This window comes from Ranitomeya imitator, chromosome 9 (genome assembly GCF_032444005.1).
Source record: "Ranitomeya imitator isolate aRanImi1 chromosome 9, aRanImi1.pri, whole genome shotgun sequence".
NCBI lineage: Eukaryota > Metazoa > Chordata > Amphibia > Anura > Dendrobatidae > Ranitomeya > Ranitomeya imitator.
The window spans coordinates 45,169,316-45,241,404 of NC_091290.1; the positions used below are offsets into that span (position 1 = coordinate 45,169,316).

Here is a 72,089-nt window from a genome sequence, read left to right on the forward strand (position 1 = left end):
CAAGTCTATGGGGAAAAAACGCATCCTGCAAGCACTTTTGCAGGATGCGTTTTTTCTGCAAAACGACGCATTGTGACGGATTGCAGAAAACGCTAGTGTGAAAGTAGACTAATAATTGTGATTTTGACCTCTTTTTTCTTCCTTTCTTCTTTTTGGGTTCCCTGCTCTTCGTCCAGGTCCATACACAGCACTTTAGCCCGCATTGCCCTTGCTTCTTGTCCTGTGGTCCTGGTCTTCATGGATGGTGCAGGCTGCTCTTCATATTCAGGCCTTGGTGTGTATTTCTTCTGGGCTTCTGGGCTGGTCGGCATGAGGCGCTAAGACGACAGCAGATGAAGTTACTCATGTAATAAGACATTCCTATACACCCTTGTAAAATTAAAGGCAGCAGTATAGTCTTCTCACTGACCTCCATCTTGTAGAGGGGTGACGGCAGAAACTTCATACAGAAGGCCAGTCTTCTGAATGCCTCCTCCGGTGTGATATAAGGATCCCCCATAACCATACAGAGCGGATGTGACAGGCGGCACTACTGACCGCCATACTGCTAACCATCCCGCTAAGTGCTGGAGCCGTCTGACCACAGCACAGAGAATGGTCGTCTAACAGTGTGAGGAATCTCACCGGATCCAACACTGGATGAAGGTCCGGTCCACATGGTCTCGCTCTGGGCTTCACTCGTGTCGAAATCTATCAAAATCCTGTAAAATAGCAGAACAGTCAGAATAGGTTTTGGGCTCATTGACCCGGGTGTACTGTTACTGGAAACTTTGGGAAACCCCGTCTGTGTGTTTAGGAGGCATTGCCGGGGCAACATTGGGCAATGTGCAGGATATGGCGGTTCTATATCCAATATCTGCCCTCCTCCATTATTCTGTGCTGTATATGGAGGAATATTCGGAATAATCGCCTTCGCTCCGTTCTCCGCTCTGCAGGCGCCGTTCTCTATGGAGGACGGAGCTGATGATAAATATTGGACCCATCCAATAAGATGTGACAAGTGGTGACCGCGGAGTATCGGCCGCCGGCTCCTCCTCATGTACATGCCTCTATGTGACGTATTGGGGTAAATCAGAACAATTAGTAACAGAACATCTCGGGTTATTCTGTGTGAATATGTGATGAGATAATGAGCCGTCACTGATATAATATTACAGGTTTATACCTGATATGTCGCGGTGGCCGCAGGTGTCCGTCTTCACTCTCTGCTGAGATAGAACAGACTGAGCAGAACTAACCTTTGTGTTTGTTTCAAATTCAAATCTAACAATCCTATTGGTTGTTTATTACCATGGTGACAGAAGTCACTGATAATTTAAAGGGACATGACGGTATTATTGCACTATAGTGAATTTTACTATATGCTACTCTCCTTTGACACCAATTAAGCCCATGGAGATGTGTTGTAATTCCCTGCACAGATGATGGGCGCAATACTATGCAGGTAAATGATATGAAGGACCAGTGTCCCATTTGTTCTAAGGATTGGTGCGGGTCCCAGGAATTAGGTTCTAACAATATGTCTTCGTTTACCAAAAACCTTGTAATTGCTTCTACTTCACTGTATTTTCTGAGGTCATGATATCTTATTATCTAGATGGAGGGAGTTTTTATTGTGTAATTTACATTAAGAATAGAATTGTTGTCACCTTGGAGAGGCATGTTCAATAAATATTAGGTTTAGGCAGGGCCGCCATCGGGACTTTACTGCATTGACTGGCGTATGGGGCCCGATGAGCAGAGGGGGCCCACAATGGACCCGTCTCTTCTGCTCATCAGGCCCCGACTCTTCTGCTCATCGGGCCCCATGAATCTTTATTTTTTTTTATTAAAAAAAAACTTAGTAATGAGAAAAACGAAAAATATCAAACTACACATATGTGGTAAAAAAAACAAACCAAAACAAGCAAATCAAACATTTTGTGAAAAAAAAAATTAAAGATAATAAACACTTTAATTTGAACATCTTTACATGGTAATATAAATGTATGTATTTTTGCATGAAGAACATTAAACATGGGCTTTGCATAAGAATTCTTTGCATCCAGAACATGTAATAGTTGTTTTATTATCACAAGAATAAGGGCAATAGCTGCCCCTTTTTCTTTTTATTCTGGAAGCACCGCTGGTAGAGGCCATGGGGGTAGAAGTGCTTGCGGAGTCCATGGTTTCCCTTTCCTGAGCATGTTGCTGGATGCGCTGTACAAGGCCTGCTGCTCTTTCCGTCCTGAAAACAAGGAGATAAACCAGGAACACAGACTTACTTAGCCAAAAAAAAAAAACATTTGCAGGCCTTTAGAGCTCAGCTTTACAAAATAAGGCCCTCTTACACAGCGCGCTCTGCGCAGAATATACACGTGTAGCGCACACCTAGTGATCTCTCTGGATGCGCTCTACATTTTAGTATAGACTGTGCACCAAAAATAATATAAAGCCATTTTTATGGTGCGCAGATCTCAATGCATACACCCGGCAGAGCGCGTGTACGAACCCATTGAAATAATTTAGGAAATAACTAAATTGATATACAATAGTAGATGCAATAAATAGACCCAACTGAGGTTTTAACTCTATTTCACTGAAAATATGGCCTCACAGCTGTAAAAAATGATGCCAGGTCACTATGACCCGAACATGACAAGTGTACAAATCAGCATGTAGCAAAAAGTAAACAAAAAAAACAAAACATACTCATAGATAGGTCCCCCCGAATGAGGGAAAAGTCAAGTAACCTCAAGTTTTAGAAACTTATAGAAAAATATCTATAGGGCCTCACAAATTCTCTTTGGGTCACTATGACCCGAGCACAACAGCAGGGCTAGAGATGTCACTGATGAGTCAGTGTGTTACCTGTACACTCACATCATATACTGTATACTTTATACAGAGGTCCTGTGTACAATGTCACCAGTGATCACTGGATTACCGTTACACTGACACTTTATACAGAGGTCCTGTGTACAATGTCACCAGTGATCACTGCATTACCTTTACACTGACACTATATACAGAGCTCCTCTGTATAATGTCACTGGTGATCACTGTATTACCTGTACACTGATACTATATACAGAGCTCCTGTGTATAATGGCACTGATCACTGTATTACCTGTACACAGACACTGCATACTAAGCACAGATCTCCTGTGTATAATGGTGATATTAGTATAGTGATTTTTTGTTAATGATCAGTATTGTAGTATTCGCTCACTATGTGGTGGTAATATGTGGTCTGGCCATGGTGTTGCTGTATTTATTCCTTGTATGTGGTATTATAGGTCACTATATAGTGGTAATATGTTGTCTGGTCATGATGTGGCGGTATTCGTTTATGTGCCAGAGTCCTTGTTCAACTACACTTGTGCTGTGTTCTCAGAGGCGTAATGTATAGCTCTGGACACTGTAATGATTCTTTTTATTGTTTTTCCTGTTTAAAATGTAATTTAAATTTCAATAAATATATTTACTGAAAAAAAAATGATGTGGCGGTATTTATTCCTTGTATGAAGTATTATTGGGTCACTGTGGTGGTAATATGGTGTCTGGTCATGGTGTGGTGGTATTTGTCTCTTGTATGTAGTGTTAATCGGTCACTATGTAGTGGTAATATGTGATCTGGTCATGGTGTGGCGGTATTTGTTCCTTGTATGTGGTATTATAGGTCACTATGTGGTGGTAATATGGTGTCTGGTCATGGTGCGATGGTATTTGTCCCTTGTATGCGGTATTATTGGTCATTTTAAACATTGAAAAATAAATAAAAATATACCTAAAGTGTATTGGATATTTTAACAAATGATTAACAGGACAGAGTAGAGTAGAGCTCAGCCAAAATAATCTACCTTGTCGTGGTGGCTGATTAAAAAATCTTTTGGCCAAATCAAAAGCTGCTGGCTATGTATGTGATCTGGTGATGGGAATTGTTAATGCGTGATTGGTGAGGACGTGGTGTAGAAATGTAGTTTTTCCAAGAGAAGGTGGTGGGGCTGTAGACAGTTGGAGGGGTGGAGGTGGGGCTGGGTTGGAGCCTGGGCAGAGTCTCAAGGGGCACCAAAAAATTTGACAATATGGGGCCCCAAAATTCCTAGTAGCAGCCCTGTGAATGAGTGTCTACAAAAATCATCAGAATGCATTTGGACGACTTAGGGCTACGAACCAGATGTCCAGGTGATCCATTAACATGATACCAGTTTTTTTTTAAGGCTATCATGGTGCAGAGCCAGATGGCAATGGATCCTGTAAGGGAGGTCTATCCTCTTCAGTGATGAGTCCTGCTTTCGTCTTGGAAGCAATGATAGCCAAAATGGTACCAATAAATACTACAGCTCACCAAACAAACAGATATTAAACACCAATGTACAAGTAAAAGAGAATCACGTGTCGGGGTGTGCGCCGCACCCGAGCTTTCTTCCCTGTTAGGTAACATACTTCTTTTACTTGTACATTGGTTGGACATATAGTAGCCATTGTTTCTATAGGATCTACATTCATTTACTTCCCTGGTGTTCTTTTCTTTTTACACTTTATTCATTGTTCCTTCATTCTTACTGTATATGACACTTGTCAGTTGGAGCTATTAGATTTTATTCATGAATTAATTAAATTATCCTATATAGTGATTGCACTGATTGATATTTATATTTGCACTTTTTTCTCTTCTGGAATATATACATCCCCCTCAGTATACTTTCAGTTTTCTTTATCTCTATTATGTCACACTAGATGGCAGCCCGATTCTAAAGAATCGGGAGTCTAGAATCCATATATACTTTATTTATTCAAATGTAAGAATAATACAATTAATAAATAATAGTAAGAAAGAACAAAAATAATAGGCAGTATATGGAGAAAACACCAAACAAAAGTTCAAAATTGGTGTGAAAATGTCACTGAACCACTTCACAACTAAATATATATAGTTTTGGTAAATGGTATTATCATTTTTTTGACGAAATTCGGCAGGAGCTTGAAGAGCAACGTCACTGGGCCCGCCTCCACGCAGTAGAAACTTGCTGTGAGGTAAAAATTCAAAAATCACACCAAAATGGCGGGCGGAGTGTGTCACAGTACGGCACGTTTCTGATTGGTCGCTCGCAGCAGGCGGCAACCAATCAGACACTGGACACTGTTGACGTCATTTATCTCCGCACATTAGCTCCGGACATTAGCTCCGGACATTAGCTCCGCACATTAGCTCCGGACATTAGCTCCGGACAAAGCCACGGAAGTTGGCACAAATTGCAGGAAGTAGTATTCTAGGCAATTATATATTAGATATTGTTTGGACACCTAGAAGCACAGTAATATATATCCTTTACATAAGATAGTGAATATGTATATATATATATCTAATATATAATTGCCTAGAATACTACTTCCTGCAATTTGTGCCAACTTCCGTGGCTTTGTCCGGAGCTAATGTCCGGAGCTAATGTCCGGAGCTAATGTCCGGAGCTAATGTCCGGAGATTAATTGCCTAGAATACTACTTCCTGCAATTTGTGCCAACTTCCGTGGCTTTGTCCGGAGCTAATGTCCGGAGCTAATGTCCGGAGCTAATGTCCGGAGCTAATGTCCGGAGATAAGTGACGTCAACAGTGTCCAGTGTCTGATTGGTTGCTGCCTGCTGCGAGCGACCAATCAGAAACGTGCCGTACTGTGACACACTCCGCCCGCCATTTTGGTGTGATTTTTGAATTTTTACCTCACAGCAAGTTTCTACTGCGTGGAGGCGGGCCCAGTGACGTTGCTCTTCAAGCTCCTGCCGAATTTCGTCAAAAAAATGATAATACCATTTACCAAAACTATATATATTTAGTTGTGAAGTGGTTCAGTGACATTTTCACACCAATTTTGAACTTTTGTTTGGTGTTTTCTCCATATACTGCATATTATTTTTGTTCTTTCTTACTATTATTTATTAATTGTATTATTCTTACATTTGAATAAATAAAGTATATATGGATTCTAGACTCCCGATTCTTTAGAATCGGGCTGCCATCTAGTATATATATATATATATATATATATATATATACAGTACAGAGCAAAAGTTTGGACACACCTCATTTAAAGATTTTTCTGTATTTTCATGACAATGAAAATTGTACATTCACACTGAAGGCATCAACACTATGAATTAACACATGTGGAATTATATACTTAACAAAAAAGTGTGAAACAACAGAAATTATGTCTTATATTCTAGGTTCTTCAAAGTAGCCACCTTTTGCTTTGATGATTGCTTTGCACACTCTTGGCATTCTCTTGATGAGCAAACTTATTCTTGTTTTTTGTCATTCATTAGTAAATCTGTATTATATGATATGTATATACATGCATATATGTGTATTTTGTATTAAGGTGTAATTGTTTACAATTTTTTTATACATTTCAATAAGAGTAGATTGCATTGTTACAAAGGAAGTTGCCTCTTTTTATTGTTTTTTTTTTTACTATAGAATATTTTATTTTTTGTCTATTTTTATGGTGTGGGCACCTTTTGTGTGTGGTATTTTAACCCTTTACTTTCTTGTCCCGTATTATCTTTGATCACATGTTCGGCTTCTTTCCTTTTGGTTTCTACATACAGTGGGGCAAAAAAGTATTTAGTCAGTCAGCAATAGTGCAAGTTCCACCACTTAAAAAGATGAGAGGCGTCTGTAATTTACATCATAGGTAGACCTCAACTATGGGAGACAAACTGAGAAAAAAAAATCCAGAAAATCACATTGTCTGTTTTTTAACATTTTATTTGCATATTATGGTGGAAAATAAGTATTTGGTCAGAAACAAAATTTCACCTCAATACTTGTAATATATCCTTTGTTGGCAATGACAGAGGTCAAACGTTTTCTGTAAGTCTTCACAAGGTTGCCACACACTGTTGTTGGTATGTTGGCCCATTCCTCCATGCAGATCTCCTCTAGAGCAGTGATGTTTTTGGCTTTTCGCTTGGCAACACGGACTTTCAACTCCCTCCAAAGGTTTTCTATAGGGTTGAGATCTGGAGACTGGCTAGGCCACTCCAGGACCTTGAAATGCTTCTTACGAAGCCACTCCTTCGTTGCCCTGGCGGTGTACTTTGGATCATTGTCATGTTGAAAGACCCAGCCACGTTTCATCTTCAATGCCCTTGCTGATGGAAGGAGGTTTGCACTCAAAATCTCACGATATATGGCCCCATTCATTCTTTCATGTACCCGGATCAGTCGTCCTGGCCCCTTTGCAGAGAAACAGCCCCAAAGCATGATGTTTCCACCACCATGCTTTACAGTAGGTATGGTGTTTGATGGATGCAACTCAGTATTCTTTTTCCTCCAAACACGACAAGTTGTGTTTCTACCAAACAGTTCCAGTTTGCTTTCATCAGACCATAGGACATTCTCCCAAAACTCCTCTGGATCATCCAAATGCTCTCTAGCAAACTTCAGACGGGCCCGGACATGTACTGGCTTAAGCAGTGGGACACATCTGGCACTGCAGGATCTGAGTCCATGGTGGCGTTGTGTGTTACTTATGGTAGGCCTTGTTACATTGGTCCCAGCTCTCTGCAGTTCATTCACTAGGTCCCCCCGCGTGGTTCTGGGATTTTTGCTCACCGTTCTTGTGATCATTCTGACCCCACGGGGTGGGATTTTGCGTGGAGCCCCAGATCAAGGGAGATTATCAGTGGTCTTGTATGTCTTCCATTTTCTAATTATTGCTCCCACTGTTGATTTCTTCACTCCAAGCTGGTTGGTTATTGCAGATTCAGTCTTCCCAGCCTGGTGCAGGGCTACAATTTTGTTTCTGGTGTCCTTTGACAGCTCTTTGGTCTTCACCATAGTGGAGTTTGGAGTCAGACTGTTTGAGGGTGTGCACAGGTGTCTTTTTATACTGATAACAAGTTTAAACAGGTGCCATTACTACAGGTAATGAGTGGAGGAAAGAGGAGACTCTTAAAGAAGAAGTTACAGGTCTGTGAGAGCCAGAAATCTTGATTGTTTGTTTCTGACCAAATACTTATTTTCCACCATAATATGCAAATAAAATGATAAAAAAACAGACAATGTGATTTTCTGGATTTTTTTTCTCAGTTTGTCTCCCATAGTTGAGGTCTACCTATGATGTAAATTACAGACGCCTCTCATCTTTTTAAGAGGTGGAACTTGCACTATTGCTGACAGACTAAATACTTTTTTGCCCCACTGTATGTAGATGGCTATATCACGTGAGGTTTGATCACACAAAATGAAATAAAGTGACCTAGACCATGGTACTTATAAAAACTAACAGTTTTATTAGAAAATAATTCTTTAACCCCTTCATGACCGGGGGATTTTTCGTTTTTCCGTGTTCGTTTTTCGCTCCCCTCCTTCCCAGAGCCATAACTTTTTTATTTTTCTGTCAATTTGGCCATGTGAGGGCTTATTTTTTGCGGGACGAGTTGTACTTTTGAACGACATCATTGGTTTTAGCATGTCGTGTACTAGAAAACGGGAAAAAAATTCCAAGTGCGGTGAAATTGCAAAAAAAGTGCAATCCCACATTGGTTTTTTGTTTGGATTTTTTGCTAGGTTCACTAAATGCTAAAAATGACCTGCCATTATGATTCTCCAGGTCATTACGAGTTCATAGACACCAAACATGACTAGGTTATTTTTTATCTAAGTGGTGAAAAAAAATTGCAAACTTTGCTAAAAAAAATTAAAAAAAAATTGCGCCATTTTCCGATACTCGTAGCGTCTCCATTTTTCATCATCTGGGGTCGGTTGAGGGCTTATTTTTTGTGTGCCGAGATGACGTTTTTAATGATAGCATTTCGGTGCAGATACGTTCTTTTGATCGCCCGTTATTGCATTTTAATGCAATGTCGCGGCGACCAAAAAAACATAATTCTGGCGTTTCGAGTTTTTTTCCCGCTACGCTGTTTAGCGATCAGGTTAATACTTTTTTTTATTTGATAGATCGGGCGATTCTGAGCGTGGCGATACCAAATATGCGTAGATTTGATATTTTTTTTATTGATTTATTTTGATTGGGGCGAAAGGGGGGTGATTTAAACTTTTATGTTTTTTTTATTTTTTTCACATTTTTTTAAACTTTTTTTTTAACTTTTGCCATGCTTCAATAGCCTCCATGAGAGGCTAGAAGCAGGCATAGCACGATCGGCTCTGCTACATAGCAGCGATCTGCTGATCGCTGCTATGTAGCAGAATTGCCCGTGTGCTGTGAGCGCCGACCACAGGGTGGCGCTCACAGCGACGGGCAATCAGTAACCATAGAGGTCTCAAGGACCTCTATGGTTACCATTCACAAGCTTCGCCGACCCCCGATCATGTGACGGGGTCGGCGATGACGTCATTTCCGGCCGCCCGGCCGGAAGCGGTAGTGAAATGCCGCTGTCTGCGTTTGACAGCGGCATTTAACTAGTTAATAGGTGCGGGCAGATCGCGATTCTGCCCGCGCCTATTACGGGCACATGTCAGCTGTTCAAAACAGCTGACATGTCCCGGCTTTGGTGCGGGCTCACCGCGGAGCCCTGCATCAAAGCAGGGGAGCCGGCATCGGACGGTATAGTACGTCCGATGCCGGTAAGGGGTTAAAAACAGGGTATGATTATGGAAAAAGAGGGTACTGGACCATATAAACGAGGGACAAAAATGCCATAGGCTACATCCAAACAGTGGGCCGACACAACAAACAGGCATGAAAACACACCAGTGGAATATATACCATATGTACATTACAACCTATATGTATGATATATGTGATGAGAAAACCATCTAATGAAGTGTGCTCATGTTATCCATACTATCCTGAGGTGGGCTCTGCTCATCCTCTGATGTGGCACATGATTCTCTACAATAGGCACTATTTATTGTACAGGGATGGGTGAATTACCTTAAGGTCAGCCACACGGGTGAAGGCCTCGGCGTCCCTCTGCCCCGACGCGCGTTTCGCGCCTATTGTAGAGAATCATGTGCCACATCAGAGGATGAGCATAGCCCACATCAGGATAGTATGAATAACATGAGCATACTTCATTAGATGGTTTTCTCATCACATATATCATACATATAGGTTGTAATGTACGTATGGTATATATTCCACTGGTGTGTTTTCATGCCTGTTTGTTGTGTCGGCCCACTGCTTGGATGTAGCCTATGGCATTTTTGTCCCTCGTTTATATGGTCCGGTACCCTCTTTTTCCATAATTATACCCTGTTTTTAAAGAATTATTTTCTAATAAAACTGTTAGTTTTTATAAGTACCATGGTCTAGCTCACTTTATTTCATTTTGTGTGATCAAACCTCACGTGATACAGTAGTTGTTATGGTACTAGTCCTCCAGTTGGGAAGGACATTGATAATATAATATTGAGCAAACCATTGTGAATATATATAGATGGCTGTAGATTCTCTCATGCAAGAGAATCGGGTCGATTATGCCAATAACACTCTGATCAGAGTGTGATCATTCTGTGATCCGATGCTCTCAGATGAGGAGAAGATGGAGAAAAAAATGTCTCCATCTTCTTCATTGTGTCGGTTTGTGGAAATCAGACTGCACTCAGATGTCATTTGAGTGCAGTCCTATAGATTTCACAGACTTATTGACATGCATGGCTGAGTGTGAGCACAATATCAGATTAAACTTGGGGATGCAGCAATTTATTAAAAATCAGACATGTGCACAGCCCCATAGACTAACATTGGTCCGAGTGTGATCCGATGCTTTGTCAGACTGCACTTGGAGCAAAACTATGCTCATCTGCATGAGCCCTAAAAGTAAAAAATATCAGGACTATGATCTAAACAAGTGCACTGAATTGAGACCTGTATTTCCAGCTTCAGTTGTCAGTCCAAATATGCGAACAGTGACACGTAATAAGTGTTTAACGTTTTATTAAGCACATTTGCTTTATGTTCATACATTCCTGCCAAACGTCAGAAGTGTTCCGAAATCTGCTTCATACATCGCAGCTACACAGTTTCCCTTGTGAAAACACGTTTGTGAGACAGATACAAACAAGCAGAGGCACAGAAAGAAAGAGCAGTAAAGATGAAGAGCACGATGATCATATTAATGTAATACACATTATCTCGCACTTTTAAAATACCGTATCCACTTGTAACAGCCATTGACGTGAAACCTACAGTAAAGGGGTCATCCAACTTATGTATATACAAACCCATGGAGCTGTCACTCTGGGGACACACTGAAAAAGCATTGATGGAAACAACTGACCCACTGAAAAAGCATTGATGGGAACAACTGACCCACTGAAAAAGCATTGATGGGTATAACTGACCCACTGAAAAAGCACTGATGGGAACAACTGACCAACTGAAAAAGCATTGATGGGAATAACTGACCCACTGAAAAAGCATTGATGGGAATAACTGACCCACTGAAAAAGCATTGATGGGGATAACTGACCCACTGAAAAAGCATTGATGGGAACAACTGACCCACTGAAAAAGCATTGATGGGAACAACTGACCCACTGAAAAAGCATTGATGGGAATAACTGACCCACTGAAAAAGCATTGATGGGAATAACTGACCCACTGAAAAAGCATTGATGGGGATAACTGACCCACTGAAAAAGCATTGATGGGGATAACTGACCCACTGAAAAAGCATTGATGGGAATAACTGACCCACTGAAAAAGCATTGATGGGGATAACTGACCCACTGAAAAAGCATTGATGGGGATAACTGACCCACTGAAAAAGCATTGATGGGGATAACTGACCCACTGAAAAAGCATTGATGGGAATAACTGACCCACTGAAAAAGCATTGATGGGAATAACTGACCCACTGAAAAAGCATTGATGGGGATAACTGACCCACTGAAAAAGCATTGATGGGGATAACTGACCCACTGAAAAAGCATTGATGGGGATAACTGACCCACTGAAAAAGCATTGATGGGGATAACTGACCCACTGAAAAAGCATTGATGGGGATAACTGACCCACTGAAAAAGCATTGATGGGGATAACTGACCCACTGAAAAAGCATTGATGGGGATAACTGACCCACTGAAAAAGCACTGATGGGAATAACTGACCCACTGAAAAAGCGTTGATGGGAACAACTGACCCACTGAAAAAGCACTGATGGGAATAACTGACCTACTGAGAAAGCATAGATGGGAATAACTGACCCACTGAAAAAGCACTCATGGGTATAACTGACCCACTGAAAAAGCATTGATGGGAATAACTGACCAACTGAAAAAGCATTGATGGGTATAACTGACCAACTGAAAAAGCATTGATGTGAATAACTGACCGACTGAAAAAGCGCTGATGGGTATAACTGACCAACTGAAAAAGCATTGATTGGAATAACTGACCCACTGAAAAAGCATTGATGGGAATAACTGACCCACTGAAAAAGCACTGATGGGAATAACTGACCCACTGAAAAAGCACTCATGGGTATAACTGACCCACTGAAAAAGCATTGATGGGAATAACTGACCAACTGAAAAAGCATTGATGGGTATAACCGACCAACTGAAAAAGCATTGATGTGAATAACTGACCCACTGAAAAAGCACTGATGGGAATAACTGACCCACTGAAAAAGCGTTGATGGGAACAACTGACCCACTGAAAAAGCACTGATGGGAATAACTGACCTACTGAGAAAGCATTGATGGGAACAACTGACCCACTGAAAAAGCACTGATGGGAATAACTGACCCACTGAAAAAGCATTGATGGGGATAACTGACCCACTGAAAAAGCATTGATGGGGATAACTGACCCACTGAAAAAGCATTGATGGGGATAACTGACCCACTGAAAAAGCACTGATGGGAATAACTGACCCACTGAAAAAGCGTTGATGGGAACAACTGACCCACTGAAAAAGCACTGATGGGAATAACTGACCTACTGAAAAAGCATTGATGGGAATAACTGACCCACTGAGAAAGCATTGATGGGAACAACTGACCCACTGAAAAAGCACTGATGGGAATAACTGACCCACTGAAAAAGCACTCATGGGTATAACTGACCCACTGAAAAAGCATTGATGGGAATAACTGACCAACTGAAAAAGCATTGATGGGTATAACTGACCAACTGAAAAAGCATTGATGTGAATAACTGACCGACTGAAAAAGCGCTGATGGGTATAACTGACCAACTGAAAAAGCATTGATGGGAATAACTGACCCACTGAAAAAGCATTGATGGGAATAACTGACCCACTGAAAAAGCACTGATGGGAATAACTGACCCACTGAAAAAGCATTGATGGGAACAACTGACCCACTGAAAAAGCACTGATGGGAATAATTGACCCACTGAAAAAGCACTGATGGGAATAACTGACCCACTGAAAAAGCATTGATGGGAATAACTGATCCACTGAAAAAGCATTGATGGGAATAACTGACCCACTGAAAAAGCACTGATGGGAATAACTGACCCACTGAAAAAGCATTGATGGCAATAACTGACCAACTGAAAAAGCACTGATGGGAATAATTGACCCCCTGAAAAAGCACTGATGGGAATAACTGACCCACTGCAAAAGCATTGATGGGAATAACTGATCCACTGAAAAAGCATTGATGGGAACAACTGACCCACTGAAAAAGCATTGATGGGAATAACTGACCCACTGAAAAAGCATTGATGGGAACAACTGACCAACTGAAAAAGCATTGATGGGAACAACTGACAAACTGAAAAAGCATTGATGGGAATAACTGACCCACTGAAAAAGCATTGATGGGAACAACTGGCCCACTGAAAAAGCATTGATGGGGACAACAGACCCACTGAAAAAGCACTGATGAGAATAACTGACCCACTGAAAAAGCGTTGATGGGAACAACTGACCCACTGAAAAAGCACTGATGGGAATAACTGACCTACTGAAAAAGCATTGATGGGAATAACTGACCCACTGAAAAAGCATTGATGGGAACAACTGACCCACTGAAAAAGCATTGATGGGAATAACTGACCAACTGAAAAAGCATTGATGGGAATAACTGACCCACTGAAAAAGCATTGATGGGAATAACTGACCAACTGAAAAAGCATTGATGGGAATAACTGACCAACCTAAAAAGCACTGATGGGAATAACTGACCCACTGAAAAAGCATTGATGGGAATAACTGACCAACCGAAAAAGCATTGATGGGAATAACTGAGCCACTGAAAAAGCATTGATGGGAATAACTGACCCACTGAAAAAGCATTGATGAGAATAACTGACCCACTGAAAAAGCATTGATGGGAATAACTGATCCACTGAAAAAGCATTGATGGGAATAACTGATCCACTGAAAAAGCATTGATGGAAACAACTGACCCACTGAAAAAACATTGATGGGAATAACTGAGCCACTGAAAAGGCATTGATGGGAATAACTGACCCACTGAAAAAGCATTGATGGGAATAACTGACCAACTGAAAAAGCGTTGATGGGAATAACTGACCCACTGAAAAAGCATTGATGGGAATAACTGACCAACTGAAAAAGCATTGATGGGAATAACTGACCAACCTAAAAAGCACTGATGGGAATAACTGACCCACTGAAAAAGCATTGATGGGAATAACTGACCAACCGAAAAAGCATTGATGGGAATAACTGAGCCACTGAAAAAGCATTGATGGGAATAACTGACCCACTGAAAAAGCATTGATGAGAATAACTGACCCACTGAAAAAGCATTGATGGGAATAACTGATCCACTGAAAAAGCATTGATGGGAATAACTGATCCACTAAAAAGCATTGATGGAAACAACTGACCCACTGAAAAAGCATTGATGGGAATAACTGAGCCACTGAAAAAGCATTGATGGGAATAACTGACCCACTGAAACAGCATTGATGGGAATAACTGACCCACTGAAAAAGCATTGATGGGAATAACTGACCCACTGAAAAAGCATTGATGGGAATAACTGACCTACTGAAAAAGCATTGATGGGAATAACTGACCTACTGAAAAAGCATTGATGGGAGTAACTGACCACTGAAAAAGCATTGATGGGAATAACTGATCCACTGAAAAAGCATTGATGGAAACAACTGACCCACTGAAAAAGCATTGATGGAAACAACTGACCCACTGAAAAAGCATTGATGGGAATAACTGATCCACTGAAAAAGCATTGATGGGAATAACTGACCTACTGAAAAAGCATTGATGGGAATAACTGACCCACTGAAAAAGCATTGATGGGAATAACTGACCCACTGAAAAAGCATTGATGGGAATAACTGACCTACTGAAAAAGCATTGATGGGAATAACTGACCCACTGAAAAAGCATTGATGGGAATAAATGACCTACTGAAAAAGCATTGATGAGAATAACTGACCCACTGAAAAAAACATTGATGGGAATAACTGATCCACTGAAAAAGCATTGATGGAAACAACTGACCCACTGAAAAAGCATTGATGGAAACAACTGACCCACTGAAAAAGCATTGATGGGAATAACTGATCCACTGAAAAAGCATTGATGGGAATAACTGACCTACTGAAAAAGCATTGATGGGAATAACTGACCCACTGAAAAAGCATTGATGGGAATAACTGACCCACTGAAAAAGCATTGATGGGAATAACTGATCCTCTGAAAAAGCATTGATGGAAACAACTGACCCACTGAAAAAGCATTGATGGGAATAACTGAGCCACTGAAAAAGCATTGATGGGAATAACTGACCCACTGAAAAAGCATTGATGGGAATAACTGACCTACTGAAAAAGAATTGATAGGAATAACTGACCTACTGAAAAAGCATTGATGGGAGTAACTGACCACTGAAAAAGCATTAATGGGAATAACTGATCCACTGAAAAAGCATTGATGGGAATAACTGACCCACTGAAAAAGCATTGATGGGAATAACTGACCCACTGAAAAAGCATTGATGGGAATAACTGACCTACTGAAAAAGCATTAATGGGAATAACTGACCTACTGAAAAAGCATTGATGGGAGTAACTGACCACTGAAAAAGCATTGATGGGAAAAACTGATCCACTGAAAAAGCATTGATGGGAATAACTGACCCACTGAAAAAGCATTGATGGGAATAACTGACCCACTGAAAAAGTATTGATGGGAATAACTGACCTACTGAAAAAGCATTGATGGGAATAACTGACCTACTGAAAAAGCATTGATGGGAGTAACTGACCACTGAAAAAGCATTGATGGGAATAACTGATCCACTGAAAAAGCATTGATGGAAACAACTGACCCACTGAAAAAGCATTGATGGAAACAACTGACCCACTGAAAAAGCATTGATGGGAATAACTGATCCACTGAAAAAGCATTGATGGGAATAACTGACCTACTGAAAAAGCATTGATGGGAATAACTGACCCACTGAAAAAGCATTGATGGGAATAACTGACCCACTGAAAAAGCATTGATGGGAATAACTGACCTACTGAAAAAGCATTGATGGGAATAACTGACCCACTGAAAAAGCATTGATGGGAATAACTGACCTACTGAAAAAGCATTGATGAGAATAACTGACCCACTGAAAAAAACATTGATGGGAATAACTGATCCACTGAAAAAGCATTGATGGAAACAACTGACCCACTGAAAAAGCATTGATGGAAACAACTGACCCACTGAAAAAGCATTGATGGGAATAACTGATCCACTGAAAAAGCATTGATGGGAATAACTGACCTACTGAAAAAGCATTGATGGGAATAACTGACCCACTGAAAAAGCATTGATGGGAATAACTGACCCACTGAAAAAGCATTGATCGGAATAACTGATCCTCTGAAAAAGCATTGATGGAAACAACTGACCCACTGAAAAAGCATTGATGGGAATAACTGAGCCACTGAAAAAGCATTGATGGGAATAACTGACCCACTGAAAAAGCATTGATGGGAATAACTGACCTACTGAAAAAGAATTGATAGGAATAACTGACCTACTGAAAAAGCATTGATGGGAGTAACTGACCACTGAAAAAGCATTAATGGGAATAACTGATCCACTGAAAAAGCATTGATGGGAATAACTGACCCACTGAAAAAGCATTGATGGGAAAAACTGACCCACTGAAAAAGCATTGATGGGAATAACTGACCTACTGAAAAAGCATTAATGGGAATAACTGACCTACTGAAAAAGCATTGATGGGAGTAACTGACCACTGAAAAAGCATTGATGGGAAAAACTGATCCACTGAAAAAGCATTGATGGGAATAACTGACCCACTGAAAAAGCATTGATGGGAATAACTGATCCACTGAAAAAGCATTGATGGAAACAACTGACCCACTGAAAAAGCACTGATGGGAACAACTGACCCACTAAAAAAGCATTGATGGGAATAACTGACCAACTGAAAAAGCATTGATGGGAATAACTGACCCACTGAAAAAGCATTGATGGGAATAACTGACCAACTGAAAAAGCATTGATGGGAATAACTGACCAACCTAAAAAGCACTGATGGGAATAACTGACCCACTGAAAAAGCATTGATGGGAATAACTGACCAACCGAAAAAGCATTGATGGGAATAACTGAGCCACTGAAAAAGCATTGATGGGAATAACTGACCCACTGAAAAAGCATTGATGAGAATAACTGACCCACTGAAAAAGCATTGATAGGAATAACTGATCCACTGAAAAAGCATTGATGGGAATAACTGATCCACTGAAAAAGCATTGATGGAAACAACTGACCCACTGAAAAAACATTGATGGGAATAACTGAGCCACTGAAAAAGCATTGATGGGAATAACTGACCCACTGAAAAAGCATTGATGGGAATAACTGACCAACTGAAAAAGCGTTGATGGGAATAACTGACCCACTGAAAAAGCATTGATGGGAATAACTGACCAACTGAAAAAGCATTGATGGGAATAACTGACCAACCTAAAAAGCACTGATGGGAATAACTGACCCACTGAAAAAGCATTGATGGGAATAACTGACCAACCGAAAAAGCATTGATGGGAATAACTGAGCCACTGAAAAAGTATTGATGGGAATAACTGACCCACTGAAAAAGCATTGATGAGAATAACTGACCCACTGAAAAAGCATTGATGGGAATAACTGATCCACTGAAAAAGCATTGATGGGAATAACTGATCCACTAAAAAAGCATTGATGGAAACAACTGACCCACTGAAAAAGCATTGATGGGAATAACTGAGCCACTGAAAAAGCATTGATGGGAATAACTGACCCACTGAAAAAGCATTGATGGGAATAACTGACCCACTGAAAAAGCATTGATGGGAATAACTGACCCACTGAAAAAGCATTGATGGGAATAACTGACCTACTGAAAAAGCATTGATGGGAATAACTGACCTACTGAAAAAGCATTGATGGGAGTAACTGACCACTGAAAAAGCATTGATGGGAATAACTGATCCACTGAAAAAGCATTGATGGAAACAACTGACCCACTGAAAAAGCATTAATGGAAACAACTGACCCACTGAAAAAGCATTGATGGGAATAACTGATCCACTGAAAAAGCATTGATGGGAATAACTGACCTACTGAAAAAGCATTGATGGGAATAACTGACCCACTGAAAAAGCATTGATGGGAATAACTGACCCACTGAAAAAGCATTGATGGGAATAACTGACCTACTGAAAAAGCATTGATGGGAATAACTGACCCACTGAAAAAGCATTGATGGGAATAACTGACCTACTGAAAAAGCATTGATGAGAATAACTGACCCACTGAAAAAAACATTGATGGGAATAACTGATCCACTGAAAAAGCATTGATGGAAACAACTGACCCACTGAAAAAGCATTGATGGAAACAACTGACCCACTGAAAAAGCATTGATGGGAATAACTGATCCACTGAAAAAGCATTGATGGGAATAACTGACCTACTGAAAAAGCATTGATGGGAATAACTGACCCACTGAAAAAGCATTGATGGGAATAACTGACCCACTGAAAAAGCATTGATGGGAATAACTGATCCTCTGAAAAAGCATTGATGGAAACAACTGACCCACTGAAAAAGCATTGATGGGAATAACTGAGCCACTGAAAAAGCATTGATGGGAATAACTGACCCACTGAAAAAGCATTGATGGGAATAACTGACCTACTGAAAAAGAATTGATAGGAATAACTGACCTACTGAAAAAGCATTGATGGGAGTAACTGACCACTGAAAAAGCATTAATGGGAATAACTGATCCACTGAAAAAGCATTGATGGGAATAACTGACCCACTGAAAAAGCATTGATGGGAATAACTGACCCACTGAAAAAGCATTGATGGGAATAACTGACCTACTGAAAAAGCATTAATGGGAATAACTGACCTACTGAAAAAGCATTGATGGGAGTAACTGACCACTGAAAAAGCATTGATGGGAAAAACTGATCCACTGAAAAAGCATTGATGGGAATAACTGACCCACTGAAAAAGCATTGATGGGAATAACTGATCCACTGAAAAAGCATTGATGGAAACAACTGACCCACTGAAAAAGCACTGATGGGAATAACTGATCCACTGAAAAAGCATTGATGGGAATAACTGACCTACTGAAAAAGCATTGATGGGAATAACTGACCCACTGAAAAAGCATTGATGGGAATAACTGACCCACTGAAAAAGCATTGATGGGAATAACTGACCCACTGAAAAAGCATTGATGGGAATAACTGACCTACTGAAAAAGCATTGATGGGAATAACTGACCCACTGAAAAAGCACTGATAGGAATAACTGATCCACTGAAAAAGCATTGATGGGAATAACTGACCTACTGAAAAAGCATTGATGGGAATAACTGACCTACTGAAAAAGCATTGATGGGAATAACTGACCCACTGAAAAAGCATTGATGGGAATAACTGATTCACTGAAAAAGCATTCATGGTAATAACTGATCCACTGAAAAAGCATTGATGGGAATAACTGACCTACTGAAAAAGCATTGATGGGAATAACTGATCCTCTGAAAAAGCATTGATGGGAATAACTGACCCACTGAAAAAGCATTGATGGGAATAACTGACCCACTGAAAAAGCATTGATGGGAATAACTGACCTACTGAAAAAGCATTGATGGGAATAACTGACCCACTGAAAAAGCATTGATGGGAATAACTGACCTACTGAAAAAGCATTGATGGGAATAACTGACCCACTTAAAAAGCACTGATGGGAATAACTGATCCACTGAAAAAGCATTGATGGGAATAACTGATCCACTGAAAAAGCATTCATGGTAATAACTGATCCACTGAAAAAGCATTGATGGGAATAACTGACCTACTGAAAAAGCATTGATGGGAATAACTGATCCTCTGAAAAAGCATTGATGAAAACGTCTGAAGTGTACCAGGAGCCTTAAAAACAAATACATTTGGAATGCTTCCATTTTAAGTTATTTTCTATGTATTTTTAGCTGATCTATTGCTAATGGTCAATGAAAAAAGAAATGTCAGCAGTTTACCTCCTTCAGTTTTTAAAAAAAGGGAGGCGAAACCGATGACACACGGGAGGAGGATATAAAAATGGATGTGCGAATACAACCTCAGGACAATCCGCCATTCCCTTTTTTTACGGTAATTTCCACATATTCTTCTAAAGGAGAGCTAGAAAAACTAGGATTTGAGTATTTTTCTAACTAATGCACAATGTGCCGATGCTTGGGTCCGTAGATGGGATAGCTATAGTTTTACATTGTTTACAAAAAAATGAACAAACAAACAGACTTTCAAGATAAATCCTGTCAATAAGATGAATCAAGACCGTGACAGATCTAAATTGGTGTAAATGGCCAATTGATCAGATTGAAATCTGCCAGAAGAAAAATGTTCTGCCGGTCACAGTGAATGAGAATAGATGAGTTTTAATTTAGGATGATGAAGGTGGTGAGAATTGGTTCTATCAGGCTGCTGTCACACTATCAGTATTTGGTCAGTATTTTACATCAGTATTTGTAGCCAAAACCAGGAGTGGAACAATTAGAGGAAAAGTATAATAGAAACATATGCACCACTTCTGCATTTATCACCCACTCCTGGTTTTGGCTTCCAAATACTGGTGTAAAATACTGACCAAATACTGATAGTGTGACGGCAGCCTCAGAAGGAAATATCTGTCGGTGTAAACAACTTACTCAGATCCTGTTCAGATGTGTAAGATTGGACAGACATCCGGGTATTTATATACCCAGCATAAAGCATTTAGTGTGGACATCAGTAGTAGAGGGTATTGAATAAAACACGTCCAAGCGTAGAGATAGCACTAATATATGAGATCTGCTTACCCACTAAACAATTAGTCACTTGTGGATCAGTGTCACTCTATTTAATAATAGTATTATGTATCACCAGGAATAGGCTCAGAATGGGTGGCATTATACCAAGAAGGGGCTCAGAATGGGGGGCATTATACCAAGAAGGGGCTCAGAATGGGGGGCATTATACCAAGAAGGGGCCCAGGATGGGGACATTATACCAGGAAGGGGCCCAGGATGGGGGACATTATACCAGGAAGGGGCACAGGATGGGGGATGTTATACCAAGAAGGGGCTCAGATTGGGGGACATTATATCAGGAAGGGGCTCAGAATGGGGGACATTATACCATGAAGGGACTCAGATTGGGGGACATTATACCAAGATGGGGCCCAGGATGGGGACATTATACCAGGAAGGGGCCCAGGATGGAGGACATTATACCAGGAAGGGGCACAGGATGGGGGATGTTATACCAAGAAGGGGCTCAGATCGGGGGACATTATATCAGGAAGGGGCTCAGAATGGGGGACATTATACCAAGAAGGGACTCAGATTGGGGGATATTATACCAAGAAGGGGCTCAGAATGGGGGGCATTATACCAAGAAGGGGCCCAGGATGGGGACATTATACCAGGAAGGAGCCCAGGATGGGGGACATTATACCAGGAAGGGGCACAGGATGGGGGATGTTATACCAAGAAGGGGCTCAGATTGGGGGACATTATATCAGGAAGGGGCTCAGAATGGGGTACATTATACCAAGAAGGGACTCAGATTGGGGGACATTATACCAAGAAGGGGCTCAGAATGGGGGGCATTATACCAAGAAGGGGCTCGGAATGGGGGGCATTATACCAATAAGGGGCCCATGATCAGGGACATTATACCAATCACATGTAGGTCTTTTTAGAATTTAGAACACTACAAGGGTCTTTACATAAGACCAACATGCAGGTGGGCCCAGGTCCACATTTCCCACCGGGGCCCATCGGATTCTAGCTACGTCACTGACTTTCAGCTCTGATTTGGTAATAATTTGACTTTCTTGCAAAATAGACACTAAATGGCTGCAATTTACAGTGGTGAAATTAAAAATGGACGATGGTTTTGCAGTTATAAGTGGAGACTTAATGGCTCCATTCTGCTTTTGATGTGATTAGCTAATTACATCTAGAAAAAGACTCATACCTCTTCTGAAACCATCACATGGATGGGAATTCATTTTCTAGCAGAGCATTGATCCATTTGTAATTATATTTTAACTGCTTTATTGCATACATACGCTTTAGTATTTTTATAAAAACAGGGTCAGATTTGTAGTAGTTAAAAAGAGGCCGAAAGTTTACTGAATGGCAGCACAATATATACACTATCTGCTTAATTAAGGTTTATTCCAGATATTACTGTTCTCTCTATCACAGGAATGTGTCCTTTTACTTTGTCAGCAATGATTGGACAGTAGTACAATGTGCAGGTATACATCCCAGCAATGATTGGACAGTAGCAGGGACACGCCCAAGCAATGATTGGACAGTAGTACAATGTGCACGTATACATCCCAGCAATGATTGGACAGTAGCAGGGACATGCCCAAGCAATGACTGGACAGTAGTAGAATTTGCAGGGACACACTCAAGCAATGATTGGACAGCAGTAGAATGTGTATGGACCCGTCCCAGTAGTGATTGGACAGCAATAGAATGTGCATGGACATGCCCCAGTAATGACTGGACAGTAGTAGAATGTGCATGGACACGCCCCAGTAATGACTGGACAGTAGTAGAATGTGCACGGACATGCCCCAGTAATGATTGGTCAGTAGTAGAATGTGCATGGACACGCCCCAGTAATGATTGGACAGTAGGATAATGTGCACAGAAACGCCCCAGTAATGATTGGACAGTAGGATAATGTGCATGGACACACCCCAGTAATGATTAGACAGTAGGATAATGTGCATGGACACGAACCAGTAATGATTGGACAGTAGGATAATGTGCATGGACACACCCCAGTAATGATTGGACAGTAGTAGAATGTGCATGGACACACCCCAGTAATGATTGTACAGTAGTAGAATGTGCATGGACACACCCCAGTAATGATTGTACAGTAGTAGAATGTGCATGGACACGCCCCAGTAATGATTGGACAGTAGTAGAATGTGCACGGACATGCCCCAGTAATGATTGGACAGCAGTAGAATGTGCATGGACATGCCCCAGTAATGATTGGACAGTAGGATAATGTGCACGGACACACCCCAGTAATGATTGGACAGTAGTAGAATGTGCATGGACACGCCCCAGTAATGATTGGACAGTAGGATAATGTGCATGGACACGCCCCGGTAATGATTGGACAGTAGGATAATGTGCACGGACACACCCCAGTAATGATTGTACAGTAGTAGAATGTGCATGGACACGCCCCAGTAATGATTGGACAGTAGTAGAATGTGCACGGACATGCCCCAGTAATGATTGGACAGCAGTAGAATGTGCATGGACATGCCCCAGTAATGATTGGACAGTAGGATAATGTGCACGGACATGCCCCAGTAATGATTGGACAGTAGGATAATGTGCACGGACATGCCCCAGTAATGATTAGACAGTAGTAGAATGTGCACGGACACACCCCAGTAATGATTGGACAGTAGGATAATGTGCATGGAAACACCCCAGTAATGATTGGACAGTAGGATAATGTGCATGGAAATAGCCCAGTAATGATTGGACAGTAGGATAATGTGCATGGAAACACCCCAGTAATGATTTGACAGTAGGATAATGTGCATGGAAACACCCCAGTAATGATTGGACAGTAGGATAATGTGCATGGACACGCCCCAGTAATGATTGGACAGTAGGATAATGTGCACGGACATGCCCCAGTAATGATTGGACAGTAGGATAATGTGCATGGACACGCCCCAGTAATGATTGGACAGTAGGATAATGTGCACGGACACGCCCCGGTAATGATTGGACAGTAGGATAATGTGCACGGACACGCCCCAGTAATGATTGGACAGTAGGATAATGTGCACGGACATGCCCCAGTAATGATTAGACAGTAGTAGAATGTGCACGGACACACCCCAGTAATGATTGGACAGTAGTAGAATGTGCACGGAAACACCCCAGTAATGATTGGACAGTAGGATAATGTGCATGGACACGCCCCAGTAATGATTGGACAGTAGGATAATGTGCACGGACATGCCCCAGTAATGATTAGACAGTAGTAGAATGTGCACGGACACACCCCAGTAATGATTGGACAGTAGGATAATGTGCACGGAAACACCCCAGTAATGATTGGACAGTAGGATAATGTGCATGGGAACAGCCCAGTAATGATTTGACAGTAGGATAATGTGCATGGACACACCCCAGTAATGGTTGGACAGTAGGATAATGTGCATGGAAACACCCCAGTCATGATTGGTCAGTAGTAGAATGTGCATTGACACGCCCCAGTAATGATTGGACAGTAGAATAATGTGCACGGACACACCCCAGTAATGATTGGACAGTAGGATAATGTGCACGGACACGCCCCGGTAATGATTGGACAGTAGGATAATGTGCATGGACACGCCCCAGTAATGATTGGACAGTAGTAGAGTGTGCATGGACACGCCCCAGTAATGATTGGACAGTAGGATAATGTGCATGGACACGCCCCAGTAATGATTGGACAGTAGGATAATGTGCACGAACACGCCCCGGTAATGATTGGACAGTAGGATAATGTGCACGGACACGCCCCGGTAATGATTGGACAGTAGGATAATGTGCATGGACACGCCCCAGTAATGATTGGACAGTAGGATAATGTGCACGGACATGCCCCAGTAATGATTAGACAGTAGTAGAATGTGCACGGACACACCCCAGTAATGGTTGGACAGTAGGATAATGTGCATGGAAACACCCCAGTAATGATTGGTCAGTAGTAGAATGTGCATTGACACGCCCCAGTAATGATTTGACAGTAGGATAATGTGCATGGACACGCCCCAGTAATGATTAGACAGTAGTAGAATGTGCACGGACACACCCCAGTAATGGTTGGACAGTAGGATAATGTGCATGGAAACACCCCAGTAATGATTGGTCAGTAGTAGAATGTGCATTGACACGCCCCAGTAATGATTTGACAGTAGGATAATGTGCACGGACACACCCCAGTAATGATTGGACAGTAGGATAATGTGCATGGAAACACCCCAGTAATGATTGGTCAGTAGTAGAATGTGCATTGACACGCCCCAGTAATGATTGGACAGTAGGATAATGTGCACGGACACACCCCAGTAATGATTGGACAGTAGGATAATGTGCACAGACACGCCCCGGTAATGATTGGACAGTAGGATAATGTGCATGGACACGCCCCAGTAATGATTGGACAGTAGTAGAATGTGCATGGACACGCCCCAGTAATGATTGGACAGTAGGATAATGTGCATGGACACGCCCCAGTAATGATTGGACAGTAGTAGAATGTGCATGGACAAGCCCCAGTAATGATTGGACAGTAGTAGAATGTGCATGGACACGCCCCAGTAATGATTGGACAGTAGGATAATGTGCATGGACACGCCCCGGTAATGATTGGACAGTAGGATAATGTGCATGGACACGCCCCAGTAATGATTGGACAGTAGTAGAATGTGCATGGACACGCCCCAGTAATGATTGGACAGTAGGATAATGTGCACGGACACACACTCAACTGGTAACATCCAGTTGTCAATTTAAGAATATATTTCTAAGAGGAATAACAGAGGAACAGTCCTGTGAGGAGTTCAAAAAATGCTCTGGCATTGTTATATTAAAGGAAATAATTTAATAAAACAAACATGTAAGGAAAGCTGACCGGTTTCTTTAAAGGGAAGCTATCATCAGAAAAATACCTATTGTTTATGTCAAGTTTTGTGTTTACATGCATGTTTAAGATTTGCAATGCAAAATTATACTGTGGTATCATCTTTTTTATATTTGAGGCATAAACGTATTTACATGTAAGCTTAAAAAAAAGTGTTGGCTACATTTTATGTCTTCATATCACAATCATTATTGAAAAAAAAAATAGTAATCTTGTCATTTTCAGCCTGAGTGTTTTTAGACTCTAACTTCCTGTCCATTCAGGAAGAGTTTTCTTATCAGTAGTGCCAGGTAATGATGTCACAACGATGTCACAGCTGACCCAGCTCCCTCTACCTTCACAATGACATTTGCACACGCTCATAAGACACTTCATTAGAAAAGACATGGTCCTTATCTGACCATTGTGGCTAATGTGCATGTGTTATTTCCAGTATGAGTCTAAAAAAGCCCCAGTGACCAGAGTGAAAATGACAAGATTTTCTTTCTTTATTTTAAATACAGATTGTAATATGTAAAAATAATTAAAAAAATGAATTTAACACAAAAAACATGCTTTGATTAATAGGTCACTTCTGATGATCTCTTCCAGTTAAAGTAGATTACTACGTGATCATACGCACACTAGTATGGCCAATACAGTCAAAGATACTCAGGATGGAACTTGCAACAAAACATGGTAAACTGGCCACATGTTATAAATCCATCACTTCTGTGGCATTTGTCATCTAATTTGAGGATTAGTCCAAGAACTTAAAATCTAGGATAATTAGATACGGTACATATGTTGTTTTGTTTTTTTCCTGAGCATCAATTTTATAGACTTCCCCTATTAAATGTGTACATATAGTGTTACTGTAACTTTAAAAGGGTATCCCCTTCTTAAAAATGGTGGTATATTGTTGGGATCCTAAGAGACAGATTGTAAAGTGATCAGGCGCCACATCATTCAAGGGGTTGTTTGGTCAGAAGATATTGATAAATATCGATGACTTGTCCTTAATCGCCTGGCACCTCCAACAATCAGCTGTTATAAGCCCAATAGGCAGCAAAATAGAGAATAGATGTTCTGCAGTACTTGGCATTGCATCAATGTGTTTATAATTGCCTTCTGCCGGCACTTACTGTATAAAAACTGATCAGTGGGAGTCCCTGGTGTCTGACCCCATGAATCTGATATTGATGACCCATCACTTGGTCATAATGTCTTCTGGCCTGACAACACCATTATTGATGTGGTGCCTGATCACTTTATCATCTTGTATAGTGTTGTGATCCCATGAATATGCAGCTCTATTCAATGTGTAGAAGCCGCTGCTGTGTACTGCAGAACATTTCCTATACTGTACATTGCAGCTCTATTCAATGCGTAGCAGTCGCTGCTGTGTACTGCAGAACAGTTCCTATTCTGCACATTGCAGCGCTATTCAATGTGTAGCAGCCGCTGTTGTGTACTGCAGAACAGTTCCTATTCTGTACATTGCAGCTCTATTCAATGTGTAGCAGTTGCTGCTGTGTACTGCAGAACAGTTCCTATTCTGCACATTGCAGCGCTATTCAATGTGTTGCAGCCGCTGCTGTGTACTGCAGAACAGTTCCTATTCTGCACATTGCAGCTCTATTCAATGTGTAGCAGCCGCTGCTGTGTACTGCAGAACAGTTCCTATTCTGCACATTGCAGCGCTATTCAATGTGTTGCAGCCGCTGCTGTGTACTGCAGAACAGTTCCTATTCTGCACATTGCAGCTCTATTCAATGTGTAGCAGCCGCTGCTGTGTACTGCAGAACAGTTCCTATTCTGCACATTGCAGCGCTATTCAATGTGTAGCAGCTGCTGCTGTGTACTGCAGAACAGTTCCTATTCTGCACATTGCAGCTCTATTCAATGTGTAGGAGCCACTGCTGTGTACTGCAGAACAGTTCCTATTCTGCACATTGCAGCGCTATTCAATGTGTAGCAGCCGCTGCTGTGTACTGCAGAACAGTTCCTATTCTGCACATTGCAGCTCTATTCAATGTGTAGCAGCCGCTGCTGTGTACTGTAGAACAGGTCCTATTCTGCACATTGCAGCTCTATTCAATGTGTAGCAGCCGCTGCTGTGTACTGCAGAACAGTTCCTATTCTGCACATTGCAGCTCTATTCAATGGCTATCTAATACTAATACTTATCAGTGATCAGTAGGGTTGCCGGGTGTCGGACCCCCATTGATCTGATGTTTAGGATATCATTGATATGTTATGCCTGGACAACTCATTTCACTGATGACATATCCTAAACAATATGCCACCACTTTATGGCCAGGATCACACGACCGTTTTCTCGCCATCTGAGAAAAACGGTCCGATTATGCTGATCAAAGTGGGATCTGTCTTTCTCAGATGTGGAAAAAAAAAGTTTCTCCACCTTCTCCATTCAGTGGGTCTGTGAAAATCAGACCACCCTCGGATGTTATCTGGTCTGATGTTTTCCATGGACTCATAGATTTGCGTTGCCAATTTTGATCCCACATTCATATCTAAATCGGACTTGTAAATTTTTCTCAGAAATGTGCCCGGCCCCACAGAATAACATGCATACTAGTGCTATCCATTAAAACCACCGCTAGCACTCGTCCGATTTAAATGGTCGTGTGCACAAGCCCTATAAGATAGGAACACCCCTTTAAATAAACATTAAAATCTAGAAAAAGTGATTACTAATAGATATATTTCGCGTCGGACTTGTACCCAAGTGGAAGATTTCTATTTAAAAAGAACTAATGCATAAATCCATTGTGTGCCTAATGGACAGGACTCATGAGATGCATCTGCTGCCCCATACAGTGACCACAAAGATATGTTACGGCCCCAATGTTCGTCGGCCGTAAATAGGAAGAATATTGCATTTCAATTGCACGGCTGATTGCGATGTAAGACTTCAAGCGGATAATGAAATGATTGAGAATATTTGCAAGAAGATCAAGAAGATATCAAAAGGCAGACAAGTGACATGTAGCTAAGAATTGCACTCGCTAGCGGGATTCATAGTGATCAGGTTTAATTCTCGATATTAGAAAGCCTAGCAAGAACTAATAGGCAGGACACGTCTTCTAGGTACGAGAACATCGGAAACGTATCAGCGAGGGATTGTGAAGACTAGCACGGCCATTGACGCAGGACAAACGGCGAGAAATGGAGAAACATTCATGGGAGACGTCTCTTGGAATCTGTGTGCATAGCAAAATAAACCTGAAATAAAAGTGGAAACATAATGACATGATATAAAGAAGAAGAAGCCATGCCGTCCACACCAGACTCATGTCCATCGTTTCATAACCGGGCAGCCATCCGTAGCACAAGGTGGTGGTGGTATGATGGAATCCCCCAAATTCTTGTGTTCCCTGTGATAGTCATCTTCATGATATCTGAGTGGCTGCATGTGATTAATGAGTAACAAATCTGAGACATGCCTGGTTCTCTGAAGAAACTGTACATATTAACCCCTGCTTGAAATAATTTATACATTTTTTTTTTGCCTACGTATAAGTAATAGTTTATTTTTTCCGGGCCAAGAATACAACACCCACAATAATGGCAATAGCGGCAACAGCCACCCCTGCAGCCACTAATACTGGTTTTAGGCCCTCATATCCGCAACCCTCTGCAGCTCCATTGGAAGCCTCCTGTTCCTCCCCGTTGGTCTTGTTCTCCGTTGTCGCTGGTGGCCCCTGAGGTTCGGGTACAGAAGGTTTGGAGCTTTCATGGTTGATCAGTGCAGTGTCTCCCGTTGTTGTCTTCTTAGATGAAGGATTAGATTGTTCTTTCACTGACCCCTCTCTCTTTTCTCCTCCTGCGGCGGGGTTGCCCTTGTCAGTCTTCTTCACGCTTGTAGTGCGTGGCTTGGCTTCCATTTTGAATTCCTGTCGCTTCTACGGTATCTAAAAACAACAATTCTGTTTAGTATCTGAGTAGTGTAAAGTATGAATGGATTATAAATGCTTTGAATATCTGAAAGGGATTGTCCGGCCCTAGGCTGCAAGTCTACAGATACATTATGAGACTGCAGACTTGTGAATCCTCACAGCGCGCACAGTGCCCACTGTGAGGATTCTTTAGTGTCAGCGCTGGGAGCGAGCAGTCATGTTACCGCAAGTATGTAATTTGCATTCTTCCAGCCACATTCCGACTAGACGTGTCTGTCTGCGCATAATACACTTGCATTGAGCGAGGCTGTGCACATCTAGTCGGCACGTGACCATATGTATGCAAATCACATACTTGTGACACTCACTGCACTCAGTGCACACGCAGTTACAAGTCTCCAGTCAGATAGAGTGACTGCAGACTTGTAGCCTAAGACCCAACAATCCCTTTAATATTACTAGGGACATAATGGGGAGGATGGTTTAATACGGAAAAGTATTACAGTTTCAGGCAAGAATACTTTTGTGCACATCTAATGCCTTTTTTTGGGGGGAGTCAAAAGAGACAGCGCTGCTTCTTCAACTTAAAACAGGTCCTGTCTAGTGATGAGCGAGTGTACTTGTTACTCGAGATTTCCTGAGCACGCTCGGGTGGTCTCCGAGTATTTGGTTGTGCTCGGTGATTTAGTCTTTGTCGACGTAGCTGCATGATTTGGGGCTGCTAGACAGCCTGAATACATGTGGGGATTTCCTAACAAACAGGCAATCCCTGCATGTCCTCAGGCTGTCTAACAGCCCCAAATCATGCAGCTACTTTAACAAAGACTAAATCACCGAGCACAACCAAATACTCGGAGATTACCAGAGCATGCTCAGAAATCTCGAGTTACGAATACACTCGCTCATCACTAGTCCTGTCTCTTAAGTAACCATTGTTTTAATTTTTTACCCTGATAAATGAATAGTACGCATCAAAATAAGAAACTTTGTTATACAGTGGGTACGGAAAGTATTCAGACCCCTTTAAATTTTTCACTCTTTGTTTCATTGCAGCCATTTGGTAAATTCAAAAAAGTTCATTTTTCTCTCATTAATGTACATCATGCACCTTATCTTGACTAAAAAAAAAACAGAAATGTAGAAATTTTTGCAAATTTAATAAAAAAGAAAAACTGAAATATCACATGGTCATAAGTATTCAGACCCTTTGCTCAGACGCTCATATTTAAGTCACATGCTGTCCATTTCCTTGTGATCCTCCTTGAGATTGTTCTACTCCTTCATTGGAATCCAGCTGTGTTTAATTAAACTGGTAGGACTTGATTAGGAAAGGCGCACACCTGTCTATATAAGACCTCACTGTGCATGTCAGACCAAATGAGAATCATGAGGTTAAAGGAACTGGCCAAGGAGCTCAGAGACAGAGATGTAGCAAGGCACAGATCTGACCAAGGTTACAACAGAATTTCTGCAGTACTCAAGGTTCCTAAGAGCACAGTGGCCTCCATAATCCTTAAATGGAACAAGTTTGGGACCACCAGAAGTCTTCCTAGACCTGACCGTCCAGCCAAACTGAGCAATCGTGGGAGAAGAGTCTTGGATAGAGAGGTAAAGAAGAACCCCAAGATCACTGTGGCTGAGCTCCAGAGATACAGTAGGGAGATGGGAGAAAGTTCTACCCAGTCAACTATCACTACAACCCTCCACCAGTCGGGCCTTTATGGCCGAGTGGCCCAACGGAAGCCTCTCCTCAGTGCAAGACATATGAAAGCCTGCATAGAGTTTGCTAAAACAACACATGAAGGACTCCCAGGCTATGAGAAATAAGATTCTCTGGTCTGATGAGACGAAGATTGAACTTTTTGGTGATAATTCTAAGCGGTATATGTGGAGAAAACCAGGCACTGCTCATCACCTGCCCAATACAATCCCAACAGTGAAACATGGTGGTGGCAGCATCATACTATGGGGGTGTTTTTCAGCTGCAGGGACAGGACGACTGGTTGTCATTGAAGGAAACATGAATGTGGCCAAGTACAGAGATATCCTGGATGAAAACCTCTTCCAGAGTGATCCGGACCTCAAACTTGGCCGAAGGTTCACCTTCCAACAAGACAATGACCCTAAGCACACAGCTAAAATAACACAGGAGTGGCTTCAGAACAACTCTGTGATCATTCTTGACTGGCCCAGCCAGAGCCCTGACCTAAGGCTAAGTTCACACTGCGTTAGTGCAGTCCGTTCAACACATCCGTTAAACGGACTGCACTAATGCAAGTGCCGACGTTTGCACAGCGCTAGCGCAGATGGAGCATCTGCTAGCTCCATCTGCGCTAGTAGTGCGCTAGCAGTGACGGACCCGGAAACGCTGCAGCCCGCGTCTCGGGTCCGTCACTCAATGACGGCACATCGCTAGCGCACGCCCATTGAAAGTAATGGCGGCGTTAATGGACTACATTACACCGCGTTATGTCGCGGTGTAACGTAGTCCGTTAAACGGGTCACACGCAGTGTGAACCCAGCCTAAGCCCAATTGAGCATCTCTGGAGAGACCTGAAAATGGCTGTCCACCAACGTTCACCATCCAACCTGACGGAACTGGAGAGGATCTGCAAGGAAGAATGGCAGAGGATCCCCAAATCCAGGTGTGAAAAACTTGTTGCATCATTCCCAAGAAGACTCATGGCTGTACTAGCTCAAAAAGTGCTTCTACTCAATACTGAGCCAAGGGTCTGAATGCTTATGACCATGTGATGTTTCAGTTTTTTCTTTTTTAATACATTTGCAAAAAAATTCTACATTTCTGTTTTTTTCCCAGTAACGATGGGGTGCAGAGTGTACATTAAAAAAATTAACTTTTTTGAAATTACAAAATGGCTGCAATGAAACAAAAACTAAAAAAAATTAAAAAGGGCTCTGAATACTTTCCTACCCAATGTATACCTTATCAGAGAAATCCACTTCTTTTTTCTCCTCCTGGACTTATCTCATTCTTAAAATTCTCAAATCACAGGTGCTCATAAAGTTCTATGCAGAATTGTAAGGGCTTGTTCACACACTGCCTTTTTCAAAAATTTTGATGCTGAAAAAAACCTTTACAGTATCAGGAAAGTGAATGAGACTTCTGCAATATCATGCACCTGCTGCTTATTTTGTTCCTTGCACATTTGAACAATCAAACCATATTTTTTGTTTGTTTGTTTGTTTGTTTGTTTGTTTTTTTCAAATCTGCAGCATGTGAATTCTTTCAGCATTTTCACCCATTCATCTCAATAAAAATAAAATTCATCAAAAATGAGAGTATTTTACTTAGCATTTTTCTTGCTAAAACTCTGGATTTTGCTGCAGAAATTTTTGCTGAAAATACTCAATGCTCTGTTGTTTCAGGAGAACTTGCAGCAGAATATCTCTCCCCAGCTCCTCCCAACTCCATACAATTTTAAAAGCACCAACTGTCATCTCTTATCTCAGTAATGGGAAATTCTGTCTCCACCAAATACAGGTTTTATGGATTTTACTCATGAACTGAGAGTGAATGATCAGTCCAGGAGAAGAGAGAACCAGATTTCTCTGATAAGATATATTACAGAGTTGCTTGTTTTCATATCACTATATAAAATAAAAATTTTAACGACTACTCTTTGACATTAAGAAAGGGCGTTGTTCCGATGAAACATCGAGTTATACACTGGCTACTCGCCAGTCTAAGCGAACCCTTAAAGTATTGATATCTAAATTATGTAAATTATATAAAGTTTATAGTTCTAAAGTCACCCAGCAGGTCACTATTTCCTTACCTTCACTAGAACCGATTTGGGCAACATATTGTGGATCAAGCTGCATATAGCAAATAGTCGTCCAAAAGGCAATTCAGACCCATAAGTGTCAAAAGTATTCCATGTGATAATGCACTCAGATCGGCTTATATTTCTCAGATTACACACACTAGATTTTCAGGATCTGCAGGGGGGTCCACATGTCACACCTCACCAGCCAAAATGCTGCGTTACAGCCCAGGGAGTGCCATTACATTGTTAGATGGGAATTCCCATATAAGCTCTAGTGTTTACTTCAAGGAGCTGTATTTTCCTGCTCAGTACAATGAGAGGAAGTACCGGGCACCAGTATTGGTATTTAAGGTGAACAGGTTAAACAGCCAGGAAGAACCCATTTGGGCCTTAATTAGCAATTTCAGCACTAAATGACATCTTAAAATGTCATCTGTGACATGGTCTCCAGGTACTTACCTACACCCAACCTCCGATCCTCTCAAGATCTCCTTCTCTACCCCCCTCTCATCTCTTCTTCCCACAACCGCATACAAGACTTCTCCCGTGCTTCCCCCATACTCTGGGACTCTCTACCACAACACATCAGACTCTCGCCTACCAGAGAAACCTTCAAAAAGAACCTGAAGATCTACCTCTTCCGGCAAGCCTACAGCCTGCAGTGATCCTCAACCTACTGAACCACCGCACAACCAGCTCTACCCTCTCCTATCTCCTCACCCATCCCCTGCAGACTGTGAACCCTCGTGGGCAAGGTCCTCCCTCCTTATGTACCTGTGTACCTTGTTTTTTTTTGCTCATGTTTAATGTATTTGTCTATATTTGCCCCGTATTCACATGTAATGCTCCATGGAATAAATGGCGGAATAAAAATGTATAATAATAATAATAAATAAAATGTATTTATAATAGGACATTATCTGATTTCAGGTTTCAGTGTATCTATGTAAGGCTATATGCACCGAGCGAGCAGTGAGCAGAAATCTCAGAGATGTGTAAAGCATCATAACTTAATGTATAAGGTTCAGGGGCAGAACTATAGTGGATGCACCAGAGACCTGGAGCCTAAGGGCTCATCCAGACATTCATACACATTGGTCAGAGAATGGTCCGCAATGCACAGACTGGTCGCACCTCTCCAGACCCAAGTGTTACCGCCTCATAGACATGTATAAAGCTGTGGTATTGCCATGCTGTGACTGTCCCTAGATCTGGGGCTCTAACTGTCCCTGCTCCCAAAGGTACCTCTAATGGTGAGGAGGTTTGGGCCCACCAGCCTTGCTGTTCTCTTGTAATACTCTAAGCTGTCCTCTCCCCCTCCTCCCAGGAGGCCTGAGATAGATGTGTTAGTATATAAACATGTAAGACAAACAGGGATAACAAAAAGCAACTTACATAAGAAACACTTACTAAAGGTTGAAAGGAATATAGGGAAGGAATGGAATGCACAAACTAAATGGGACCAGAATAATGGAGAAAGCATACACCGAAAAACAGCAGGCAACAATCTCCAGCAGCAGCAACTAACTCCCAACTTCAGTACAACAACTCCAGCAAGCGAGAAAGTAAACTTTCACCGGAGAGGATGAGAAGGTCTGGCCAGCTTTTATAGAGAATAGAGAAAGGAAATGAGCAGGACAGGAGCAGCTGTAAGATGGAGCTGCAGGTCTCTAACCAGTATAGAAAGAGTCGTTAACCTCTTCAGTACCATCGGAAGCAAAGTCCATTTAATACGAGGAACCAAACACACAGACTAAATGGAAGATCTGTGATTCACAATTCGTAATGATCGCCTAACCCCAGATTTCCCAGAAGGACGTGACACACTTGTGACAGATATTTGGGCTGGGAGAGACATGTCTGTGCATTCTGGTCCATTCTCTGGCCGGTGTGTTGTGAATTCTCTTGTCGGGCTCCCTCCTGTGGTCATGAATGGTACTTCGGCTGGTTCTGTCCATGGACTTCCTCTGGGTGTTTCTGAGTTTCCTTCCACAGGTGACGAGGCTAAGTCGTTAGTGGGCTGCTCTATTTAACTCCACTTTGATCTTTGCTCCATACCACCTGTCAATGTTCCAGTATTGGTCTAGTTCACTCCTGGATCGTTCTTGTGACCTGTCTTCCCATCAGAAGCTAAGTTCCTGTTTGTTTTTCTTTGGTTTGCTATTTTTCTGTCCAGCTTGCTATTTTTATTATTGTCTTGCTTGCTGAAAGCTCTGGGATGCAGAGGGAGCGCCTCCGCACCGTGAGTCGGTGCGGAGGGTCTTTTTGCGCCCTCTGCGTGGTCTTTTTGTGCTGACCGCAAAGCAGCCTTTCCTATCCTCAGTCTGTTCAGTAAGTCGAGCCTCGCTTTGCTAAATCTATTTCATCTCTGTGTTTGTATTTTCATCTTTACTCACAGTCATTATATGTGGGGGGCTGCCTGTTCCTTTGGGGAATTTCTCTGAGGCAAGGTAGGCTTTATTTTTCTATCTTCAGGGCTAGCTAGTTCCTTAGGCTGTGCCGAGTTGCATAGGGAGCGTTAGGCGCAATCCACGGCTATTTCTAGTGTGTGTTATAGGATTAGGGATTGCGGTCAGCAGAGTTCCCACGTCCCAGAGCTCGTCCTTATTATCAGTAACTATCAGGTCATTCCGTGTGCTCTTAACCACCAGGTCCATTATAGTCCTGACCACCAGGTCATAACAGTACAGGTGGCCCAAAGTACTAATGCATCTCAATAGAGGGATAAGAGAAGTTCTGAGACCATTTTTTTTTCTTTGCAGTGTGTTTTGTCTCTCTTTTCCCCTTTACCTCTGGGTGGTTCAGGACACAGGTGTAAACATGGACATTCAAGGTCTGTCCTCTTGGATGGATAATCTCACTACAAGGGTACAAAACATTCAAGATTTTGTGGTTCAGAATCCGATGTCAGAGCTCAGGATTCCTATTCCTGATTTGTTTTTTGGAGATAGATCTAAGTTCTTGAATTTCAAAAATAATTGTAAATTGTTTCTTGCCTTGAAGCCTCGCTCCTCAGGTGACCCTGTTCAACAAGTTAAGATCATTATTTCTTTGTTACGTGGTGACCCTCAAGACTGGGCATTTTCCCTTGCGCCAGGAGATTCGGCATTGCGTGATGTTGATGCGTTTTTCCTGGCGCTTGGATTGCTTTATGACGAACCTAATTCAGTGGATCAGGCAGAGAAAATCTTGCTGGCTCTGTGTCAGGGTCAGGATGAAGCGGAGATATATTGTCAGAAGTTTAGAAAGTGGTCTGTGCTCACTCAGTGGAATGAATGTGCCCTGGCAGCAATCTTCAGAAAGGGTCTCTCTGAAGCCCTTAAGGATGTCATGGTGGGATTTCCCATGCCTGCTGGTCTGAATGAGTCTATGTCTTTGGCCATTCAGATCAATCGACGCTTGCGTGAGCGTAAAGCTGTGCACCATTTGGCGGTACTATCTGAGCATGGGCCTGAGCCTATGCAGTGTGATAAGACTTTGACCAGAGCTGAACGGCAAGAACACAGACGTCGGAATGGGCTATGTTTTTACTGTGGTGATTCCACTCATGCTATCTCCGATTGTCTTAAGTGCACTAATCGGTTCGCTAGGTCTGCCACCATTGGTACGGTACAGTCTAAATTTCTATTGTCCGTTACTCTGATTTGCTCTTTGTCATCCTATTCTGTTATGGCATTTGTGGATTCAGGCGCTGCCCTGAATTTGATGGACTTGGAGTTTGCCAGGCGCTGTGTTTTTTTCTTGGAGCCCTTGCAGTATCCTATTCCATTGAGAGGAATTGATGCTACGCCTTTGGCCAAGAATAAGCCTCAGTACTGGACCCAATTGACCATGTGCATGGCTCCTGCACATCAGGAGGATATCCGCTTTCTGGTGTTGCATAATCTGCATGATGTGGTCGTTTTGGGGTTGCCATGGCTACAGGTTCATAATCCAGTATTGGACTGGAAATCTATGTCTGTGTCCAGCTGGGGTTGCCAGGGGGTACATGGTGATGTTCCATTTTTGTCTATTTCGTCATCCACCCCTTCTGAAGTTCCAGAGTTTTTGTCGGATTATCGGGATGTATTTGATGAGCCCAAATCCAGTGCCCTACCTCCTCATAGGGATTGCGATTGCGCAATTAATTTGATTCCTGGCAGTAAGTTTCCTAAGGGCCGATTGTTCAATTTATCTGTGCCAGAACACACCGCTATGCGGAGTTATATAAAGGAATCCTTGGAGAAAGGCCATATTCGCCCGTCGTCATCACCGTTAGGAGCAGGGTTCTTTTTTTGTGGCCAAGAAGGATGGTTCTTTGAGACCTTGTATTGATTACCGCCTTCTTAATAAAATTACAGTCAAATTTCAGTATCCTTTGCCGTTGCTGTCTGATTTGTTTGCTCGTGTTAAAGGGGCTAGCTGGTTCACCAAGATAGATCTTCGAGGGGCGTATAATCTTGTGCGTATTAAACAAGGCGATGAAGGAAAAGGCAGCCCCCCACATATAATGACTGTGAGTAAAGATGAAAATACAAACACAGAGATGAAATAGATTTAGTAAAGTGAGGCCCAACTTACTGAACAGACTGAGGATAGGAAAGGTTGCTTTGCGGTCAGCACAAAAAGCTACAAAAAGACCACGCAGAGAGCGCAAAAAGACCCTCCACACCGACTCACTGTGCGGAGGCGCTCCCTCTGCGTCCCAGAGCTTCCAGCAAGCAAGACAATAATAAAAATAGCAAGCTGGACAGAAAAATAGCAAACCAAAGAAAAACAAACAGGAACTTAGCTTCTGATGAGAAGACAGGTCACAAGAACGATCCAGGAGTGAACTAGACCAATACTGGAACATTGACAGGTGGCATGGAGCAAAGATCAAAGTGGAGTTAAATAGAGCAGCCCACTAACGACTTAGCCTCGTCACCTGTGGAAGGAAACTCAGAAACACCCAGAGGAAGTCCATGGACAGAACCAGCCGAAGTACCATTCATGACCACAGGAGGGAGCCCGACAACAGAATTCACAACACCGGTGTGCACGGATGTCTGACTGAGCCCTTAGAAAGGTCCCTTTCTGCTAGATGAGAAGACTGTTAAAGATGGTTAGATGCCTTGTTGGAGATTTTTAATTGTGCTATTAATAAGGTTAGAATTATGAATATTTCTAATGCTGAGCACAAAGCACTGTATCAGCCACTTCAGGCCAGGGAGCAGCACACTGCAGCAACCCTTATAAATAATGAGATGACGCAGAACCTCGTATACAGGGCAATATTCACAATCTCCAATTTTTTTTTTCTTGCAAAGGCTCAACATTTTTTCTTTTGGCTTCTTAGATGCTTTGTGCCCAAAAAGACTTTTAAAACCTGTCAATCAAAACAGATTTGGAAACTGGTGCCCCCATTGATTGTGAGAAGGAGGTCGCATTCCCCACCGTCAATGGGTTTAAGTTAGAGTAACCTAATGGTGGTCTCACTACGGGATTTCAATAACCATTATTTATTTCTTTACCTAATGTAAAGACACACATGGGTCTTAGATCCTAGATGATTTATATTTTGAATTTTATCATAAATTTGTCCAAAAAGTGTGATTTTTAGGAATAATTCTTTGACCTTGTAAGATCTAATATTAATTTTAGAAAATATATATATACTAGCTGAAGAGCCCGGCGTTGCCTGGGCATAGTAAATATCTGTGGTTAGTTATAGCACGTCACTTCTCTTATTTTCCCATCACGCCTCTCATTTTCCCCCTCACATCTCTCATTTTCTCCCTCACACCTCTCATTTTCTCCCTCACTCCTCTCATTCCCCCCTAACACTTGTCATTTCGACCTCACATCTCTCATTTTCCGATCACTACACTATTTTCCCTCACTCCTCTCATTTTGCACTCACACCTTTTCATTTTCACCTCACACCTCTCATTTTCACCTCAGTATATACATGTTTGTCATCTCCCTTATATATAGTATACACCTGTATGTCATCTCCTGTATATAGTATATACCTGTATGTCATCTCCCCTGTATATAGTATATACCTGCTGTGTGTCATCTCCCCTGTATATAGTATATGCCTGTATGTCATCTCCTCCTATATATAGTATATACCTGTGTGTCATCTCCCCTGTATATAGTATATACCTGTATGTCATCTCCTCCTCTATATAGTATATACCTGTGTGTTATCTCTCCTGTATATAGTATATATCTGTGTGTCATCTCCCCTGTATATAGTATATACCTGTGTGATCTCCTGTATTAGACCTCGTTAACACGTTATTTGCTCAGTATTTTTACCTCAGTATTTGTAAGATAAATTGGCAGCCTGATAAATCCCCAGCCAACAGGAAGCCCTCCCCCTGGCAGTATATATTAGCTCACACATACACATAATAGACAGGTCATGTGACTGACAGCTGCTGTATTTCCTATATGGTACATTTGTTGCTCTAGTAGTTTGTCTGCTTATTAATCAGATTTTTATTTTTGAAGGCTAATACCAGACTTGTGTGTGTTTTAGGGCGAGTTTCGTTTGTCAAGTTGTGTGTGTTGAGTTGTGTGTGGCGACATGCATGTAGCGACTTTTGTGAGATGAGTTTTGTGTGGCAACATGCGTGTAGCAACTTTTTGTGTGTCGAGTTGCATGTAACAGGTTAGTGTAGCAAGTTGTGTGCAGCGCATGGCGAGTTTTGCGCGTGGTGAGTTTTATGTCTGGTGCCTTTTGAGTATGTGCAAGTTTTGTGTGAGGCAACTTTTGCATGTGTTGCAAATTTTGTGCATGTGGCAATTTTTCCGCGTGTGCAAGTTTTGCGTGTGGCGAGTTTTCCATGAGGTGAGTTTTGCACTTGTGGCGAGTTTTGCGGGAGCCTAGTTTTTGCATGTGGCGTGTTTCGACTTTTATGTGGCGAGGTTGGTGTATTTGTGGTGAAATGTGTGCTGAGGGAATATGTGTTCAAGCACGTGGTAGTGTGTGGCGCATTTTGTGTGTGTTCATATCCCCATGTGTGGTGAGTATCTCATGTCGGGGCCCCACCTTAGCAACTGATCGGTATATACTCTTTTGCGCCATCGCTCTCATTCTTTAAGTCCCCCTTGTTCACATCTGGCAGCTGTCAATTTGCCTCCAACACTTTTCCTTTCACTTTTTTCCCCATTATGTAGATAGGGGCAAAATTGTTTGGTGAATTGGAAAGCGCGGGGTTAAAATTTCACCTCACAACGTAGCCTATGACGCTCTCAGGGTCCAGACGTGTGACTGTGCAAAATTTTGTTTCTGTAGCTGCGACGGTGCAGATGCCAATCCCGGACATACATACACACATACACACACACACACACACACACACACACATTCAGCTTTATATATTAGATTTAGATTACTCCTTATCTAATGTAAAGAGTAAAACCTTAATGATCTGAGTTTTACATAAGGGTAAAGCTTTAGAGAGAATCTGTCATCAAGGTTTCAGACCCCAAATTATTTATATGGACATGCAGCTGTTTCAAAGACAAGTCCAGCAATACCTTCACATAGCCAGTCAGTTCCTCCATTACTGGGAAATCAACATTTGAATTGATATGGAAATGAAGCTGAAGAGCTATGGTAGATCTGAAGCCTCTGTCACTCCAGCTCTATTCCTCGCCCAGCGCCGCCTCTTCCTGCTTGACTCACAGCTTCTATACTGTGTGACTTCAGGTAAAGGAGCCATCAATGTCAAGCAGGAGGAGGCGGCAGTGGGTGGGGAATAGAGTTGGAGTGACAGTGGCATCTTTCAGATCTACCATAGCTTTTCAGCCTCATTTCTATATCAATTCAAACGCTGATTTTTCAGTAATGGAAGAACAGACTGGCCATGTAAAGGTATTGCTGGACTTCTCTTTCAAAGACTTACATGTACAAAGAAATAGTTTGGGGTGCGAAATCTTGCTGACAGATTCCCTTTAAAGGTCTATTCTTATGTAAAACAAATATTTCCTTTAAGGGCATTTTCTCACAGTAGACGTTTATTAATCATCCATAAAATACTCGATCACTGGGCCCCCCACAATTACTGGACCCCCTTGTTCCTCCTCACTGGAAAATCACAGTGAGTAGGATTTTGTATTATCGATCATGAAGCATGTGCAGTGATATTTCATTGGAAGTCTACAGGACTGACGGAAACATCTGCCCCATGGACACTGAACGGAGGGAATCAACCGCTGCTTCCTGAGAACTCCTCTTCATTAGTAAGGAGGAATGGGATCTCAAGCTTTACTGTAGTGATCAGTGGGTTCCCAAAATCATATGTTAATTATTATCTATCTTGTGGATCAGTAATAAATGTCCATTGTGGAAACATATTTTAGGGAAAGTTACCAGTTCATAAAGTTGCAAACCTGAACTTGTACCATTGCTAGATGTTCATGAGAACATCTTCAGTCTGTGTCTTATCCATGTGCAAGGTGTCATAGGGACATCCACCTTAAGGTTGGGGGTCACACAAACGTATATTTTCTCATCTGAAAGAATCCGGTCAGTTATGCAAATCACACTTTGATCAGAGTGTCGGCATAGTGTGATCCAATTCTCTCTGATGAACAGAGAAGATGGAGAAAAAAATGTCTCCATCTTCTCCATGGTGTCAGTCGGTGGAAATCAGACTAAACTCAGATTTCATCCAAGTGCAGTCCGATGGTTTCCACTCACTCATTAACAATAATATGGTCATGTGCACGATCCCTTGTTGTGGAACTGATGTGGACCTTTGTGTGGGTGATCATCTGCTGCCCCATAGTCCAAAGAAACCTATGTCTTCAAGGACCAGCAAAGAGCAACCTGTTGACAGAACTTTCCTTAAATGTGTCATGTGAACTATTGCCCTTACTTCCACAATGTGTTGATTTTATGCAATTATTTTTATTGTTATATTTTTACAATAATTTCATTGACTGATTCGGCTCCTCCATGTCTAATCCTCCACTCGATAAATTGAGTCTACGATCATTTCAGTTTTCATACAATACAATAAGCTGCCCCATCCTGGCACAGATATCCGGATGCTCTTTCAATCAGTGAGATTTATGTGCCACTTTACCACAGTCCCATTGCTTCTACTGTCTCATGGTCCGTTCCCAGGGTAGTGCAAGAGCTTTCATTAGATCTATTAATATGTGATTGTTCAAAGCCCTACATTAACAAATGTTGTCATTTAACACTCTAATGCTACTCAGCAAGAATTTTCCCGCAGAAATATTTCCATTTTCTAGAATATTTGTAAAGAGTCTAGAAATACATTATATACAATGCCTTGAAAAAATATTCATACCCCTTGAACCTTTCCACATTTTTCACATTACACCCACAAATTTAAACGTATTACATTGGGGCAGAGTAGAAAGTATTTGTGAAGTGTAAAAGAAATAATTAATGGTTTTCTAATTTTTTATAAAATATAAATCTGAAAATTGTGATGTGCATTTGTATTCAGCCCCCTCTAGTCTGGTACCCCTAAATTAAATCCTGAGTGAGCAATTGCCTCCAGAAGTCACATAATTAGTAATTTCAGTCCATCTGAGTGTATTTTATTGTCAGAATAACTACAGCTTTTCTGTGAAAGGTTTGTGTAAGAATATTAGGGATCAATCAGCATCGTGAAAACCAAGGAACACACCAGACAGGTCAGGGATAAAGTTAGGGAGAAGAGTAAAGCAGGGTTAAGTTCTAAAAAAAATATCCCAAGCTTTGAACATCTCACGGTGCACTGTTCAATCCATCATCCAAAAATGGAAGGAGTATGGCACAACTGCAAACCTACCGAGATATGGCCGTCCACCTAACCTGACATCCCAAGCAAGGGGAGCACTAAATAAAGAAACAGCCAAGAGGCCCATGGTCACTCTGGAGGTGCTGCAGTGATCCACAGCTCAGGTGGGAGGATTTGTCCACAGGACAACTATTAGTCCTATAGTCCACAAAGTTGGCCTTTTTGGAAGATTGGCAAGAAGAAAGCGATTTCTGAAAGCAAGCAATAAGAAGTCCTGTTTGCAGTTTGCAAAAAAACATACAGCGTTCATATGTAGGAAGGTGCTCTGGTCAGATGAGACCAAAGTAGAACTCTTCAGACTAAATGCAAAATGCTATATGTGGCGGAAAACTAACACTACACATCACCCTGAAAACACCATCCCTACCATCACACATAAGTAGCACCCCAGGTGACCGGTTGCTACAGTGATGTTGCCTTCCTTTCGGGGAGAGTAATATCATACTCAGAGGCAATGGAATTCTCTTTACCAGGTAAGGCACCCACACACAACACATTCCAAATCCAGGCCAGGAGGGGGAGCTCAGGACCCGGATTCAGGGGAGCTTCCCTAAGCTATATGTATCCTGACCTGGAGGAGGAGCTTAGTCTCCAAGAGGGAGAGATAGAAGAAGGAAATCTAGAACTGAGAGCAGACAGAGAGGTCTGGCAGCCACGAGGGAGCTGCAGCCTCTGAAAGGACAGATAACCCGAGGCGTTGTATGTGGAGGAGCTGGATAGGAAAGGAGCAAAGGAGAGGAACAGGGCTCAGAGGGGAACTGTGACTGGGCACCCTCAGAGCCAAAGCGATGTGCCGGGTTCTGGGAGCCCGAGGCCTTAGTGGAACTGTATGACAGTCAGTTGGCAGAACCGGAGGGCTCAGAACTTTATGTGATTGGCCCACACCACACCTGAGACGCAGCAGCACCTAAGGAACCCGGGGCATGATAGAGTCCCTATAAAAAGGCTCAAGCTGCCCATCATGCACCTGTCTCAGGATAGGCGGAATAGAGGACTCTGCAGAAAGCTTCAGGCAGCAGGGACCTCATAGACAGCAAGCACTAGTTGGAAAGGCCCACGAACCCCAACTGGGCAGGAGATTCTCCCATTGCCTCTGAGCCAGCCAGACCACCACCACCCGTGCCTGGTAGCCTGGACTGTGGCCTGTGAACTACAGTAAACCAGGTAAAGACTTACAACTTGTGTCCTTTACTCATTTTACGGCCTACACCATCATCACCATACACTTCAGGACCTCTGGGGACCCCACTTCACCTGTGGGAAGCGTTACCATCATTGCTGCAACAACATTCCCCGGAGGACCCCTTTAACGCAGTGTCGGTCCGACTATTGACTGAACACCACAGGTGGCGTCACGATAGACTTTACCACAATTCCCGTTAAAAGACCTTTCCCCTTTAATTGGACGCCCAGGGCCACGGACTGGGTCGCCGCCACCGTGACATCCTCTTTAATAGCCGACCGGACCCGGTACCGAGTACCCCACGGCCCAGGTAGGGCGCTCCACATACTGGTGGCAACATCATGTTGTGGGGATGCTTTTCTTTACCAAGGACAGAAAAGCTAAGTTGATGGGAAGATGATGGAAGTAAATACAGGGCAATCCTGGAGGAAAACCTGTTGGAGGCTGCAAAAGACATGAGATCGGGGTGTAAGTTCACCTTCCAGCAGGATAACAACCCCAAACATCCTGCCAGAGGTACAATGGATGGTTTAGATCAAAGCATATTCATGTGTGTTAGTGGCCCAGTCACAGGCCAGACCGAAATCCCATTGAGAATCTGTAGCAAGAGTTGAAAATTACTGTTCACAGACACCTCCATCCAATGTCACTGAGCGAGAGCGAGAGTGCAAAGAAAAATGGGAAAAATCATTAGCCTCTAGATGTGCAAAGCTGGTACAGACAGACCCCAAAAGACATGCAGCAGTAATTGCAGCGAAAGGTGGTCCGACAAAGTATTGATTAAAGGGGGCTGAATACAATTGCACATCACAATTTTTAGATTAATATTTTTAAAATAATTAGAAAACCCCTGTATCATTTCCCTTACGCTGCACAAATACTTGCTACTCTGTATTCCTCTATGACATAAAATCCTAATTAAATACATTTAAGTTTGTGGGTGCAATGTGAAAAAATGCGGAAAAGTTCAGGGGGGTATGAACACTTTTTCAAGGCACTTTAAGTTTTAATACAATTTATTCTGTGAAAATGAAAATGTGATTCAATCAGAATTTGTACAGTAGAGCGAGCAAATATGCCGACACCAGAAAAATGCACAAAAATATAAAAGGCGCCACAGACAGAAATCATACAGCAACTTACCTTTTGGTCAAATAATAATAGTAATATTATAATAATAAAAACTTTCAAATAAACAACTAGAATTGTCCTCTTTTATTAGTTATAACTCTCTTATTAGCTATATATGCCAGGAAAGCCGGGGGCCGCCATGATCATCATCATATGGCCTGTCTGGCGGTCCTGGGGCCTGATAGGAGGTCATCTACAAAAACCATGTGCTATAATATGCAATGACGTTCTACATATCTAGGATAAACTTATTTTTATATCAGTCTAGCAATAGATGCAGTTATCATCAAATAACATGATATTAAGGAGAAACCTTCAAATTCCCTTAGGCACCAGGACCCCCATCAACTATGCCCCCTATATCTGACTTCTAAATGACAAGTCTGCCTCATTATACAGGATAGCTTTGCATATTCATTCAGTCAGGAACCTGGGAAAGCTGGGTTATAGACTGCAGAGGCTTTCCTTCCAATGCTGCAGTCCCTTGGCAACTCGAATTACCATAGCCGAGAATAAAAGTGATGAAGTCATTGCCGAAAAGAAAAAAAAAAAGGGCATTGCATCTTCCAGCACATGCAGGGTTAATTTTTCTCTGCGGCCATCTGTAAACCGCATCTACCGCAAAGTCACCTCTGCCGGTGCCCTTCCTAGTCCTGCCGTGGGGTAGGCCGTCACACGTTACAGCTAGCAGTCAGGAGACGGGGGAAGGGCACGGGAAGAACCTTGGGCTTGCACCAAACAATGGGATGTCACCGGTGGGGGGGGGATATTCCGGTGCGTCCTTGGGCTGTCCTGTCCTTCAAGTAGTTAATATTCCTTTCCTAAGTCAAGATGAGTGACAACCGACCTGACTGCTGGCAACCGGCCTTCCATTTAGGAGCTTTGTTACAATGTAACAGATACATTCCATTCCAGAGAATCATAGAACGTTTGTCGGTGACATATTGATACAATGTGACACATTTTCAGTACAGAGGACACCTCCGGAATCTTATCAATTATTAGTTTTGAGGCCTAAGTTTGTAAGTTAAACCAATTCTTATTAAAAAACCCCCAAAAAGGAACATGCTAATTATATAGGTCACATAGATTTTAATTATTAAAAAACATACTGATAAATAATAATACTAATAATGATAAAATAGTCTATATGTAGATCTGCAGTCGTGGAGGAACTACAAATCCCAACGCATCCACTTTTAAGAGCTGTTAAAGGGATCTACGCATTGATAATCCTCACCTTGTATTTGTGCCTCAGTCAAAATAATTCAAAATCACAATCTCATCCATTTTAGATATAAAATACGGAGAAAATAATATGTAACAAGGAGGCGATTGTAGGGCAGATAGTAAATGGGACATAGATGCATTATTACCTCCCGTCTCACGCACTCTGCAGCTCGGAGGATGCTCTGCAGGGACCGACCTGGGAGCTTCCCACAATGCCCTGCTCCCTGCTGCAGGGAAGACGGGGGTACAGAGGAGCCGGGACCAATCAGGATCACTTACAGAGGGCATTTGGACTGTACCAATGCATTTTAGTGAAGGGGGGCACTCTTTGTTTTTTTGTATAAAATTTTAAAAAAATCTATGTACATTAAGTGTTGGTTTTACATATAGTACCTGGTTGATTAAAGCCATATTACGCGGCAGGCGAGGATGTTACCTGCAGGGTTAATTGATCCTATATTTTTGCACAGAATGGATGTGACCTTGTCGGATTGAAAGAGGAAGGAAAGCATGACTCAGGATTAGTGACATCGTTACACGTCACGGTGGCCATGGTAACGGTTGCTAAGCAATAGAACCTTCCAGGCCTATGGCGTCAGCAGCGTCCCTGCTGTGTGGTTGCGTCAGTGCGAATATGGATGTGACGAGAGGGACTTATACACCAGTCGGGACCCCGCAAACTAAAGGACATGTGTGAGCTAGTGATGAGCACGCTGAGGTGTTATCTGAGCATGCTCGGGGGCTGGCCGAGTGACTTCGGCGTGCTCGAATAATATGTCCGAGTCCCCGCGGCTGCGTGTCTCACGGCTGTTCAACAGCCACAGCACATGGTGGGATTCCCTGCTTCTTAGGCAATCCAGGCATGTTTTGGGGCTGTTGAACCTCCACGAGACATGCAGCTGCGGGGACTCGAACATATTATTCGAGCACGCGAAGACACTCTGTTACACCCGAGCATGCTCAGATAACACCTTATCTCAGCATGTTCACTCATGAGTCATTACTAGTCTGAACATTAGGGAAACCAATGGTGCAAGTTCTCTCAGAGATCCAGAATGTGTCCCACCAACCCATCACGATGGCCATTAGATGGACACTCATCTGCGCCTACAATTCCTATTTACACACCTCAACATTGAAATTGCAACACTATTAAACGAAAGTCGTGGAATGATGGAAATCGCACAATGGATAAACATGTTACTGATATGTAAATCATGCAAAAATGGAAACTATTTTCAAAACATCTCGATTTATTCAATATGGAGTAGCAGAAATCCCCGCATTTACAGCATTGGCTGCTATCAGTATCTTCTGTCTCGCTGAAGTCAAATCATCAAGATCCACTGCTGGCAGCTTCTTTTGCAATTGCTGACCAACGATGTCCCACATGTGCTTAGGCTTGATGGGAGACAAGTCTGGAGATGCTGCAGGCCAAGGTAGCACATTTAGGCCATGTAGTCTGATCACAGTAGCACCAACAACATACGGTCTGGTGCTGTGTGGAAAAGTGGCTCCTGGGACATTTTGAACAAATGGAAGTATCACTGGTTCCACAACTAAATCAATGTAACACTGAGCCGTTAGTGCACCTGGAATGAAACTAGCGGGGCCAGCTACAGAATATTCTATAGCCCCATACTCCCGGAGTAGGGCTGCTCAGGGGTTCCCTCATGAAGACCTTTTCATGGAGTTGCCCATGTGGTCTCCAGAGGAAGAGGTGGTGGCTTCATGCATTACATCATTCCTGCCAATGCTTTGCATCGAGCATGGCGATCTATGTGCAGCTGCTTAACCCTGGAAAAGCATTTACTAAAGCTCCCGGGAATGGACCGTTCTTGTGTTAATGTCACTTCTAACCCAGGATAGGTGATTTCTAAATTACAGTATCACAGTCAGGTGGAAGCTTGCTCCCCTTATTAGGTTTTACAATGGGCCAACAACCAATATGTATTTGTAGTATAGTTAGTAGGTTGTGGTTCAGCCGCCCACAGGTCTAAGGTGCTAACAAGCAAGGCCCTCCATTCTATCAGATCATGGCAGAAAAGTACAGGCGATGTGCAAGCCCTCATTAGTCATTAGTAGTGTTGAGCATTCCGATACCGCAAGTATCGGGTATCGGCCGATATTTGCGGTATCGGAATTCCGATACCGAATTCCGATACTTCCCGCGTATCGGATACCGGAATCGGAAGTTCCCAGAATTCAAATTGAACGCAGCAGCCAATGAGGAATGAATGAAAGTGTGGGCACATCCTGTTTAGCATGGTGGGCATGTAAGTACTGGCAAGGCTTGGATTGGCTGCTGAAATGATGTCACTCTGCACTATAAAAAAGCGCTGCCGCCATTTTGCGCTCACTCTGCTGTGATTTCAGTTAGGGACAGGACGCTGTGTTCTAACTGAGGGCCAGTTGAGCTAGCTAATTGCTTTATTTTCCTTTCCAAAGGCTAATTTAGCAAAACGCTGTGTGTTCTTCACTGTTCACCTTGCTCTTGCCTTGCAGCGCTGTTTTAACAGCGTTCTGCAAGGTCTCTGTGTGTGTGTGTGTGTGCAGCTCACTCTGTAGTCTGTGTGCAGCCATATACCCGGTTGTATTCAGCTCAGGGGGGGTTCACACTGCCTCACACAGTTGTTCTTTTTTGCTCTTAGTGCAGCCTGCTGCACATTTTTTCTCAAATTTCCTATTAGTGTTTTTCCACCAGTCTCCAGCTCTATTGTGGAAAAACACTACATAGGATAACCTAGAGGGGGGTTTTTGGGCCTTGCAGCGCCGTTTACGGCTGTCTGCACGGTCTCCGTGTGAGCCCAGCTCGCCCTGTAGTCTGTGTGCAGCCATAGCCGGTTGGATTCAGCTCAGGGTTCGTTACTGGCTCATACCTTGAGAAAAATTTTCCTTTTTTTCAAATAGTGCAGCCTGTTTAAAATTTGAAAAAAAAAATTCCTATTAGTGTCTTTCCACTCGTATCCAGCTAAATAGTGGAAAAACACTATATAGGATAACCTAGAGGAGGGTTTTTTGGCCTTGCAGCGCCGTTTACGGCTGTCTGCACGGTCTCCGTGTGAGCCCAGCTCGCCCTGTAGTCTGTGTGCAGCCATAGCCGGTTGGATTCAGCTCAGGGTTCGTTACTGGCTCATACCTTGAGAAAAATTTTCCTTTTTTTCAAATAGTGCAGCCTGTTTAAAATTTGAAAAAAAAAATTCCTATTAGTGTCTTTCCACTCGTATCCAGCTAAATAGTGGAAAAACACTATATAGGATAACCTAGAGGAGGGTTTTTTGGCCTTGCAGCGCCGTTTACGGCTGTCTGCACGGTCTCCGTGTGAGCCCAGCTCGCCCTGTAGTCTGTGTGCAGCCATAGCCGGTTGGATTCAGCTCAGGGTTCGTTACTGGCTCATACCTTGAGAAAAATTTTCCTTTTTTTCAAATAGTGCAGCCTGTTTAAAATTTGAAAAAAAAAATTCCTATTAGTGTCTTTCCACTCGTATCCAGCTAAATAGTGGAAAAACACTATATAGGATAACCTAGAGGAGGGTTTTTTGGCCTTGCAGCGCCGTTTACGGCTGTCTGCACGGTCTCCGTGTGAGCCCAGCTCGCCCTGTAGTCTGTGTGCAGCCATAGCCGGTTGGATTCAGCTCAGGGTGCGTTACTGCCTCATACCTTGAAAAAAAATTTCCTTTTTTTCAAATAGTGCAGCCAGTTTAAAATTTGAAAAAAAAAATTCCTATTAGTGTCTTTCCACTTGTATCCAGCTAAATAGTGGAAAAACACTATATAGGATAACCTAGAGGAGGGTTTCTTGGCCTTGCAGCGCCGTTTACGGCTGTCTGCACGGTCTCCGTGTGATTTAAACTAGCTCTGTAGCCCGATCTGCACCAAAAAAAAGGTTAAGTTCACCAAACACAACTTACACTTGTGTAGGCCACATTTGAAAAATAATAAAGTTTAGTCCACAATTTACAACATTAGTGTTTCTTACACCTGTTAGGAGGAGCATTACAGGAATAAGCACACTAAGGCCTTAGTACTTTTCTGCTTATCTTTATCTGTCAACCAAGATGAAGAGGGCAGGGAGTAAGGCACGTGGGCGTGGGCGCGGAGCAGGGAGAGGAGCAGGGAGAGGACGTGGTGATTCTGTGCCTGCTGCGGGCGCCGGTGACTCGTCGTCACTCAGTTTCAGCAGGGAACAGTCCTTCATGCGCAGCTTTGTCGGAGAGCGCCGTGCACCGCTGCTGCGTGAAGACCAAATTGAAGCCGTTGTCGGGTGGATGGCAGCTAACGCCTCGGCATCGACTTCAGTTAGTGCCACATCCTCTCAGGCACAGAGCACTGGAGAGCAGCCATCTGTCTCTTCACCACCTGCCAAATTGGCCAGGCAGTCAGAGAGCCCAGGACAGGAGCCGTCTCTACTTCTGTTCTCTGAATCTCTTGGCTTGGAAACAGGGGGCCAGCCAAGCAGCATTGGAGAAATGGAAGAAGAGGCAGTGTGCAGTGATGCCCAAAAGCTTTATCTCTCTGACTCTGAAGAGGCAGGTGGGCCAGTGCCTCCGGTGACCACAGCGCAGTACGCATCTGATGATGAAACTCAGGTGCCGCTTTCTCGTGCGTACTGTGCTGCTGAGACTACCCAGGAGGAGCAGTTGGTGGCAGAGGGTAGTGGAGATGATGAGGTCCTTGACCCATCGTGGCGTGAGGAACAGGAAGGTGGTGGGAGCAGCTCAGAGGAAGAGCTTCCTCTTACGGGCCAAAGAGGGAGAGGGAGGGGGAAGACTGCGGAGCCTGTAGCCTCCACTTTGGCACCCGTTAGGAGCCTGTCTCTTTCCAAAGCCAAAAAGGGCGCTCCCAAGACTTGCAGTGCCTGGTCCTTTTTTGACACAGTTGCAGATGACATTTGTTTTGTCAAATGCAAGCTGTGTCATCATAAAGTAAAAAGAGGGAAAAATGTCAGCAACCTCAATACCACAAATATGTGGAAACATGTGCGGACCAGGCACGCGGTGGAGTTACAGAAACACACTGAAGATGTAGGCCAACCAACAGCGGCAGCTACCACCTCTTCAGCTCGTGTTGCCTCTTCCTCCAGCTCACGCACAGCTGGTTTGGCTTCCTCCCAGAGACCTTGTGTAATTCCACCCACAGCACCACCTTCCCAGTCATCCTCACACTCCCAGTCTACTCTACAGCCATCGGTAGTACAGGCATGGGAGAAAAGGCGGGCATTCTCGGCCAACCACCCCCGAGCACAGGCTCTGAATGCAGGCATTGCCAAACTGTTGTCCCTGGAAATGCTCTCGTTCAGGCTGGTGGAGACTGACAGCTTCCGTGACTTGATGGCATTGGCAGTCCCACAGTACAAGGTGCCCAGCCGCTTTTACTTCAGCAGGCAGGCTGTCCCTGCCCTGCACAGGCATGTTGAGGCAAACATAAAACATGCGCTACTGAACGCCGTCAGTAGCAAGGTCCACCTCACCACCGATGCGTGGACCAGTCAGCATGGACAGGGGCGATATGTTTCCCTCACTGCCCATTGGGTTAATGTTGTTGAGCCAGGTACAGATCGTGCGAGTGGCGCAGGACGTGTCCTGCCCACTCCAAGGATTGCAGGAATCCAGTCTGTACGCATCGACTCCTCCTCTTACACCAGTTCCTCTGATTCCTCTCTGCAGGATCCGTCACAGTCCACCCCCACATGGACCCGTGAACGTTTACCTATGACCGACATGAGCACAGCCGTGGCCAAACGTCAGCAGGCCGTCTTGAAACTAGTTTCATTGGGGCATCGAAGCCACACAGCGCAGGAGCTCTGGAATGCCATAAAGCAGGAGAGCGATGTGTGGTTACTGCCAGCGAATCTCCAGCCAGGCATGGTAGTGTGTGACAATGGCCGAAATCTGGTGGCAGCTTTGGCCCTTGGCAACCTCACTCACATCCCATGTCTGGCACATGTGCTCAATTTGGTTGTGCAGAGTTTTCTGAGGGACTATCCGGATCTTGATGCCCTGCTGCACAAGGTCCGCCTAGAGTGTGCTCACTTGCGGCGTTCCAGCTTGGCCAGATCCCGCATTGCTGCTCTGCAGCGCCGATTCCGCCTTCCGGAACACCGCATCATATGTGACCTACCTACCCGGTGGAATTCCACGTTACATATGTTGGAGCGGTTGTGTGAGCAGCAGCAAGCAGTTATGGAGTACCAGCTGCATCAGGCGCAAAGAAGTCGCAGTCAGCGCCGATCAGACTTCACAACCACAGAGTGGGCCACTATGAAGGACGTCTGCCAGGTTTTGCGTCCTTTTGATTATTCCACGCGGATGGCAAGTGCAGATGATGCACTAGTCAGCATGACTGTCCCCCTTATCTGCCTGCTTCAGCAAACTTTGCAAGGGTTAAGGGATGATGTGGTGGAAGAGGTGGAGGATGAGGAGTCACCTTTTCCATCAGCTTCTGGAGAGTCAGCGCCACGTGGTTCCTCACAAAGGGGTACGCAGGGGCCAATTTGTGAGGAGGATGAGGAGGAGTCAATGGAGGAGGAAGAGCTCCGTCCAGAGGAGGGAGCGACACAATTGTCCAGTGGTCAGTGTGTACAGCGAGGGTGGGGTGATGACGAGCGGGCAGAGATCATGTCTCAAGCAGGGGACAGCGTTTCTGGGCCGGTTGGCACTCTGCAGCACATGGTGGATTTCATGCTGCAGTGCCTGAGAAACGACCGCCGCATCGACCACATTCTCAACATGCCTGATTATTGGGTGTTCACCCTCCTCGATCCTCGCTACCGGGACAACGTCCAAAACCTCATCCCTGCGTTGACCCGGGAGCGTAAATTGCGGGAGTACCACGACACACTGGTGAATTCCATCATCTTCTCCTGTCCAACTGAGAGGAGTGCTGCTAGTGCTTTACAAAGCAGCTCAGTGCGTCGAGGCAGTGGGGGAGGCTCTGCCCAAAGAGGGAGCAGAAGCAGTGCCTCTGCCCAAGGCAAGCCCAGTATGGCACAACTCTGGCACACTTTTGTGTGCCCGCCCCAAATGTCTACACCATCACCGGCGGCTCCAGTCAGCAGGAGGCAACGGTTCCGTCAGATGGTGACAGACTACATGGCTTGCCCTCTTACTGTACTCCCAGACGGCTCTTCCCCGTTCAAGTTTTGGGTCTCTAAGCTGGATACATGGCCAGAGCTAAGCCAGTATGCATTGGAGGTGCTGGCTTGCCCTGCGGCTAGTGTCTTATCGGAACGTGTCTTTAGTGCCGCAGGTGGTGTACTAACAGACCGTCGCATGCGACTATCCTCCGATAACGTTGACCGGCTTACTTTCCTGAAAATGAACCAGGCCTGGATCTCGCAGGAATTTGCCACTCCTCTGCCTGATTAAGTAATTGGGTGTCATCCAGGTCTCCTGCTGTGTTCATCTTTCTACCACCTGAACTGCTATTCCTGGGCTCCAACACCGCCAGTTGCGGCTCAGAAGTGCAGGCTGCACAGTAAAAACATACGACCCAGTGTTATTGGGTTTCAGTAACGTCAGCTGATCCCCAGCTGTGTAGCCGGCAATGTGTCCTGCGACCGCCACGCTGGCACAACAACCTAAATGTAAGGGAACCTGTCCCCCCCCCCCCCCCCCGTCGTTTGTTACTGAAAGAGCCATCTTGTGCAGCAGTAATGCTGCACAAGGAAAAGGTAGCTCTTTTTTTTTAGCTCTTTGCACACGCAGAACTTAACACTTATAAAATGTGTTCACTGATACCGTTATACCGTCCCGGAGCTGGGACTTTCCTTCGTAATGTGACGCAGCACAGCCGTCATTCCTACCCCCTTGGTGCCATGCGCTGCCTCCTCAGCGTTGTTTTAAGCTGTCACGGAGCCTGCGCTGTTCTGTTATCCCTTGGGCATGCCCTATTTGCGCTGCCTGTCTTCTGACATAATTTGGTGTCAGGCTGGCTGCGCCTGTGCGGCCGCGCTGCCCGAGATCCCGCCTCGCAGTGTCTTCTGATTGAGTCACACTGCGGGCCTGGGATCCATGGGCATGCGCAGTGCATATCTTCCCCTCGGGCTCTCGCTCATTTCCCTCCGCCTTCTTTAGACTGTGCGCCGTCAGCTGATCCCTAGCATGCCACGGCCGTGACACCGCACAGTCTGAAGAAGAGGGAAGGAGGGGAGTGAGAGTCGAGGTTATGCACTGTGCATGCCCATGGTTCCAAGGCCCGCAGTGGGATTACGTTAGATGAGACTGCGAGGTGGGATCTGGAGCAGCGTGGACGCACAGGCACTGACAGCCTGACACCAAATTATGTCAGAAGACAGGCAGCGCTAATTGGGCATGGCCAAGGGCTAACAGAACAGCGCAGGCTCCGTGGCAGCTTAAAACAACGCTGAGGAGGCAGCGCACGGCATCAAGGGGATAGGAATGACAGCTGTGCTGTGTCCCATTACGAAGGAAATTCGCACCTCCGGAACGGTTTAACGGTATAAAGGGACACATTTTTAGTGTTTACTTCGGTGTTTGCAAGGAGCATAATTAAAAGAGCAACCTTTTCCTTTTGCATCCTTAGTGCTGCACAACATGGCTCTTTCAGCTACAAACGTCTTGGGGGGGGGGGTTAAAGGTTTCCTTTCAACTTGCTCCAATCAGGCTTCGGCCTACACTCTGTTCCTCTGCTCCTCCTGCTGTCCCTGGGCTCTAACACCGCCAGTTGGTGCCTGGAAGTGCTGTGTGCACAGTCAACAGTCGCTCCTCTGTTATTGGGGTTCAGTAACGTCAGCTGATCCCCAGCTGTGTGTGCGGCAATACCTCCAATCTGCTCCTCCTGCTGTCCCTGGGCTCTAACACCGCCAGTTGGTGCCTGGAAGTGCTGTGTGCACAGTCAACAGTCGCTCCTCTGTTATTGGGGTTCAGTAACGTCAGCTGATCCCCAGCTGTGTATCCGGCAACGTGTCATGCGACCGCCACGCTGGCACAACTAAAATGTAAGGGGACCTGTCCCCCCCCCCCCCTAGGCGTTTGTTACTGAAAGAGCCACCATGTGCAGCACTAATACTGCACAAGGGAAAGGTCGCTCTTGAAATTATGCTCCTTGCAAACGCTGAACTACACACTCATGTAATGTGTCCCCTCACACCGTCCAACCGTCCCGGAGGTGGGACTTTCCTTTGTAATGTGACACAGCACAGCCGTCATTGCTACCCCCTTGGCACCGTGCGCTGCCTCCTTAGCGTTGTTTGATTCCGTCATGGACCCTGCGCTGTTATGTTATCCCTTGGCCATGCACAGTTTGCGCTGCCCGTCCTCTGACATCATTTGTTGTCGTCCTGGCTGCGCCTGTGCGTCCACGCTGCCCGAAATCACACCTCGCAGTGTCGTCTAATGTGATCCCACAGTGGGCCTGGTATCCATGGCCATGCGCAGTGCATATACTAGCCTCTCACTCCCCTTCTTCACGCTTCTTCAGACTAGGCGGCGTCAGCTGATCCCTAATAGCATGCCACGGCCGTGACGCCGCACAGTCTGAAGAAGCAGGAAGGAGGTGAGTGAGAGGCGATGATATGCACTGCGCATGCCCATGGATCCCTGGCCCGCAGTGGGACTACATTAGATGACACTGCAAGGTTGGATCTCGGGCAGCTTGGACGCACAGGCACTGCCAGCCTGACACCTACATGATGTCAGAAGACGGGCACCGCTAACTGTGCATGGCCAAGGGATAACATTACAGTGCGGGCTCCGTGACAGAACCAAACAACGTTGAGGAGGTGGTGCCCGGCACCAAGGGGGTTGGAATGACGGCTGTGCTGTGTCACATTACAAAGGAAAGTCCCACTTCCGGGATGGTTTGACGGTGTGAGGGGACACATTATATGAGTGTGTACTTCAGCGTTTGCAAGGAGCATAATTTTCGGAGCCACCATTTTCCATGTGCAGTATTACTGCTGTACAAGATGGCTCTTTCAGCAACAAATGCCTGGGGGGGGGGGGTTAAAGGTTCCCTTTCAACTTGCTCCACTGCAGGCTTCGGCCTACACTCTGCTCCTCTTTGATTCCCTGGGTTTCAACACTGTCAGTTGCCACCTGGAAGTGTTGTCTACACAGAAAAAAACACTAGGTGATGTGTCAGTGGGGTTCAGCACCGCCAGCTGTTCCCCTGCTGTGTAGTCGGCAACGTGTCCAGCACAAGCCACGCTGGCACAACAGAACAAAAGCTGCCACCAGTGCAGGCTTCGGCCTACACTCTGCTCCTCTCCTCCTCCTGCTGACCCTGGGCTCAAACACCGCTAGTTTTTGCCCGGAAGTGCTAGCTGCACAGAGAAAAACACCAGCCAATGTGTTAGTGGGGTTCAGCAACGCCAGCTGTTCCCCTGCTGTGTAGCCGGCAACGTGACCTGCAAACGCCATGCAGGCACAGGAACTGAAATTAAAAGGGAACCTGGCCCCACCCCCCCAGGTGTTTCTATGTATAACAGCCACCTAGTACAGCAGTACTGCTGCATTTGTACAAGGTGGCTGACTTTTTCTCCTTGCCCACGTGGAACTCAACACGTACAAAATGTGTCTCATTGAGACCATTCCACTGTCCCTGAGGTGTGACTTTCCTTTGTAATGATACGCAGCACCCCCATTGTTAGCGCTGCCCGTCTCCTGACATCATTGGTTGGCTGGCTGTGCCTGTGCGTCCCCCCTGCCCGACACAACGCCCCCCGTTGTCTCATATATTTTGACTGCGAGGGTGTGATTGATGGGCACGAGCAGTGCATATGTTCCCCTGTTTTCACTCATCTCCTTCCGCCTTCTTCAGACTGTGCGGCCTCCTGGCCGTGGTAGGCGATAAGGGATCAGCTGAGGCCGCCCAGTCTGGAGCAGGTGTAAGGACATGTGTAAGCGGCCAACCTATTTACTGCACAAGGCCACGAATCCCAGCCACGCAGTGTGATTTTTTGAAAACACACTGTGGGTCTGGGATTCATGTCCATCGCTAACCGCAACGGCCGACATGAAATGAGGTCAGAAGACAGGAAGCGCTCACAGCGCATGGCCAAGGGATCACAATAGCGCAGACTCCTGTACAGCAAATAACAACGCTCAGGAATCTGCGCCCAGTACCTAGGTGCAAATTTTTACACCTGTGCTGCGTCTCGTTAAAAAGACAAGTCACGCCTCCACAACTGTTTGACAGTATAATGGGCTAAATAGTGTACGTGTTTTAGTCAGCGTGTGCAAGGAGCAAAACAAATAGAGCAACCTTTTACTTGTGCAGCATTAATGCTGCACAAGGTGTGGCTCTTGTACCTTGCAACACCTGAGGGGGGGGTTAAAGGTAACCTTTGAAATTGGTTCAACTAGGCTTCGGCCTACACTCTGCTTCTCTACTCCTCCTGCTGACCCTGGGCTCAAACACCGCTAGTTTTTGCCCGGAAATGCTAGCTGCACAGAGAAAAACACCAGCCAATGTGTTAGTGGGGTTCAGCACCGCCAGCTGTTCCCCTGCTGTGTAGTCGGCAACGTGTCCAGCACAAGCCACGCTGGCACAACCGACCAAAAGCTGCCACCAGTGCAGGCTTCGGCCTACACTTTGCTCCTCTCCTCCTCCTGCTGACCCTGGGCTCAAACAACGCCAGTTTCTGCCCGGACATGCTAGCTGCACAGAGAAAAACACCAGCCAATGTGTTAGTGGGGTTCAGCACCGCCTGCTGTTCCCCCGCTGTGTAGCCGGCATCGTGTCCAGCACAAGCCACGCTGGCACAACCGACCAAAAGCTGCCACCAGTGCAGGCTTCGGCCTACACTTTGCTCCTCTCCTCCTCCTCCTGCTGACCCTGGGCTCTAACACCGCTAGTTTTTGCCCGGACATGCAATCTGCACAGAGAAAAACACCAGTCAATGTGTCAGTGGGGTTCAGCAACGCCAGCTGTTCCCCTGCTGTGTAGCTTGCAACGTGACCTGCAAACGCCACGCAGGCACATGAACTGAAATTGAAGGGAGCCTGCCCCCCACCCACAGGTGTTTCTATGTATAACAGCCACCTTGTACAGCAGTACTGCTGCATTTGTACGAGGTGGCTGACTTTTTCTCCTTGCCCACGTGGAACTCAACACGTACAAAATGTGTCTCATTACAGACCATTACAATGTCCCTGAGGTGTGACTTTCCTTTGTAATGACACGCAGCACCACCCTTGTTAGCGCTGCCCGTCTTTTGACATCATTGGTTAGCTGGCTGCGCCTGTGCATCTCCCCTGCTCGAAACAACGGCCCTCGGTGTCTTATTTTTTTGGACAGCGAGGGTGTGATTGATGGGCATGTGCAGTGCATATGTTTGCCTGTGTTCACTCATCTCCTTCCGCCTTCTTCAGACTGGGTGTCCTCATGGCCTCGGCAGGCGATAAGGGATCAGATGAGGCCGTCCAGTCTGAAGCAGGTGTAAGGACATGTGTGAGCGGCAAACATATTTACTGCACCAGGGCACGAATCCCAGCACCGCAGTGTGATTTTTTAAAAACACACTGTGGGTCTGGGATTCATGTCCATCGCTAACCGCAACGGCCAACATGAAATGAGGTCATAAGACAGGAAGCGCTCACAGCGCATGGCCAAAGGATCACAAGAGCGCAGACTCCTGTACAGCAACTAACAACGCTCAGGAAGCTGCGCCCATGCAAAAAGGTGTTGTTTTCGACACCTGTGCTGCTTTTCTTTAAAAAGACAAGTCACGCCTCCACTACTGTTAAACAGTATAATGGGCTAAATAGTCTACGTGTTGCATTCAGCTTGTGCAAGTAGACAAATTAATAGAGCAACCTTTTACTTGTGCAGCATTAATGCTGCAGAAGGAGTGGCTCTTGTTCTTTGTAACACCTGAGGGGGGGTTAAAGGTAACCTTTGAAATTGGTTCAACTAGGCTTCGGCCTACACTCTGCTCCTCTCCTCCTCCTGCTGACCCTGGGCTCTAACAACGCTAGTTTTTGCCCGGAAATGCTAGCTGCACAGAGAAAAACACCAGCCAATGTGTTAGTGGGGTTCAGCAACGCCAGCTGTTCCCCCGCTGTGTAGCCGGCATCGTGTCCAGCACAAGCCACGCTGGCACAACCGACCAAAAGCTGCCACCAGTGCAGGCTTCGGCCTACACTTTGCTCCTCTCCTCCTCCTCCTGCTGACCCTGGGCTCAAACACCGCTAGTTTTTGCCCGGAAATGCTAGCTGCACAGAGAAAAACACCAGCCAATGTGTTAGTGGGGTTCAGCACCGCCAGCTGTTCCCCTGCTGTGCAGCTTGCAACGTGACCTGCAAACGCCACGCAGGCACATGAACTGAAATTGAAGGGAGCCTGGCCCCCACCCCCAGGTGTTTCTATGTATAACAGCCACCTTGTACAGCAGTACTGCTGCATTTGTACAAGGTGGCTGATGTTTTCTCCTTGCCCACGTGGAACTCAACACGTACAAAATGTGTCTCTTTGAGACCATTCCACTGTCCCTGAGGTGTGACTTTCCTTTCTAATGATACGCAGCACCCCCCTTGGTAGCGCTTCCCGTCTTCTGACATCATTGGTTGGCTACTTGCGCCTGTTCGTCCGCCCTGCCTGAATAAAATGCTCCTCGTTGTCTTAATTATTTTGACTGCGAGGGTGTGATTGATGGGCACGAGCAGTGCATATCTTCGCCTGTCTTAACTCATCTCCTTCAGCCTTCTTCAGACTGTGCAGCCTCATGGCCGCGGCATGCGAGAAGGGATCAGCAGAGGCCGCCCAGTCTGAAGCAGGTGTAAGGACGTGTGTGAGCGGCCAAAATATTTACTGCTCAAGGCCACGAATCCCAGCACCGCAGTGTGGCTTTATGAAAAGACACTGTGGGTCTGGGATTTATGGCCATCGTTAACCGCACCGGCCAACATGAAATGATGTCATAAGATGGGCAGCGCTAACAGGGCATTGCCAAGGGATAACACAAGAGCGCAGACTCCTGTACAGCAAATAACAACGCTCAGGAAGCTGCTCCAAGCACCAAGGCGTTATTTTGGACACCTGTGCTGCGTCTCATCAAAAAACCAAGTCACGCATCCACTACAGTTTGACTGTAGAATGGGGTAAATTGTGTATGTCTTTCATTCAGCGTGTGCAAGTAGACAAATTAATAGAGCAACCTTTCACTTGTGCAGCATTAATACTGCACAAGGTGTGTCTCTTGTACTTTGTAACACCTGAGGGGGGGGTTAAAGGTTTCCTTTGAAATTGGTTCAACTAAGCTTCGGCCTACACTCTGCTCCTCTCCTCCTCCTCCTGCTTCAACACGGGCTCTAACATCGCTAGTTTTTGCCCGCAAGTGCTAGCTGCACAGAGAAAAACACACGCCATTGTGTTAGTGGGGTTCAGCAACGCCAGCTGTTCCCCCAGTGTGTAGCCGGCAAAGTGTCCTGCAAACGCAACGCAGACACAAAGCTGCCTCCAGTGCAGGCTTCGGCCTACACTCATCTCCCCCTGCTTACCCTTTGCTCCAACACCGCTAGTTGGGGCTCTAGGAAGACAATCTTTAATAGGCAAGGCAACGCATCCGGGTTCCAGCACCGCCAGCTGGTTCTCGGCAGTGTTCTTGTCACAGGTACTCCCTCGTGCCAAGCCTGGTTTCAGCACCGTCAGCTGTTTCCGGGTTGTGTCAACTTCACTGAGACGCCTATGCTTGCCCCGTCGTGGTGCGGTCGAGTTAGCCAACTCCAGGGTGCCTCCAGTTTAGGAGCTTCCTATGTGGGCTGCGTGAACTGGTAGTCAAGGCTGGTTCTGTAGTGCCAGTAGGCCCAGCTCCCCCTGTAGGACTGTTGGGGTTCGGTAACTGCGGCTGCCTCGCGGCCTAGCTGTTCTCTCCTCTCCTGTGGACCTTGGGGTCCACCACCTGGTTCCAGCACCGTCAGCTGGTTCCGGGCCGAGCCTTTGGCTTAGGTGCCTCCTCCTGGGTATCCGAGTTCCGCCAACGCCAGGCGGTCCTTGGTAGTGCTTTTAAGCGCGGGCACCTACAGCTTAGTAACCGGGTTCCAGCACCGTCAGCTGGTCCTCGGTCGTGCCATTGGCTCTTGCACACTGGGGCAACGCATCCGGGTTCCAGCACCGCCAGCTGGTTCTCGGCAGTGTTTTTGTCACAGGTACTCCCTCGTGCCAAGCCTGGTTTCAGCACCGTCAGCTGTTTCCGGGTTGTGTCAAGCTCACTGAGACACCTATGCTTGCCTCGTCGTGGTGCGGTCGGGTTAGCCAACTCCAGGGTGCCTCCAGTTTAGGAGCTTCCTATGTGGGCTGCGTGAACTGGTAGTCAAGGCTGGTTCTGTAGTGCCAGTAGGCCCAGCTCCCCCTGTAGGACTGTTGGGGTTCGGTAACTGCGGCTGCCTCGCGGCCTAGCTGTTCTCTCCTCTCCTGTGGACCTTGGGGTCCACCACCTGGTTCCAGCACCGTCAGCTGGTTCCGGGCCGAGCCTTTGGCTTAGGTGCCTCCTCCTGGGTATCCGAGTTCCGCCAACGCCAGGCGGTCCTTGGTAGTGCTTTTAAGCGCGGGCACCTACAGCTTAGTAACCGGGTTCCAGCACCGTCAGCTGGTCCTCGGTCGTGCCATTGGCTCTTGCACACTGGGGCAACGCATCCGGGTTCCAGCACCGCCAGCTGGTTCTCGGCAGTGTTTTTGTCACAGGTACTCCCTCGTGCCAAGCCTGGTTTCAGCACCGTCAGCTGTTTCCGGGTTGTGTCAAGCTCACTGAGACACCTATGCTTGCCTCGTCGTGGTGCGGTCGGGTTAGCCAACTCCAGGGTGCCTCCAGTTTAGGAGCTTCCTATGTGGGCTGCGTGAACTGGTAGTCAAGGCTGGTTCTGTAGTGCCAGTAGGCCCAGCTCCCCCTGTAGGACTGTTGGGGTTCGGTAACTGCGGCTGCCTCGCGGCCTAGCTGTTCTCTCCTCTCCTGTGGACCTTGGGGTCCACCACCTGGTTCCAGCACCGTCAGCTGGTTCCGGGCCGAGCCTTTGGCTTAGGTGCCTCCTCCTGGGTATCCGAGTTCCGCCAACGCCAGGCGGTCCTTGGTAGTGCTTTTAAGCGCGGGCACCTACAGCTTAGTAACCGGGTTCCAGCACCGTCAGCTGGTCCTCGGTCGTGCCATTGGCTCTTGCACACTGGGGCAACGCATCCGGGTTCCAGCACCGCCAGCTGGTTCTCGGCAGTGTTTTTGTCACAGGTACTCCCTCGTGCCAAGCCTGGTTTCAGCACCGTCAGCTGTTTCCGGGTTGTGTCAAGCTCACTGAGACACCTATGCTTGCCTCGTCGTGGTGCGGTCGGGTTAGCCAACTCCAGGGTGCCTCCAGTTTAGGAGCTTCCTATGTGGGCTGCGTGAACTGGTAGTCAAGGCTGGTTCTGTAGTGCCAGTAGGCCCAGCTCCCCCTGTAGGACTGTTGGGGTTCGGTAACTGCGGCTGCCTCGCGGCCTAGCTGTTCTCTCCTCTCCTGTGGACCTTGGGGTCCACCACCTGGTTCCAGCACCGTCAGCTGGTTCCGGGCCGAGCCTTTGGCTTAGGTGCCTCCTCCTGGGTATCCGAGTTCCGCCAACGCCAGGCGGTCCTTGGTAGTGCTTTTAAGCGCGGGCACCTACAGCTTAGTAACCGGGTTCCAGCACCGTCAGCTGGTCCTCGGTCGTGCCATTGGCTCTTGCACACTGGGGCAACGCATCCGGGTTCCAGCACCGCCAGCTGGTTCTCGGCAGTGTTTTTGTCACAGGTACTCCCTCGTGCCAAGCCTGGTTTCAGCACCGTCAGCTGTTTCCGGGTTGTGTCAAGCTCACTGAGACACCTATGCTTGCCTCGTCGTGGTGCGGTCGGGTTAGCCAACTCCAGGGTGCCTCCAGTTTAGGAGCTTCCTATGTGGGCTGCGTGAACTGGTAGTCAAGGCTGGTTCTGTAGTGCCAGTAGGCCCAGCTCCCCCTGTAGGACTGTTGGGGTTCGGTAACTGCGGCTGCCTCGCGGCCTAGCTGTTCTCTCCTCTCCTGTGGACCTTGGGGTCCACCACCTGGTTCCAGCACCGTCAGCTGGTTCCGGGCCGAGCCTTTGGCTTAGGTGCCTCCTCCTGGGTATCCGAGTTCCGCCAACGCCAGGCGGTCCTTGGTAGTGCTTTTAAGCGCGGGCACCTACAGCTTAGTAACCGGGTTCCAGCACCGTCAGCTGGTCCTCGGTCGTGCCATTGGCTCTTGCACACTGGGGCAACGCATCCGGGTTCCAGCACCGCCAGCTGGTTCTCGGCAGTGTTTTTGTCACAGGTACTCCCTCGTGCCAAGCCTGGTTTCAGCACCGTCAGCTGTTTCCGGGTTGTGTCAAGCTCACTGAGACACCTATGCTTGCCTCGTCGTGGTGCGGTCGGGTTAGCCAACTCCAGGGTGCCTCCAGTTTAGGAGCTTCCTATGTGGGCTGCGTGAACTGGTAGTCAAGGCTGGTTCTGTAGTGCCAGTAGGCCCAGCTCCCCCTGTAGGACTGTTGGGGTTCGGTAACTGCGGCTGCCTCGCGGCCTAGCTGTTCTCTCCTCTCCTGTGGACCTTCGGGTCCACCACCTGGTTCCAGCACCGTCAGCTGGTTCCGGGCCGAGCCTTTGGCTTAGGTGCCTCCTCCTGGGTATCCGAGTTCCGCCAACGCCAGGCGGTCCTTGGTAGTGCTTTTAAGCGCGGGCACCTACAGCTTAGTAACCGGGTTCCAGCACCGTCAGCTGGTCCTCGGTCGTGCCATTGGCTCTTGCACACTGGGGCAACGCATCCGGGTTCCAGCACCGCCAGCTGGTTCTCGGCAGTGTTTTTGTCACAGGTACTCCCTCGTGCCAAGCCTGGTTTCAGCACCGTCAGCTGTTTCCGGGTTGTGTCAAGCTCACTGAGACACCTATGCTTGCCTCGTCGTGGTGCGGTCGGGTTAGCCAACTCCAGGGTGCCTCCAGTTTAGGAGCTTCCTATGTGGGCTGCGTGAACTGGTAGTCAAGGCTGGTTCTGTAGTGCCAGTAGGCCCAGCTCCCCCTGTAGGACTGTTGGGGTTCGGTAACTGCGGCTGCCTCGCGGCCTAGCTGTTCTCTCCTCTCCTGTGGACCTTGGGGTCCACCACCTGGTTCCAGCACCGTCAGCTGGTTCCGGGCCGAGCCTTTGGCTTAGGTGCCTCCTCCTGGGTATCCGAGTTCCGCCAACGCCAGGCGGTCCTTGGTAGTGCTTTTAAGCGCGGGCACCTACAGCTTAGTAACCGGGTTCCAGCACCGTCAGCTGGTCCTCGGTCGTGCCATTGGCTCTTGCACACTGGGGCAACGCATCCGGGTTCCAGCACCGCCAGCTGGTTCTCGGCAGTGTTTTTGTCACAGGTACTCCCTCGTGCCAAGCCTGGTTTCAGCACCGTCAGCTGTTTCCGGGTTGTGTCAAGCTCACTGAGACACCTATGCTTGCCTCGTCGTGGTGCGGTCGGGTTAGCCAACTCCAGGGTGCCTCCAGTTTAGGAGCTTCCTATGTGGGCTGCGTGAACTGGTAGTCAAGGCTGGTTCTGTAGTGCCAGTAGGCCCAGCTCCCCCTGTAGGACTGTTGGGGTTCGGTAACTGCGGCTGCCTCGCGGCCTAGCTGTTCTCTCCTCTCCTGTGGACCTTGGGGTCCACCACCTGGTTCCAGCACCGTCAGCTGGTTCCGGGCCGAGCCTTTGGCTTAGGTGCCTCCTCCTGGGTATCCGAGTTCCGCCAACGCCAGGCGGTCCTTGGTAGTGCTTTTAAGCGCGGGCACCTACAGCTTAGTAACCGGGTTCCAGCACCGTCAGCTGGTCCTCGGTCGTGCCATTGGCTCTTGCACACTGGGGCAACGCATCCGGGTTCCAGCACCGCCAGCTGGTTCTCGGCAGTGTTTTTGTCACAGGTACTCCCTCGTGCCAAGCCTGGTTTCAGCACCGTCAGCTGTTTCCGGGTTGTGTCAAGCTCACTGAGACACCTATGCTTGCCTCGTCGTGGTGCGGTCGGGTTAGCCAACTCCAGGGTGCCTCCAGTTTAGGAGCTTCCTATGTGGGCTGCGTGAACTGGTAGTCAAGGCTGGTTCTGTAGTGCCAGTAGGCCCAGCTCCCCCTGTAGGACTGTTGGGGTTCGGTAACTGCGGCTGCCTCGCGGCCTAGCTGTTCTCTCCTCTCCTGTGGACCTTCGGGTCCACCACCTGGTTCCAGCACCGTCAGCTGGTTCCGGGCCGAGCCTTTGGCTTAGGTGCCTCCTCCTGGGTATCCGAGTTCCGCCAACGCCAGGCGGTCCTTGGTAGTGCTTTTAAGCGCGGGCACCTACAGCTTAGTAACCGGGTTCCAGCACCGTCAGCTGGTCCTCGGTCGTGCCATTGGCTCTTGCACACTGGGGCAACGCATCCGGGTTCCAGCACCGCCAGCTGGTTCTCGGCAGTGTTTTTGTCACAGGTACTCCCTCGTGCCAAGCCTGGTTTCAGCACCGTCAGCTGTTTCCGGGTTGTGTCAAGCTCACTGAGACACCTATGCTTGCCTCGTCGTGGTGCGGTCGGGTTAGCCAACTCCAGGGTGCCTCCAGTTTAGGAGCTTCCTATGTGGGCTGCGTGAACTGGTAGTCAAGGCTGGTTCTGTAGTGCCAGTAGGCCCAGCTCCCCCTGTAGGACTGTTGGGGTTCGGTAACTGCGGCTGCCTCGCGGCCTAGCTGTTCTCTCCTCTCCTGTGGACCTTGGGGTCCACCACCTGGTTCCAGCACCGTCAGCTGGTTCCGGGCCGAGCCTTTGGCTTAGGTGCCTCCTCCTGGGTATCCGAGTTCCGCCAACGCCAGGCGGTCCTTGGTAGTGCTTTTAAGCGCGGGCACCTACAGCTTAGTAACCGGGTTCCAGCACCGTCAGCTGGTCCTCGGTCGTGCCATTGGCTCTTGCACACTGGGGCAACGCATCCGGGTTCCAGCACCGCCAGCTGGTTCTCGGCAGTGTTTTTGTCACAGGTACTCCCTCGTGCCAAGCCTGGTTTCAGCACCGTCAGCTGTTTCCGGGTTGTGTCAAGCTCACTGAGACACCTATGCTTGCCTCGTCGTGGTGCGGTCGGGTTAGCCAACTCCAGGGTGCCTCCAGTTTAGGAGCTTCCTATGTGGGCTGCGTGAACTGGTAGTCAAGGCTGGTTCTGTAGTGCCAGTAGGCCCAGCTCCCCCTGTAGGACTGTTGGGGTTCGGTAACTGCGGCTGCCTCGCGGCCTAGCTGTTCTCTCCTCTCCTGTGGACCTTGGGGTCCACCACCTGGTTCCAGCACCGTCAGCTGGTTCCGGGCCGAGCCTTTGGCTTAGGTGCCTCCTCCTGGGTATCCGAGTTCCGCCAACGCCAGGCGGTCCTTGGTAGTGCTTTTAAGCGCGGGCACCTACAGCTTAGTAACCGGGTTCCAGCACCGTCAGCTGGTCCTCGGTCGTGCCATTGGCTCTTGCACACTGGGGCAACGCATCCGGGTTCCAGCACCGCCAGCTGGTTCTCGGCAGTGTTTTTGTCACAGGTACTCCCTCGTGCCAAGCCTGGTTTCAGCACCGTCAGCTGTTTCCGGGTTGTGTCAAGCTCACTGAGACACCTATGCTTGCCTCGTCGTGGTGCGGTCGGGTTAGCCAACTCCAGGGTGCCTCCAGTTTAGGAGCTTCCTATGTGGGCTGCGTGAACTGGTAGTCAAGGCTGGTTCTGTAGTGCCAGTAGGCCCAGCTCCCCCTGTAGGACTGTTGGGGTTCGGTAACTGCGGCTGCCTCGCGGCCTAGCTGTTCTCTCCTCTCCTGTGGGCCTTGGGGTCCACCACCTGGTTCCAGCACCGTCAGCTGGTTCCGGGCCGAGCCTTTGGCTTAGGTGCCTCCTCCTGGGTATCCGAGTTCCGCCAACGCCAGGCGGTCCTTGGTAGTGCTTTTAAGCGCGGGCACCTACAGCTTAGTAACCGGGTTCCAGCACCGTCAGCTGGTCCTCGGTCGTGCCATTGGCTCTTGCACACTGGGGCAACGCATCCGGGTTCCAGCACCGCCAGCTGGTTCTCGGCAGTGTTCTTGTCACAGGTACTCCCTCGTGCCAAGCCTGGTTTCAGCACCGTCAGCTGTTTCCGGGTTGTGTCAACTTCACTGAGACGCCTATGCTTGCCCCGTCGTGGTGCGGTCGAGTTAGCCAACTCCAGGGTGCCTCCAGTTTAGGAGCTTCCTATGTGGGCTGCGTGAACTGGTAGTCAAGGCTGGTTATGTAGTGCCAGTAGGCCCAGCTCCCCCTGTAGGACTGTTGGGGTTCGGTAACTGCGGCTGCCTCGCGGCCTAGCTGTTCTCTCCTCTCCTGTGGGCCTTCGGGTCCACCACCTGGTTCCAGCACCGTCAGCTGGTTCTCGGCAGTGTCTTTTGCTCTTGTACCTTCTGCTCCCCATCCTGGTTCCAGTACCGTCAGCTGGTTCCGGGCAGAGCCTTTGGCTTAGGTGCCTCCTTCTGGGTATCCAAGTTCCACCAACGTCAGGTGGTCCTTGGTAGTGCTTTCAGGCACGGGTACCTCCTGCTTAGTAACCGGGTTCCAGTAACGTCAGCTGGTCCTCGGTAGTTCCATTGGCTCTTGGACCTTCGGCTACCCATCCGGGTTCCAGTACCGTCAGCTGGTTCTCGGCAGTGTCTTTTGCTCTTGTACCTTCTGCTCCCCATCCTGGTTCCAGTAACGTCAGCTGGTTCCGGGCAGAGCCTTTGGCTTAGGTGCCTCCTTCTGGGTATCCGAGTTCCGTCAACGTCAGGCGGTCCTTGGTAGTGCTTTTTAGCACGGGTACCTCCTGCTTAGTAACCGGGTTCCAGTAACGTCAGCTGGTCCTCGGTAGTTCCATAGGCTCTTGAACCTTCGGGTAGCCATCCGAGTTCCAGTTCCATCAGCTGGTTCTTGGCATTTTCTCAGCCTTCTTGTACCTTCTGCTACATTTCCAAGTTGAAGACCCTAACGTCGACGACCCGGAAGACCACCACGATGACGACGACACGGAAGACCACCCCGATGACGACGACGACGACGGCGGAGACGACGACGGCGGAGATGACGACACTGGAGACGACGACCCTGGAGACGACAACATGGAAGACCGAGAAGCAGAAGAACAAGAGGCTGCAGAACAAAGAGCAGAAGAACATTAAGCATAAGACTTAATATCAGAGCAAAAGATATTATCTAAATTATATGCAGAAGAAGACTAAGCAGTGTATGGGGGTGAGTCCGTTCCTCCTCGTGGTGCCCCTGGATAAAGCCTGATGCTGCAGGCCAAACTGAACGCGGACAAATGTAACTTTTGTGACTGGCAGAACGGAAGGTGTAATCTTCAAACTTTTATAGATAACAACTACGGGAATGCCTGTCACAAATGAGAATATGATGAAGAAGTAGAATAGGAAGAATAATAACAGTGGAATAAAAAGAATATGTAGAATAAGAAGAATAATAATAGTTGAATAAAATGAATATGAAGAATGTAATAAAAAAAAAAAAATAGGTAGAAGATGAAGAAGAAGATGAATAAGGTGAAGAAGTTGATGTCAAAGATGCTGATGATGATGAAGATGAAAGTGTGGGAAAAGAAAAAAAAAAAGAAAAAAAAGAAGGGGAAGGGCGTGGAATAGTGAAACATCAATATCTGACAAAATAAAAAAAAAATTTACATAGTCAATATCTTTGTCACTCCGAACGTCTTAAAAAAAAACAAAAAACATGCTATTCTATTTGATTGGGATAAACCTCTATGACTTTAATGTCTCCGCCACCTCCCCAAATACATCCGGCATTATTCTTAGTTGTTTTCCTTCATGTAGAATGAACCTACAAGGAAAGAAAGGGTTTATTTTAATTCCGATATTTTGGTCCCATTGACTTGCATTGGGATCGGGTATCGGTATCGGCGATATCCGATATTTTTTGAATATCGGCCGATCCAAACCGATACCGATACTTTCCGATATCGGAAGGTATCGCTCAACACTAGTCATTAGTGTTACAAATGGACACTATCATAGTAGTCAGCAGCTCTTCAAACAAGGCTGTGTTCACATGTCCAGTACTGAGCAGTCAGAATGGATCCAGCAGCAATCCATTTGCAAAAAAGTTGGATCCAACAGAGATCAGGTTTTCTTTTAAATGGACTAAAACATTTGTTTCTACACAACATTTTTGCCATCGGATTGCCCCTGGATCTGTTCTAACTGATCATTCTTGGAAATGTGAACATAGTCTAAGTCCGATACCCATGATGAATTTTTGTATGCCTTTTAACAGAATTCTAAGGCCGGGTTCACATTGCGTTCTGCGCCTCCGTTAAACGGACTACGTTACACCGCGGCATAACACGGTGTAATGTAGTCCATTAACGCCGCCATTGAAAGCAATCTCGGACGCATCGCTAGCGCTAGCCATGTGCCGTCATTGAGTGACGGGCCCTGCAGCGTTTCCGGGTCCGTCACCGCTAGCGCAGATAGAGCTAGCAGATGCTCTATCTGCGCTAGCGCGCTGCAAAACCAGCACTTGCGTTAACAGCAGCCCGTTAACGTATGTGTTGAACGGGCTGCTGTTAACGCAATGTGATCCCGGCCTAACAAAGAAGGTTTCACATTTTAAGAATTGTGGCTGTGCCATTTAGCCTTTATTTTGCTGACACCAGTAAACTCCATATTATTTGAAGAGTTGCTTACTTACTCATTTGATAGTGTCCATTTCAAACACTAGAGAAGGATTAACCTGTATTCTTCTGCCAATATCTTATATCACGTTTCCACTGCTCCAGAGTCCAGAGGCTTCATGTGCTTTACAGATTTTGCTTTGACTATTGTGATCTGTGGCTTTTTTGTAGTTGCTCGACCATGGAAAACCATTTAACAGGTTATTAACAACCTAATAAATTGCATTTGGTTAGTTAGCATAAAAACAAGCAAGTTTGCATTTAACTTGCTGTTTCTACCTCCTGTCATTCTCCTACAATGAGAGGCTTTTATCTTCCATAGTGTACAGCTGGTTTTTGTATGGTCTGTTCAGACCCTGGCCAACTGTGTGCACTAGCTACATTCCAGGAAAGGGTGAGTTCTATATACCACTCACATCAGCATTCAGCAGCCCCCTGATCTGTGAGTTTGGGTAGTCTACTATTTCACAGTGAGCTGCAGCTACTTGTACACATCTCAATGCCACAATAATAGCACCTACAGTTGATGGGGAGATCTAGATGTTTTACAAACATTGCATATCAAGAGCTTGCAAACATAACGTCAATGCTGTATACTTTTCTGCCATTTTCTTGCCCATTGCCCCTATTGATGTAGGCTCTCTGACTAAACATCCTACCGTATTACTGATTGTAATCTGCAAACACAGAGAGAGGACTAATAACTAAAAGATCTGCATCAATTATAAATACTGTAATGGTCCATACTGAGGCCCCTGGGGTACAACTGTTATCATTAGTCCAATTTTAGTATGAGATAATTAATGACTTGGAGATATTTCATTTCAAGGTCACTTTCATACAGTTGCAAATTGTTCTTAACAAACTTTAACCCCTTAACGACCGGACGCATTTTTGTTTTTGCATTTTCGTTTTTTGCTTCCCTTCTTCCCAGAGCCATAACTGTTATTTTTTTTCAGACTCTCTTCACTGCTCAGGACAGGGGGCACACAGTAGTGACGTCATTGCGCCCTCTGCCCTGAGACGTCACAGGCGCTGAAGACACTGCAGCTGCTAGTGGAGCGCCCCCAGACACAGGGCCACGAGTTCTCGGTACCGGGCCTCTCTGGTTCGGTTCTGAGGCTGTCACGGTTGCTAGACCCGGACCGTGACCCTGCTAAGGGGCGTCCAATAAAGGTGGTACAGTCTGTCAGGGATTCGTGACGCCACCTGTGGTGTTCGGTCAGGGTGACCGACGCTGCTGTGGGGTCCGCTGGG

The 72,089-nt window shown here is 45.8% G+C and overlaps 1 long non-coding RNA gene across 1 annotated transcript; it reads right to left on the minus strand.

Moving 5' to 3' along the window:
• Positions 1-29,209: 29,209 nt before the first annotated feature.
• LOC138648667 (uncharacterized) lies at positions 29,210-47,460 on the minus strand. Its single transcript, XR_011315175.1, has 2 exons — positions 47,364-47,460; positions 29,210-30,106 (listed from the first exon to the last, which is right to left on the minus strand). It is a non-coding gene; the product is annotated as an uncharacterized lncRNA (long non-coding RNA).
• Positions 47,461-72,089: the final 24,629 nt, after the last annotated feature.